Source organism: Arachis ipaensis, chromosome B2 (genome assembly GCF_059453495.1).
Source record: "Arachis ipaensis isolate K30076 ecotype BB chromosome B2, ASM5945349v1, whole genome shotgun sequence".
Taxonomy (NCBI): Eukaryota; Viridiplantae; Streptophyta; class Magnoliopsida; order Fabales; family Fabaceae; genus Arachis; species Arachis ipaensis.
Window position 1 is genome coordinate 7,287,232 of NC_142437.1, and position 66,777 is coordinate 7,354,008.

The 66,777-nt window shown below is 35.9% G+C and overlaps 4 protein-coding genes across 6 annotated transcripts; 1 reads left to right on the plus strand and 3 right to left on the minus strand.

The window, feature by feature from the left end:
* The first annotated feature begins 11,909 nt into the window (after positions 1-11,909).
* Positions 11,910-17,815, plus strand: LOC107624737 (protein STRUBBELIG-RECEPTOR FAMILY 6). Its single transcript, XM_016327177.3, has 16 exons — positions 11,910-12,265; positions 12,937-13,066; positions 13,190-13,261; positions 13,438-13,500; positions 13,585-13,656; positions 13,762-13,833; positions 14,096-14,167; positions 14,261-14,326; positions 14,427-14,489; positions 14,590-14,897; positions 15,117-15,406; positions 15,654-15,925; positions 16,020-16,152; positions 16,296-16,432; positions 16,755-16,911; positions 17,467-17,815. Exons 1-16 carry the CDS (start codon positions 12,169-12,171, stop codon positions 17,614-17,616), a joined length of 2,154 nt encoding a protein of 717 aa, XP_016182663.1. The 5' UTR covers positions 11,910-12,168; the 3' UTR covers positions 17,617-17,815.
* A 6,236-nt stretch (positions 17,816-24,051) lies between these two features.
* LOC107624739 (uncharacterized) lies at positions 24,052-24,764 on the minus strand. The gene is made up of 2 exons (XM_016327179.3): positions 24,570-24,764; positions 24,052-24,501 (listed from the first exon to the last, which is right to left on the minus strand). The coding sequence occupies exons 1-2, from the start codon at positions 24,762-24,764 to the stop codon at positions 24,052-24,054; spliced, it is 645 nt and encodes a 214-aa protein (XP_016182665.1).
* Positions 24,765-27,505: 2,741 nt separating this feature from the next.
* On the minus strand, positions 27,506-29,612 carry LOC107624740 (putative UDP-glucosyl transferase 73B6). Of its 3 annotated transcripts, XM_088505460.1 has the most exons (3): positions 28,941-29,612; positions 27,844-28,716; positions 27,506-27,661 (listed from the first exon to the last, which is right to left on the minus strand). In XM_088505460.1, the coding sequence occupies exons 1-2, from the start codon at positions 29,517-29,519 to the stop codon at positions 27,853-27,855; spliced, it is 1,443 nt and encodes a 480-aa protein (XP_088361586.1). In that variant the 5' UTR covers positions 29,520-29,612; the 3' UTR covers positions 27,506-27,661; positions 27,844-27,852. The 3 variants fall into 3 exon arrangements, with proteins under 3 accessions (XP_088361586.1, XP_088361587.1, XP_016182666.2); XM_088505461.1 differs by lacking the exon at positions 27,506-27,661 and having other exon boundaries at positions 27,735-28,704; positions 28,917-29,579; XM_016327180.3 differs by lacking the exon at positions 27,506-27,661 and having other exon boundaries at positions 27,735-28,716; positions 28,941-29,576.
* An 18,148-nt stretch (positions 29,613-47,760) lies between these two features.
* On the minus strand, positions 47,761-50,376 carry LOC107624741 (uncharacterized). Its single transcript, XM_016327181.3, has 9 exons — positions 50,234-50,376; positions 49,893-50,118; positions 49,713-49,777; positions 49,477-49,575; positions 49,300-49,347; positions 49,074-49,143; positions 48,916-48,987; positions 48,386-48,514; positions 47,761-48,076 (listed from the first exon to the last, which is right to left on the minus strand). Exons 1-9 carry the CDS (start codon positions 50,335-50,337, stop codon positions 47,930-47,932), a joined length of 960 nt encoding a protein of 319 aa, XP_016182667.1. The 5' UTR covers positions 50,338-50,376; the 3' UTR covers positions 47,761-47,929.
* Positions 50,377-66,777: the final 16,401 nt, after the last annotated feature.

Sequence of the window (66,777 nt, forward strand, 5' to 3'; positions counted from 1 at the left end):
GACATATTTGATAGTTAGTGAGTTATTTGCGCATACTGCATGTGTATGGTGTTACTATGAGGAGTTTGTAGTATTTTCTAACTCGACAGGGCAAAAATTAATCCGCTGCAGTATTGAACTTTATTTAAGGGTTTGTCGCTAACCAATAAATTGTTGCATGCACAAAACAGAATTTGATCTCCCAGTATTTACTTAAACGAGCTAGTAAACTAACCACTAGACCAACCCAATTTAATTTTCTCAACTTCTATTATAGATATATTTAAAAACTAAATGATATATTAAATTTATGTTTAGTAGATAAAATTCTCTCTAGAATAAAGTTTACTCTTACCCCTTACTCCAACACAAGCAAAATCGCGAGTTAAATATTATAAAGTTGAATTATCTTAACTTATAAGATCGTATTATTATTTAAAATGTTCAGAACATGACTTTAATAGTTTTTATGAATATAATTTTAAAATTTTATTTAAAATTTATATACACAGTAATATTACTATACATATTACAAATTTTATATCTATCAAAAATAAAATTTTTAAAGAGTTAATAAATGAGAGGTATCTCTTATTTTATAAAGTAACTTTTAGAGTTAAATTAGTTTCACTTAATCTCAATTCTAATATAGTATCCAAACCTAGCCGATCTAAAATCTAAAATTCGATCTTTGTTGACTTTAAAAGAAAAAAAATAATATAAGACAAATAAAAAAAAAAGTCTATGTAAATTTTAGGTTAAATTATACAGTTAGTTTTTACACTTTCAGTGAAATTACAAATTGTTCTCTATACTTTAAAAATTTGTAATTGGATTTCTAAAGAAAATTAAAATTTGTAATTTAGTCTTCGTCGTTCAAAAAGTGTTTGATTTAACAGAATATTCTCAACATATTTTCTATTTTAACAGAATATTCTCAGCATATCTTGTTAAATCAACACTTTTGAATGGCGGGGACTAAATTGCAAATTTTAAATCTCTTTAGGGACCCAATTATAAATTTTTAAAGTGTAGGAACCAATTTATAATTTTATTAAAAGTGTAGGGACCAACTGTGTAATTTAACCTAAATTTTACGCAAACTTAAAAGAGACTACTCTTACGTAAGAGAACTTGTTAAAAATATAACCATTTATACCTTCTTTTATTAGTTTAAATTTTTGAAATAAGTAATTTTATGAAAGTATAATATAATAACATAAAAATGTAACAAAAAAAAAATCATTTTAAATCCTCCAACATTTTGTTCCATGAGGATTTTATTTTTCGTAGGTAACAAATGACTTAAAATTGTCATTGTTAATATGCCAATCATGCATATATAAACATCGTTTTGAATATCATTTGTTTTACTTTACTCTATCAACAAATTAAAGAAGAGATTTTAATTTGCAAATCATGATGATGTGTTTCCAGAAAGAGAATTGCTTTAAGTGATGATTTCAGAATTTATTTGGCAATTATTATTATGTGCTAATGTCCCTTTTTAAGTTGGTGTAAAATCGTTGTTATAAATGTTTTCAAATGACCCGCGTATGAAGAATATTTCTCATTTGCCTTTCTTTGACTTAAAGCAACGAATCGAAAGTTCCTTCACTATAACTATTCGAAGCCAGTTTACATTTTGATCATTTTGTTTAGAATAAAATAATAAAATAAAAACTATTCATGTTTCATGCATGTTCTTTGTTTTTTAAACGAGGAGGTGTTAATTAAAATATGTACAAATAAATTCCAAAATGAAAAAAAAAGAGACTATAATAAATATTTGAGAACAATTTTTTTTTTACTAATAATCAACCAATAATTTTGTAAAAATAATTTCTGTTTTTCTCTCTACAATGACAAATTAACAACATAAGCATGAAGTAATATATTTGCTTTTTCTCTTTTTTCTCTGTATAAAGCAGTGTTGATGTCCTCTCTCTCTCTCTCTCGTCTGAAGATAAAAAAATTGTGAATGAATGTTATCGTCACTACTGCGATCAATTTATAAGGCAGAGAATAAGGTTAAGGTTCCTTAGGTTAGGTAATCAATAATTTTTTTGAACAATATGAACAATCATCAATCAAATCAAAACACATGACACCTCTAAATTACTCACCTAAATCTTAATATATTAGAATAACTATTCGTACACCTAGTAAAATGAACATCTGATATATTCATTGTTCACATTGTTTAGTATTTTCATTGTCTACCTATACTTTTCCTAAAGATATTTACAAATTGAGTTGGTTTAAATTTGAAAAGAATGAGAATTGAACTAATTAAATTTTAATTGGTTTAGATAATCAAGTATTCGATTGAAGATAAAATTAAAAAAGTTGAAAAAATATTAAAAAAATATGTAAATAATATGTAATAGTAAAAAAAAATAAAGAACAATATATCACTAAAATTGTCAATGATCTATAACTCAAATGGCATAATCTCCTCATACTCATCTAAAGATTGCAGATTCGAATCTCAATTCTATCTTTGGTAAATATATATATATATATATATATATATATATATATATATATATATATATATATATATATATATATATCACTAAAGTTATACTTAAATAAATATTATAATTTAAGTTAGAATTTATGAGGATATAGGAATTAAAGAGGCACAAAATTGTCTTTATTTTTACCAGTTAAAATTTTCTATAATCGAATTTTATATTTATTCTTAGCACATAGTTCAGCATAGTAAATATTTTATTTTCATCTGTCTATGTATACTTAATATTTTGTTTAATCTTATAAGTGTCTTTAAATTCTTTTATTTTTACGAATGAATTATTTTTTCTGTCAAAAAAATAAAACACTAATATAGTAATATAAGTATCATTTTTCTCGAATCAATTGTCTATTTGTATCTTTCTCTCTCTCCCTCCGATTTTCTTGAATTCTCCTCCTCCTACCCATAATCAAAATAGTGATGAACATAGGTTAAGAGAGAAATAAATTTTTAAATAAATAAATAAATATTGGTTGATTATTGACAAAAAATTGGTTTTCGATTTTTATTGTTTATATATTTAAGTTAAGTTAAAATAAGAGAAAAAAAAACTAAACAAATTAAAAGTAATAAATTACTTTTAGATTCTTCCCTTAAATTTATATATATGTGTGCGTACGCATGAAGTTTAAATTTAAAGATGGATAAAAAATATTGTTTTAATTCTTAATATTTGAATTAATAAGTCCTAGTTTTATTTGTAGTGTTGTATATTTTTTCTATTTTAGTCTTTTTGTTAAAATTATTTTTTTAAATATTTTTTATTATAATTTTCCTTTAGGTAATGGCCAAATTTATAATTGTAATAGTCATAATGGTGATTCTAGTAATTTGAAAATAAAAATAGCAATAGAATAAAATAAATAAAAAGATAATAATACAGGTAAAAAGATATTTTTGAAAAAAAAATAATTTTGATCGAAAGACAAAAATAAAAATAATAAAATATTTAAAATAAAAACAATTCTGAAATATTATAGACAATCGGTAATACTATAGAGACAAAAAATTACCAGAATTTATCTTATTTAATATTCATTAAATTTTATAATAATTAATTAATATAAAAAAAGATAAATTCTTACTGTTTTTTACTAATTTATTTTGGGTTATCAAACATTTTCGAGAGATAAAATAGAACTTAGCCAAAACACTAGGCACTAAAATATACTTTAATTACCAAAAAGATAATAAATGCAAGCTACGGTTATATAATGTAAGTTTACTACATCTTACAAGTAAATGAATCAAATCAGACTAATTAGCAGCAAACAAATTCATTGATCTGACTTAAGTTGATTTGTCTTTATATTAAAAAAAATGTTGTCAATAAAGTAAAACCAACGGATCTTGGAATACAATTTTATCCTTTTTTATTTTGGTAAAAGATATCCATAATGACATTGTTCATCTATCAATATAATGATTCATAGTTCTAAAGCTCTAGCTATGAGAGAGTTAGGTAGGATTTCTTAACATATATATATGACCAAATTTATGATGAATTGATAGTGTTAGAAATTAATCATCAAGTGAGTCTAATTCATCCAAAATTTAGTTTAAAAGTAAAAGTCATTTTGTACTTAAGTTACAAATGCTAGCATATTTTTAGGTTTAGATAATGTGAAACTTGATATATTTCCTCATATTCTGGCATGGACAAAGATTTAGAGTATAGACTTGAACTTGTATATAAAGTAAGTGTGATCAATAATATATATATAAATTTTACTCTAATATTATATTTAAAATAAAAAATAAATAAATCTTTGACTAGTTGAAAATATGAAACCGCCTTTCATATATTTGTCTTCATATATTTTATTTGAACGGAGCAATTTAAGTATTTCATATTTTAGAAAATGAGAGAAATTTTTGTATTTTTAATTTATTAAAGATTTTATTTATCATCAAATTAAAAGATTAAAAAATTATTTATCGTTTTCTCTAAAAATTGAGTTGAGTAAGGTTAATTAAAAAAACTTAATTAAACATGGTAAATTAACAACCGACAGCTTCAAACAAGAATCAATTTAGTAGTAGTGAATTTATATATTTGGAAAAGAACAAGATTTCCTTTATAACATGAGCAAATATACCATGTCATCGTCATAACCTTATCCTGAAAAGTGAAAACATTAAAAAAGGAAATAGTATTTGTGGTTGATATAAAGGACAAAAAAAGAGCAAATTAAAGCTACTGTTTAATAATAATAATAATAATAATAATAAAATATATGAAAAATTGACATTGAAACCAATCTTGAATCACAGTGTGGCAATTGATGTTGATTGCATGAAATCCAGTTCATTACGCGTAACATAATGCTGACTTTTGTTTCCACTATTAACAACTTTGCATTGCATACACGTTATTATGATTATTATTATTAGAATTAAATTAGAATAGATTGGATATCATATGTAAACTAAACTATATACATGCTCATATCATGGTCTCCATTATTATCATTTCAATTCAAGTCACAAATGATTTATTGACATTTCATAGTTGTTGTAAAAGGGACAGAATCCAATCAAATTAGAAAAGCGACATTAGTTACTCAAGACTCTTTACCTATGACACTACAACAATTAAATTTTAATTAAGCTTATTACCTTAGCTTACTGAATTAAGAAATTGTTACATTAATTTTTAGAATTTAATTTTAAATACTACTGGTGTAAAAAAAAATTTAAAATTGTTCTACTTCTAGTGAATAGTTTATCAATCCATTTGAGTGAGATTTCACTTTGTGTATATAGTAATTCATTTATGAGAAGCAAATTCTTAAATAAAATTTTTTTTTTTTGAAACAAACGAAAGCTCAACACAAAACAGTGGAGCAAAAAGTCAGGAGTTACATAAAGAAATAACGAAGACAAGAACATAAAGCCTGGCATCACCTGCACTGTTATCAACAACCACTAGGATTACTGTCAGCCCATTCTTTATAACTCAAAAGCGTTCTCTGTTGGATGAGGTCAACACCTGCTACCTTATTGTTGAAAATCCTGTCATTACGTTCCAACCAGATGTTCCAAATCACTGCAAAGAACCCAATCAACCCCCGCTTCTGCTCTTGTTTACTCGTGTGCAAGCCAGTCCAACTCTCAAACAGCCCTCTTATGGTACCCGGAATAGCCCACTTCCTACCAACTGACTGCAACCAACAGCACCACACTTTCCATGCTATATCACACATAAGAAATAGATGCTGGACAGATTCTATCTCCTTATTACATAGCGCACAAACATTATCACTGTGATGAATAACACCTAGCCTACTCAACCTGTCTTTGGTGTTAACTCTACCAACAAGTACAAACCAGCCAAAAAGCTCAATCCTCGGAGGCACCACTCCTTTCCACAATGTACTTGTGAAACTATAGCTTGTGATCGCTGCCGGCAGATTCTCCGATTGAAGTACCCGCATAAAGGAATTAGTAGAAAACACACCCTTACTATCAAACTTCTAGACCACATTATCCTCCATACCCTGTGACAGCTTTACTGGCCGTAACCTTTCATGCAACTGATGGACAAGTTCCAGCTCCCATTGGAACAGCTCTCTTCTCCATTGAAAATTCCAGATCCACTCCAATCCATCCCAAAATCCACAATCCCCTACGACAACTCCTTGTTGGTTGGACACAGAGAAGAGTCTTGGAAACGCCACTTTCAGCGGCCCACCTTGCACCCAATTATCCTCCCAAAACATGGTACTCCTTCCATTCCCTACTTCCATAGCCAGTCCAGTAACCAATTTATCCCTTAACCGCTGCTCCTGTATGTTTAACTGGCATATGTCCTTCCAAGGCCCGCCTTTCGCTGGTATCTTCTGATTTACCAGCATGACATCAGGGCTCAAGTTGTTACAAGAACAGACAATTTTCTTCCATAAGGGGCAATCCTCCTTTGAAAACCGCCACCACCACTTAAACAAGAGTGCTGTGTTCCGAAGCACTGCATCCCCAACCCCCAATCCTCCAGCCTTCTTTGGAGCCTGAACCAACTCCCACTTAACTAACGGGATACCATCCTTTCCATCCCCCTTTCCCCACATAAACCTCCTTTGCAACGCAACCAGCTTGTCCGCAACCGCCTTCGGCATCTTGTACAGGCTTAAGTAATATATCGGCAGGCTATTCAGCACCGACTTAATGAGGATAAGCTTGCCTGCTTTATTCAGCACCTTCGCTTTCCACAGGCTGAGCTTTTCTTCCACCTTATCTATGACTGGTTTCCAAGTCTTCACTAGCCTCGGATTTGCACCTAGAGAGATTCCAAGGTATCTAACCGGTAACACAGCTTGCTTGCACCCCAGAAGACCGCACGCCTGATCAACCCACTCCTGCTCACAGTTTACTGATATCAGATTTGACTTCTCATAATTGATGCTCAACCCCGACATTAACTCAAAACACCGTAACAGTCTCTTATAATTCACCAGTGTCTCAGTGTTAGGGGGACAAAATAATATGGTATCATCCGCAAATTGAAGGTGCGATAATTCTACATGCTCACCTCCGACCAGTAATGGTTCAATGCGACCGTTCCTGACTGCTTCCCCCACCATCCGATGCAACACTTCGACCACAAGCACAAATAGAAGGGGGGACAGGGGATCCCCTTGTCTGAGGCCCCTTTCCATGTTAAAAGGCTTGGTTGGAGACCCGTTCACTAGGACTGACATAGATGCCGTACTCACACACTCTTTTACCCAACCTCTCCATCGCTGGCCGAATCCCATTTTCTGAAGCACAATATCCACAAAGCTCCATCGGACTCTATCATACGCTTTTTGAAAATCAAGTTTGATAATTGCCGCCTTCTTCTTTCGCGTCTTAAGCCAATGGACCGTCTCACAGGCGATGAGCGCACCATCATGAATTTTTCTACCCTTTACAAATGCAGTTTGGGTCTCTCCCACTAATCCTGGCATAACTAATCGCATCCTTCTTACCAAAACCTTCGAAATTACCTTGTAGACACATCCCACCATACTAATCGGCCTGAAGTCCTTGATTTCCTTAGCCCCCACAAATTTTGGGGCCAGTTTCACCCATGTGACGTTCGCATCAGATGGTAGCTCTGCCGTTTGGAAGAAATCCATTACTGCTCTAGTGAACTCCTGCCCAACCTCTTCCCAACATTTCTTGATGAAATTCATATTGTACCCATCACTCCCTGGGGCTTTAGAAGATTCACAATCCCAAACTGCTTCCCTGATTTCTTCCGCCGATGGCAGAACCTCCAAGGCCTCAGCCTCAGTCCTATCAATCTGTTTCAGTAGCCCATCACGAACACCAATCCTCGGAGCAAACTCCTGACGATATAGCTCCTGATAGAACCCCCTGATGGCATACTTTATTCTGACTGGGTTCCGCACCAACCTTCCCTGGATCACTAGAGCATCAATCCTGTTATGCCGCCTTCTGGCCGATGCAATGTTATGAAAATATCTCGTATTCCTGTCCATGTCCCGCGCATGTTTGGATCGAGACATCTGCTTCCAGTGAATTTCCTTCCTGATGTACCACTTTTCACAAAAACTCACCAAAGCCTTTCTTCTAGCCTCCGTCGTACCATCATAGATCCCATCACTGACCTGGTTGTCAAGCTTCTTTATTGCATCCTCAAATCTCAGCAGTCTACTGTCCATATCACAGAAGTTATCTTTGTGCCATTGTCGCAAAGGCACCGTCAATGACTTCAGTTTACCAATGAAGGGAGCATCCCCCAGGTTCCTCCATTCATCTCTCACCATCCTCAGGAAGCCCTCATGGGTAAACCAGGAATCTAAACTCCGGAAAGGTCGTGGGCCCCCTCGGATCCTAGTATCCTCCACAATTAACGGGCAATGATCCGACAGGCCCCTCGGACCACCTTTTACCCGAAGATCAGGAAACTCCTCAACCCACTCAACAGACACCAGCACCCTATCAATTCGACTACATGATTGACCCCTAAACCATGTGAATTTCCCATCAGACAGAGGTAAATCCACCAACTGCATGTCCTGAACCCAACTCTTAAACTCTTCCGCTGATGCTGGCAGACTCGTCCCCCCTCTTCTATCCTCCACTTGCAGAATCTCATTGAAATCCCCTAGCAAGAATAGAGGGACTTGGCACAGTCCCGCAATATAGCTCAATTCTTCCCAAACCACCCGCTTTTCTTCCCTCCCATGCGCCCCATACACCAAACAGAAAACACAATGGAAATTATTCTTTGTTAACACTCCTTCAATGCACAACCACCTCTCTCCTTTATAACAATTACTAGTCTGAAACATCATGGCATCCCACATCAATAAGAGTCCTCCAGCCGCCCCATCCGATTCCACAAACTCCCATCCTACCGTATTATCACCCCAAATTCTTGCAACATCATATTTTGAAATCACTTCCCTTTTCGTTTCAATCAAACCCAACATATTCAGATTATATTTTTTCTTTAATGATTTCACCATGCTTATTTTCCCATCTCCCCTCAACCCCCTAATATTCCAACAACTCATAATCATTTACACAAAGTACTGTTCACCTTATGTTTGTTCTTTGGACGGCTCCTTCTCGCCATTTCTTTTTGTTTTGTCAATCGTCTCTTTGCTACTATTCCGTCATTTTGAGCCTTCAAAATACTCAGGATATCCACATCGTCATCATACAGCACAGCCCCAGATTCAATCGCCAGAGCCCAAGTCACTTCATGTTCATGCATCAGATCCTCTCGTGAATTCCTGTCCACCTCTTCCTGATTTTGCTTGTTGAGCCTCCCTATGCCTATTCCTGGATTAACCCCCTCCACCAGTGATTCTCCCCCTTCCGCCCAACCCTGGTCACATACCATTGCTGTTTGGTTAACCTCCACGGCCGCTTCCTTCCCTCTCCCTTGGTTCAACAGTCCCGGTAGGCGTCCCCGAACTCGACCATCGTCCAAGACCCCTACCCAGTCCACATGCACCGGCACCAGGCCCTCATCATTCGCGCTCATTCCTTCCTGTATCCCCTCCCCGACACCGAGTCCTGCCGGTTCCATCGCATCTCCCAGCAAGCCCTCCGGCGCCACGGTACCAGCAGCCTTCAACAGAACCCCTACCGAGTCCACCTGCACCGGAGTCAAACCCTCGTCGATTACGCGCCCCCCGTCCTGCCTCCCCTCATCAAGCCCTGCATGTTCACCCGTCCCCGCCGAATCCATCGCAGATCCCCGCAAATCATCCTGCGCCACAATATCAGCCGCCATCGACGGGTTCTCCACCATCAGCCCTATGCTTTCGATTCTGCCAACGCCCTCTAGGGTTGCCGCCGCCTCGCCCTCATCACAGTCCTGCGCTTCAGGCAAACAGGCATGAGAATAAGTCATAACCCGCCCGCCCGCTGCTCGACCCGTTTCAACAAGCTTTGGGCCACCAGATACCTTGTTACCCACCTTCCTACCCATATGCGGCCCACTCTTTCTAGCCCTCCCCCTGCACGGTTTAGCTAAGTCCCGTGGCCCAACATCAGTCTGAATGTGGCTTGGGCTTCGTTGAACCAAGCCCCAAGTTACATCCCCCAAATTGGTAACCCTTCTCTGGCCCAAATGATCATGCTCCCTTAAAATTATATTCCCATCAAATCCATTTCCATCCTGAACCCTTCCTCCACCAGAATCATAAACCTCTATAACCGTTTTGTCAGACTCCCCTGCTTCACATCCACCAAATCCCTGAGAAATCGCTTCTCCATGATTCTCGGTACAACACACTAACTCAGTTCCCATCCTCGGCGTTTGAAATTCAAACTGCTCAACGGTAGTAAATCGTATATTATTATCTGCAAAATTAATTAATTTTTAAATTTATTATTTAAAAAATTATCTAATTAAATGCATAAATCTAATTAGTAAACGAGTAATGGTAATTTTGAGTAATTGACGTTTCTTTGACTTTTTTGACGTAACCGTTGGCATGAAATTGAAAAGCCACTTATAACAGTTTACAGTTCTAAAATTATAGCTTGGTATGCTTAATGACGATTTTGTATATTAGATAAATACTATTTTTGTACATTAAAATCAGCTACTAAAATTAAGATTTGAATTTTCTAAAGTTTGAATTTCACTTTAAAGAGTAAAATGTGATCTTTTACCATTGATTTCATAGGTGGGACCAATAATAAATATGAAAGAGAAATTATTCAAAAGTAGAAAGATTACACTTTACTCTCTAAAGTGAATAAAGTGAAATTCAAACTTTAGAAGATCCAAATTCCTAAAATTAGCCACCAATATATTTTTGTATAAATACATATATAATTTAATTTATTTTTAATGTATATTTATACTCTAACATATATTTTATATTGATAACTAATTTTAATAGCTAATTTTAATATACACGTAACATAACCATGTAAACTAACGGTCACTTTATTAGTAAGTAATTGATAAACTTCATCAACTGTACAATTAGAGATCAGAATGACATAATAATAATAATAATAATAATAATAATAATAATAATAATAATAATAATAATAATAATAATAATAATTTTATTATTACAAGAATTAATTAGTTTCTCATTTATATCAATACAAAATTAGATATTTATTTATATATAGATAATTTTTTAAGCGATGATAATCAGAATAAAATCTTTTACTCAAATGTTACCAACTTTACTATTTTATAATAAATAATGAAATTACACCGTTTAAGATAATACAACTTTTGTTTCAATTTATATTTTTGTCACCAAATACTTATATAAAATTACGTCATTAAACTATTTAATTTTTATTGTTATTAATTAACAAAAAAAGCTTATACTAAAAATCAATTTTGTTATTAGAGAATTTATTATTTAACAAAAAAAAAATCAACTAACAAAATAGTAGCTAAATAAAAGTCAGAAAGCTAAATTGTTAATATATTAAAAAGTAAATTAAAAGTAAAAAATTAACTAATGGTTAGACGAAAAAAAGTTAATTTCAAATCTTTTATCTTATTTATATCAGTACAAAGGATGTTTTTTTTTTTAAATAAAATATAATAATAAAATAGTAGACGAAAGAAAAATTTTAAATTGTTATTATAGAAAAAAAATAAATTACAAAAATGTTAACTAATAATTATAAAAAATGTTAATTCTAATTCTCTTTCCAATACCATATATACTATGTGATGTCATATATTTTTCAATAATTAATATGATTAATAAAAATATTATTTGTATACGAAAGTCAGTAATTAAAATTAGTTATTATGTATTTATATATTAATATATATTATTTAATTTATTTTTAATATATATTTTATATTAGTGACTAATTTAAATGATTAATTATTTTTCTCTTACTAATTCAAATTATAAAAGTTGATTTCATAAATCTAGTAATTAAATTCACACTTAACAAGTAAGAGTGATAAACTAAAGTTAAGTGGTGGCTTTGGATTCTTCTGGCGATTCGTGCTTGCCAGCTTTGCTTTTACTCGGCAGCAACAACAAACATATATAAGCATCTCATTCACATGAACACCCCATCTAATATTTAATAATAAAAATCCATTTTTGACAAAAAAGGGTTGATTTCACAGCCAAATTGGATTCTGGGTTGGAAGAATTTCACCAAAAAAGAACAACAATTGGTTGATTCAGATGATGGAGGATCGAAGGCTGGTGCTGGTTCTGATCAGCACCTGCATTCTCTGTTTCTTGGTCATTGGCATTAATGGTGACACAGATCCAAATGATGGTTAGTGATGCTGTTCATTAATAATTCAATCATGTTCATTTTTTCTTTTTTCCTTCAAACTTTATTTTTTCAATGTGTGTGTTTCTTTTGTACTTGGATGTGTTAGTTGTATACAGTGTTTTAGTGAAGAGTACTTCTTGCTATAATTGTCTTATGTTCCAATTTTCTGTTTTTGCTTTTTTATTTTTTTAATTATTTGAAATTTATCTTTATAGTTCTGCTGATTTTCCAGTAGATTAGTTAGATTTGGATTTTGGAACAAAGTTTGTAATTTTTTTTAAAATTAATTTATGAGTTTCTTTTCATCTGAATTAATGTAAATTCTATTACCATGAATAAATGTGGGTGTTTAATTTTCTTCTTTTTTTTTTAGTTAATGTTTTTACTTTTATTTTTAATTATTGTGTTTAAGCCATGTTCAATCTGTTATGAGTGGTAATAGTAGGTAGTTGATATACAATTCTTGCTCTCTTCAGTAGGAACAAGGTTGCTAACAAGTGATCCAAAATCAAGTACTTTCTGATGTAATAATAGCATGATTGGCATGTTTTTCTCATGATTTCCTCTTATATGAATGGGAATCTTCATCTTCCAATTTCATTCCTTTACTTTTGACTTCAATGTTTGTTTCTGTGTTATCAAAACTTTGTTATCCTGAATGTTTGATGCAGCTAATGCTCTAAGGAGCTTGTATCAGAATATGAACTCACCATCTCAACTAAATTGGCCTCAAAATGGCAATGATCCTTGTGGACAGTCTTGGAAAGGCATTAGTTGCAAGGACAATCGCGTCACCGAGATGTGAAGCCTTAATCTCCTAAATCCTAATCACTTTATACATGTTTCGATTATTACTCTTTTCGGCTCCAATGTCTGATATGTGTGTTGTTGTTTGGTTTTTTCCGATCATTTACTTCTTATCAGCAAGTTACCTGGTCTTCAACTTAGTGGAACTTTGGGTTACCAGCTCGAAAGCTTGACATCTGTGACTTACTTGTAAGTTAAGCCTCGTTCGGTAACTGTTTCAGGACATAAAATACAGAGACACGGAGAAAATCTGTCTTGTACTGTGTCCTGTGACAATATGCAAATGCAGCCTTAATGATCTTGTTCATTGTATATCCAGTTTTGTATGTATTGTTACTGTCGTCGTAAATCGAAAATCTTTGCAGTGACTTGAGTAACAACAATCTTGGTGGCAGCTGGTACCAACTCCCTCCAAATTTGCAGCACCTGTATGTCTTACACTTCTGTTTATTTTTGTTTCTCGGACTTTCGGTAGTCGAATTCTAACATACTTAATACTTCTTTGTATGCAGAAATCTCGCTAATAATAATTTCAATGGGCCGATCCCATATTCGATCTCTCAAATTACTTCGCTTAAATACCTGTGTGTAACTATATTCTTGAATTCTTATATGTCTTTCATTGTATACCTATAAACCTCCTTGCTAAGCCACTGTAGTAATCTGCAAAATTAACATTGATTCTGTAGGAATCTTGGTCACAACCAGTTCCAACAAGGATTGACTGTTGACTTTTCAAAGCTTACTTCCCTCTCTACACTGTAAGATTCCCTCAATTCCATATACCTTTCAGCAACATTGATGTTATGACTTCTTTGTTTTTCGTTGTGGATTCATTAAAATTTTGTACTTAAAAATTTAATATTACTTCTGATTCCATGCTAATTCATATTCTTTATTTGTTTCTGCGAAAAGGCTTCATATACATTGGCTATTTTGTGATATTTACATGCATATGATTCTTGTAATCTAAAACTTTTGAGTTACTGATCCATCAACTATAATATCTGTAAACTGTTGTAGGGATCTTTCGTCCAATTCGCTGACAGGGGACCTCCCTCAGACAATGAGCTCACTTTCGAGCTTGTCAACCTTGTAAGCATCGAGTTTTGTATTCTTTCTTTCTTTTTTCTTCATGTTTGCATGGTATTGGTTGCATTCTAAGTGGACTTATTTGTCTTTGTTTAGGTATCTGCAAAACAACCAGTTCACGGGCACCATCGATGTTCTTGCTAACCTGCCACTCGACACTTTGTGAGCCTCTTTTATGTCATTTGCTGCCATGGAAAACTTCTTTCCTATATTTATATAATAACCTTTCAAGTTCTAATTATTTTCTGAATATTTCTCTCAGGAATGTTGAAAACAATCATTTTACAGGCTGGATACCGGAACAGCTGAATGGCATAACCCTACAGTGAGTATTACCATTATCTGCAATTTTTCAAACTAAGAATATTTATTTGTTTATTTCATTATATAAATCTTGAATGATAAGCCAAGGTTTAAAATGACAGAAAGGGTGGTAATTCATGGAGCTCGGGGCCTGCGCCCCCTCCGCCTCCTGGGACACCTCCAGCAACAACCAGCCGTCACCACAAATCCGGTGGGCACGGCAGCTCATCAGGTGGTAGCTCTAGTGATGGGGGTAAAAAATCTGGTATTGGAGCCGGTGGCGTTGCTGGAATAGTGATCTCCATATTGGTTGTTGGGGCAATAGTAGCATTCTTCCTGGTGAAGAGAAGATCCAAGAAGTTGTCGTCATTAGACACGGAAAAGCTTGACAATCAGCCGTTGGCTCCTCTAGCTTCAAATGAAGTGCACGGTTTGTATCTTGGTTCTCGCATACTATTGAAAATCCTTTCTTACCTTTTTCCTTTATGATTAACTTTATGCTACTTATTTCTCATTTTAAATAGTTTCACATTTCATTCTCTTCTTGAAATGTGTTTGATATAGACCTTACTTTATATGCTTAATTTTACTTGTGGATTGTGATAAGTTAGTTATCTGAAGTAACATATTACAACATTTCATAATGCAGGATTGAATTCTATGCAGAGTTCCTCTGTGATTGACTTGAAAACATTTGACACTCCTGTGGAACCAATAAATGTTAAACCCCCTATTAAACCCCCACCTCTCAAATCATTCGACGAGGAAGAAATTCCAAAGAAGCCAACTGCTGTCAAGAAGACTGTCGCCGCTCCCGCAAATGTGAAAGCATATTCTATAGCTGACCTGCAGATTGCTACTTCAAGCTTCAGTGTGGATCAACTCCTTGGTGAGGGGTCTTTCGGACGTGTATACCGTGCACAATTCGATGATGGAAAGGTACTCCTTACCGCATTTTTACTTTACAAGTCCAATTCTATGTCTTATTCTGCGGGCAAAGATATGGAAAATCCAAAAATAATGCCATGCTCTTAGGAAATGTCTTAAAAGTGACTCACCTGAGTCTTTCTCAATATATATAAGCATGCTAATACACTTGATGATATATGTCAAAAACTGTTAACATATCTTCTGAATCCATGCAGAGGCTTATTGATGGTTTTGACTTTGTCATGAATTGTTGTAGGTTCTTGCAGTAAAGAAGATAGATTCATCTATCATTCCCCATGATTCATCCAACGATTTTGTGGAAGTAGTCTCAAACATCTCCCATTTGCATCATCAAAATGTGACAGAGCTTGTTGGTTATTGTTCGGAGCATGGACAACACCTCTTGGTCTACGAGTTCCATAAAAACGGGTCGCTGCATGACTTCCTTCACCTACCTGATGAGTACAGCAAACCATTGATATGGAACTCTCGTGTCAAGATCGCTCTAGGGACAGCTCGCGCCTTAGAGTGAGTTAGTTGTTTGCAAGTGTAAATAGAATAATGACCTCTTATTTCTTTCCCCAAAAGTCAATAACCAACCTCTTCTTTCTCTTTCTTTAAGGTACCTACATGAAGTTTGTTCGCCTTCGGTTGTTCATAAGGATATTAAGTCAACCAACATATTGCTTGATTCAGATCTTAACCCTCATCTTTCAGATTGTGGATTGGCAAGCTATATTCCAAATGCAGACCAGGTGATTTTAATTTTTGGAACAAATATGCTGTGAATTTCAGTTTCAAATGGATGCACTCTTAATGAATGCATTTTTTCCTTTTATCTTGTGTCACACGGCTTACATATGAAAATTATTAGTTCTAAATATCGTCTCATGTTCAGGTATTGAACAATAATGCTGGATCGGGATACGAAGCACCGGAAGTTGGTATGTCCGGTCAGTATACGCTTAAGAGTGATGTCTACAGCTTTGGAGTTGTCATGTTGGAACTTCTTAGTGGAAGGAAACCGTTTGACAGGTAATTGATGCATCTTTTAGGTGGTTACTCGTGAAAATGTCTTCATGGGAAGATGATAGCTGAGATGTAAACACGTGTTATGTCAAGTAGTTTAGTAAAAAATGTCAAACTATCTAACAGTTTTCAACTATTATTTTCACATGAAGACATCTTCATGTGACTAGTTTTAACATTCGCATGCTCTCCAAAATCAACAGCGCATTTAGTAACATATATAGTTTAATCTATAATATAAAACCCTTCAAAGTAGTTAGGGTAGGTAGATGCACCAATTTCTTTTGATATTATTTGTATTTTGTTGTTTAAAAAACTCCCTCGGCAGCTCAAGGCCAAGATACGAGCAGTCTTTGGTACGGTGGGCGACACCACAACTCCATGATATCGATGCATTGGCTAAAATGGTTGATCCTGCGCTGGAAGGGCTATACCCGGTTAAGTCGCTGTCCCGTTTTGCCGATGTTATTGCACTTTGTGTTCAGGTAATGTCACACATATATGTCTCCTTTTTGTTGTCTTAACGACCAAATAAACTACATATATTCATGTGCGTCTATGTGTATGTGTGTCTTTGTGTCTGTGCCTTGTTGTTTTGAGAGAGTAAACAAACACAGCCTAAGTTACTGGTTTGGCTACGACGCACTTTAAAAAGAGGTGGGTACTCCAATGAAGACTATAATTGTCTTTATATGAAGATGCTTCCTTTTGACAATCGGGTGATGGATTGTAGGGTTTTGATTTTAGCATGTTATAAGAGCGTTGCCTTTATCTAAAAGCGTTGATATTTCCTTTAAATCGTTACTTTTTCTTATAAGTCACGCTTTTAAAGTGTAACTAAACAAATATCTTAGTGGAAGGATGTTTTTGACATATTGGAGTAGATGCCTTAAAAAGAAAAAACAGCCTAAATGTTAGGGTGATCCAAATGCCAAAACTCATGTCAAAGGGAGGATTTATATGTGCTTTTAATGTATTTATCATGTCAGGAAAAGTAACTACATGATTGTTGTAATATAATGTAATGATTGTTTTGGCAGCCGGAGCCGGAATTCCGACCACCGATGTCGGAAGTGGTTCAAGCATTAGTTCGGTTAGTGCAGAGAGCAAACATGAGCAAAAGGACATTTGGGACTGAGCAAGGAGGAACACCAAGAGCGGGTGATGAGCCTGATACACCAGACATGTAAATTTTATTGCAAATAATAAGATCATTGTGTTTAATAAAATGTCTTAAAAATGGAAAGGAAAAACAAAATAATATTATTCTCTCTTTCTTTGAATGTACCTTCTAGTATTGTTTGAGGTTGAACAATTTTTTTCATGTAATATACAGCGGTAGTCCTTTCAATTTGTTGGTAATATAAATAATTATATTATTTTGCACAATTCAAGCTTTGTTTTATCTTTTATTATTTTCTTTTTTTATTATTATTTTTTTTGTAAATTTATTTATAAGACGAAGTATAGGGAGTCAATGGAGTATCTGTACAATATGTACAATGGGAATTTAGAAATGTTCGATTCAGTAGGATAGCAGATGTTTATTATCCCTAGTACCCGGATGGTTATTCTGGATAGTATGGGTGTATTGTGTTTGAGAAATTAGTAGTATTTTATCTTGAATGTTTATTTTTTAACTCATATTGGACCAAATAAATAAAATAAATAGTTCATTGTATACATTGTACAAATACTCCATTGGCTTTTTAACGGGATTCTATTTATAATATACAACAATTAATAAGTCATGATAAGGTAAGAAGTTTACCGTGATAACACACACTACCGATACTAATTCAAATTACGCACGTTTTCAATGTTTTTCCGCTCTCATTCTGAAATACTTTCTTCAGCTCTCATTCCAAAACTGTTTCATCTTCATATTCAAATTTAAAATCTAAAATCGTTTAACAATTAGAAATTTCTCAAATCAGAGTATTACTTTTTTTTATTCTCATTTTAAAACGGTTTCGTCTTCAGATTTCAAAATCCAAAACTGTTTAGCAATAAGAAACTTCTCAAATTAGAACATGAAAACTCGAACCTGACAATATTTTAAGCAATAATGTTCTACATCCATATAAAAAATATATTCAATTTATCCAAGTAATATTGGTCAGATGCACTCCCTTCCCCCCTCACTTGTTTGTCATACATGTGCTACATATAATGTGCTGCAACCTAAAGCTTTGCTCAATGTAAACCTAGGGCTGCACATAGATCGGAAAATATCCGCATATCCGTGGTAATTATCCGCATCCGATCCGAATTTTGCGGATATTATCCGATCCGTACTATGGTAGGATCGGATAGCGGATTTGGCAGTGATACTTGCGGATCCGATTCGCAGATCAGCATATTCGCACATCGTATAAATAGCCCAGTTTCAAATAAGCCCTAATGTAATGTGACCTAACTCTAAATCCCTAATGTTACGGCGCTCCTCTCTCGTTCTCTGTCTCTGGACTCTCCTCCCAGACTCTGGCTCTCCCTCTCCTCTCTGACCGGCTCTACTTTGCTCCGTCACCGGCGTTCGCTATCCATCATCGGCGTTCACTGTCCATCACCATCTCCTAAGTTCGTCATTTCCTCCAAGCTCCAATTGCACGGTCGTCGCCTCCTCCATCAACGCGGTGGACGGCGGTCGCGTTCTCCATACGCGTTCTCCATAGGTCGCGTTCTTCATTGGTGCAGCACTCGCGGTCAGTGGTCTCCTCCAGTGGTGCGGTCACCTCCTCTAGCGGTGAGGTCATCTCCTCTGGCGGCTTAGTCTTCTCTTCCATCGGCGGTGGTTGTCTCTCCAAGCGGCTTCATCAATCTGTCAGACCAGGCCTTCTTCGACTCCATCGTCTTTGCTCTTCAACTCATCTGGTATTATAGGTAATTTAATTTTAATTTTATGATTAAATATTATTTGTATACAAATGCTTATAGATTAAAGTACTTGAATCATTGTGTTATACTATTATTGTGTAATAAACTCTGTAAATTTGAATGGTTTATTCAATTGTAAACATATATGGCACTGAGGGTTTATATGGTTTACTTGTTTGGAAATTATAATGGTTTATTCAATTGTAAACAAATTTTTGAATTATGCAAATATACCCGATATCCGATCTGATCCGACCTAAAAAAATCACGGATACCATATATGATCCGATCCCATGGGAGTAGTGCGGATCGGATAGAATTTTAGCCTATATCTGATCCAATCCGATTCGTGTGTGATAAACCCAAATATGTTGAAGGACGTAAAGCCAGAGCAACCAGCTCGGATACGGATAAACACCAACGAACGCCAACGAATAAGGACAAAAGGAAACAGACAACACCCAACCCACCAAGAGGAATCATCAACCACATATCAGGAGGCTATGCAGGTGGAGGTCGAACAATCTCGGCCAGAAAATGAAGCTACAGAGCAATGTTAGTAATCGAAGGAACACTGCATTCGAAGAAAGAAGAGCACCCAGACGTCACGATATCATTCAATCAATCAGACTGTAAGTCGGCAAGCCCTAACCTCGATGACCCAGTAGTAATCTCCATCCAAGTTGGATAACTGTTGGTAAGAAAAACACTACTGGATCCAGGTAGTAGCGCTGATGTTTTATTTTATTCTACTTTTAAAAAGATGAAGTTATCAGAAAAAATAATGCACCCTTCCTCTGGAGAGCTGATTGGGTTCTCTGGAGAAAGGGTCCCCATCATGGGATACATATGGCTGAAGACAACGATGGGAGAGGTCCCTATGTCAAAATCCATTGATATCCAATATTTAATAGTAGACTGTTATAGCCCTTATAATATTATCATCGAAAGACCCGTCTTGAATATATTCAGGGCAGTAGTGTCCACTTTACACCTGTGTGTCAAGTTTTTGGTGCAGGAAAACAGGATAGCAACAGTATACGCCGATCACCAAGAAGCTCGGCAGTGCTACAATGCCAGTCTAAAGCAAAACCAAACAAAACAGACAGCTCGGCAACAAGTCAAAGCAATACACAATACTGCCAAGATCCTAACGTTAGCCAAGCTCGACCCAAGAGAGGATCTCAGCGAAAGACCCTAGCCAATGGACAACCTCCACCGAGTAACACTAACAGCGGATGAAAAGCAGTACACACACATCGGAGAAGCACTAGAGGGGGAAGAACGAACAAAACTCATAGAAATACTATGTCAGAACGCTGATCTATTTGCATGGACGCCAGACGACATGCCTGGAATAAGTCTAGAAGTCATTTGCCACAAGTCAGCAATTGACAAAGCAGTCCGACTAGTGACACAAAAGAAAAGAAACCTCGGAAAAGAGAAAAAACAAGCAGCACTAGAAGAAACCAAGAAACTCCTCAACGCAGGTTTCATCAGAGAGATCCGCTTCACCACATGGCTCTCAAATGTGGTAATGGTAAGGAAAAACTCAGGTAAATGGCGCATGTGCGTCGACTTTACAAATTTAAATAAAGCTTGCCCTAAAGACGCTTACCCATTACCTTGCATTGATAAATTAGTTGATAATGCTTCCGGTTTCAAAAGCTTAAGTTTTATGGATGCATACTCTGGTTACAACCAGATTCTAATGCACCCAGAGGACCAAAGCAAAACAGCTTTTATAACAGAACATGGAAATTTTTGTTACAAGGTAATGCCTTTCGGTTTAAAAAATGCAGGGGCGACATATCAAAGACTAATGGACAAAGTATTTCGACAGCAAATAGGTCGGAATATGAAAATTTATGTAGATAATATGGTAGCAAAAATGCCTGCACAAGGTTCACATTGTGACGACCTGTTAGAAGTCTTCAACCAAGTCCGAGCATACAACATGAGGCTTAACCCGGACAAATGTGCCTTTGGAGTTCAAGGGGGAAAATTCCTCGGCTTCATGCTAACCTCACGAGGGATAGAAGCAAACCCAGAAAAATGTAATGCAATACTGAACATGGCAAGCCTGAAGACAATTAAAGAAGTCCAACAACTAGCAGGGAGAGTAGCTGCCCTGTCACGCTTCCTACCTGCGGTGGCAAACCGATCTTATCATTTCTTTCAAACATTCTCTAAGAGTAAGAAATTCACCTGGACAGAGGAATGCGAAAATTCTTTTATGGAGCTCAAACAGCTCTTAACATCACCCCCAATACTCCAGAGACCAGAAACAGGTAAACCATTGTATTTATATTTATCAGTATCTAACCATGCTATAAGCTTGGTCCTAGTGATTTAAATAGGAAAAAGCCAAACCCAGTATACTTCATTAGTAGGGTATTACAACCAACAGAAACAAGGTACCCGAAAATAGAACAGCTGGCGTTGGCACTGATCACCACGGCAAGGAGATTACGACAGTACTTCCAGAGTCACACAATAATAGTACGAACAGACCAACCCCTAAGGCAGATATTAACCAGACCCGAGCTCGCGGGACGATTAATCAAATGGTCCGTCGAACTCTCTGAGTTCGACATTCAGTACGAATCAAGGAAAACTCTGAAATCACAAGTACTTGCCGACTTTGTATCAGAGATGACTAATGAAACACAACCTACAGAAGCCAGTTGGAGTATACATGTAGATGGAGCTTCAAACAGAGAAGGCAGCGGAGCAGGGATACTGCTAAAGGAAGGAGACAAAGTGATAGCCGAGCAATCACTACAGTTCCGCTTCAACGCAAGTAACAACCAGGCAGAATATGAGGCTCCGCTAGCAGGACTGAAACTCACCCAGCAACTAAAGATACCTCGGATAACGGTTTACTGTGACTCTTCACTAGTAGTGCATCAAATTAAAGGCGAGTACCAGGTAAAAGATCCTTTGTTAGAGAAATATTGGCCCATAACAAAGGATCTCATCTCAAAATTCAGTAAATTTGATATTATTCATGTAAGCCGAGAATAAAACACCAGAGCCGATGTGTTATCCAAATTAGCCACAATAAGGCAAACGGAAAACACACCGGCGCTGTCTCAACTAACACTCGATAAGTCGAGTTTCGAGCAGGATACAATTTTAAGCATCATGCAGGTACAAGATTGGAGAACACCTTTTCTCGATTACATCAACACAGGTGCCATACTAAACGAGGAACCAAACTTGCTGCTCTTCCGAAGAAGAGCAAGCTTCTACACAGTGGTAGGAAACACCCTGTACAGACGAGGACACTCCCAACCACTCCTCAAATGCATCAGCAAGGATGAGGCCGAAGAAGTTATGGCAGAAACACACGAAGGGGTCTGCGGAAACCACATCGGGGGCCGAGCACTGGCCGCCAAAATATTACGAACAGGGTACTACTGGCCAACGATCAAAAGAGACTGTATCTCAAAAGTCAAGGCATGCGACAATTGTCAAAAGCACGCCACCGTTTCAGGAATCCCAGCCAAAAAGCTACACACCATAGAGGTAAGCTGGCCTTTCGATAGGTGGGGACTGGACATCCTCGAACCTTTCCCGAAAGCGCCAGGCCAGATAAAGTTCCTTTTAGTATCAATAGACTATTTCTCCAAGTGGGTAGAAGCACAACCACTAGCACACATAACGGCAGAAAAGGTGAGCTCTTTCCTATGGAAAAATATCATATGTAGGTATGGCATCCTGAGAGAGATAATCTCGGATAATGGGAGACAATTAATAGACCATAAACTCGCTTCTTTCCTAACAAATTTCAAAATTACACATCATTTCAGCTCAGTTGAGCACCCACAAACCAACGGGCAAGTTGAATCAGCTAATAGAATTATCTTGCAGGGTTTAAAGAAAAAGCTCGGTGAGGCCAAGGGCGAGTGGGCCGACCTCATTCCAAAAATCTTGTGGAGTTACAATACTACAGTACAATCTGCTATAGGAGAAACTCCCTTCAAGCTGGTATATGGTGCAGAGGCACTAATCCCAGTGGAGGTCAGCATTCCAACGATAAGGACCGAGTTTTACAATCAACAAAACAACTTGCAGGCCCGAACAACCAAGCTAGACCTCGTGGAAGAAGAAAGAGACATTTCAGCCATAAGGCAACGAGCTATGAAAAAGTTCATAGAGCGAAGACACAGCAAAAGAGTGGCACACAGATCCTTCAATGAGGGAGATCTCGTACTTAGAAGGACAGAAGAAGCACGGAAGCCCCCATCACATGGAAAATTAGCAACAAATTGGGAGGGACCGCTCCGAGTATTTAAGAACCTCGGCAAGGGGGCTTATAAGCTAGAAACCCTAAGAGGAGATCAACTTCCAGGAACATGGAATGTCTCCTCACTAAGGGAATATCAATCATAATACATATTGTAAATCCGCGGATGAGGGTACTCTTTTTCCCCTTCGAAGGTTTTTTCCCAAACCACATGGGTTTTACTCGAAGAGGGTTTTAACGAGGCCGGACGCCACAAATCATTGTACAAACGTCATTACTATTGCAAACAAACCATTAGTGTTATCATAATCCTGATAACTAACATATCTTATAATCAAAGTGCTAACAGTCAAACCGAGCTTCATACTCGGAAACCAACAAACATAAGCCGAGAATAATACTCGGAAATATCCAAAAGGCAACACAAAGCTAAACACATGTCCAAGGCCAAAGAGCCATACATAAGTTTACAAAACGAAACATAAATAAAAAAGGCCTAATCTGCCTTGTCACCAATGCTGGACTCCTTGCTATCATCTCCATCAGCAGCCTCATCATCCATAAGCTGGTCATTGACGACCACCTTAGTTGCATCCAGCTTTGTAACATCGGACTCAGGGAATAACACCTTCACCTGAGACACGGCTCGATCGAAGCCTTGTGCAAAGGCCTCGTAAACCTCATGCTCCAGCTCTTTAATCCTTGACTCTAAATGATTATTCTCACCTTTAACAGTCTTAACTTGTTCAGCAGAAGCAAGTTGAAGACTTCTCTCCTCAACAAACTCGGCCTCCTTCAAACTCAGAGAATAGGACAACTCAGCAATGGTTTTTTCTTTCTCTTGAACGGCCGAGCATAACTCAGCAATATCCAAGGAAACCTTGCGCTCCCTCTCCAAAGCAAGTTCTTGGGCCCTTTCGACAGCCACAATACACGCACCAATCACCTGCAACAAAGACAGAGGAGTCAAAACGGCATAAAGTACAAACAAACAAAGCAAATTTAATTCCTCACCTGCAGGAAATGGCTTGTCCCAACATGTCCGACCTCATCAATCATCTTCATATCATCAGGAAAGCAGCAAAGCTCATCAGCCATAACAGAAAAGGGATAAAATTTACCCCACAGAGACCGAGCATGCACGTCCTTCAGATAACCGTGCAACCTTTTTTGAGACTCGTAAGCCGATTCCACCCTCTGGAGCTCCATAGACGAATCCCCTCTCTCCAAAAAAGTCTCAGCAATCTTATCTTTCACATGACCCCTTTTTCGCTTCGACTTATAGGTCGGATCAGGTTGAAAGGCAGGACCTTTCTCAGCATTTGTAGTCGAACCTTCCTTCTCCCCTTTTTTCTACTGATTGAAGAATGACTTCAGTCTGGCAGTAGTGATAGTAGGAGCCTTGTCACCTACACGAAAATTGGCAACATGAAAACAAACCAAACGAAATGCAATAGCAAAACAACAAAAACTAAATTACCTAGGTAATCTAGAACAGCTTGCCTATCGGTATCCCATTTCAACAACTCAGATACGGACAACAGACCTTTTGGACCCAACATCTCAAACAAAAACTCTATTAAAATCTGGTCATCAACCGACCTATCATCCACATCCAGAACTTGCATAGGCTCAGGACACCATGACAGAGGGAATTTCTCCACAAGGTACTCGTTTAGGTACAAGGGAAACTCCTCAGGCACGCTCCTAACCTTAACGAACATGGTCTTAAAATCTTAAAAAGAGGACTTATAAAGACCAAAGATAGCACGGCGAGGATAACTACTCAGGTTAACCCAGAGCCCACGACCAACCCCTTTAGCCTGGAATAACGAGAAGAAGAGCCTAAGAGACGGAGGACAATTAAGGAATTCCATCAAAATCTCGAAAGCCCTCACAAACTTCCACGAGTTAGGATGAAGCTGACTAGGAGCACAGTTCAACCAGTAAAGAACACCACATTCAAAATCAGTGAAGGGAAGCCTAACTCCTAACTCAGTAAACAAGCAGCTGTACATATAGAAAAAGGCCCAGTCATCGCGACGATGGAAAACACGATCACCAACATCACAGGGAAGTACCTCTATCCTAATACCATTACCACTCCTAACCCATACGTTAGAACCTATAGCACATCAACCGACTCCATATCACTAAATTGAGAAACATAACCCTTAACCTTAGCATCAACCCAGCTATAAAGATCACCCTCACCTACACCAGCCTTTTCCTCTTCCATACAACAAGCTAAAGAAAACCAAAATGAGAAAGAAAGAAGGAACAGAGACGTGAATCAACACTCACCTTTTTTGCTCATTTTCTCCAAAATGTAGAATCCCCAAATACAAAAAACCAAAAGGTGCAAGCACGTTTATTACACAGTAAAAAGAGCAATTACATATGAACCGTTACCTTCCAATCCAAGCCATCAAAAAACCCACGATCAAAACTCAACCAATCACACGGTCAGGGGCACCTTGAAATTCGCAACACAAATAAAATCAATCACTCATTAAAGCGCGAAGAACAAAGCAAGCATTAAATGCTGCAAACGTTTCAAATTCACCCATAGAAATAAGCCGAGCTTGGGGGCTGAAGGGCACAGATGCAAAAAATCCTTGGCTGAGGTATATGACATTACCGAGGAAAAAGCTCACCTTTGTTCTGTCCAAACCAAGGCAAGCTTGGGGCCTATGATACGTCACCACATACCTTGGCCGCCCAAAAAGCTCGGAACGTAAACAGATAAGATCGGGCCAACTTATTTGAAAATAAAGAAACGTGCTCAACAAATCTGATCACCAAAACAGAATACGATAACCAACCTACAAACTCGGACTTATCCACAGCAAACGGGTAAAACAACGTCTATAAAGCCGAATTGATATTCTCGACTAAATATCAGGTTCTATTCTCAATCTTCATATTTACTTGATACACTCACTAGAGATTATTATTATTGACTTGAGCGTCGGAGTATCTTTTACAGGTATTTCAGCCGCGGTGTTCAGTCCTGACCAATGTATAGCTCTTTCTCTTCGTCAGCAGCCTGCTCGAAATTGCTAAAACTCAACCAATCCAGTACACGGACAAATCAGTTAGTATCATTGTAGAATCGATCAAATTAGTTCGGTTAGTTTTCAGTCTAAAATCAAACCAAACCGAATCGATTACACCCCTGTATCTCCCCCACCGGTATCATATTCTTGAGTAACAGTTCTTTCAGACCCCACCTCTTCATTCGCACAAAATCCCCTAGAATTCGCCTCTCCATTATCCTCAGTACAGCTAATCGAAGCTGTTACCTTCTTTGATTGGCTATTTTTGATTGGCAAATATATGGAAGTATGGAACATAAGTTTTTCTTTAAAATAAAAATTAACAAACACAAATTTAAATAGAAGATGAAAATTGAATGGAAGATGACTTTAAATTTAAATAAGGAAACTAAACTATTAAGCTGCGAGCTAAATGAAAATTAAGTTTGACCGAATTCTAAAGACAAAATGTTGTATGGCCTAGTTATTTCTATTTATTATTTTTTATATATAATAAATTTGGATAAATAATTTAATTAAATTTTTTGAAAAAAATTTAAAATATAAGAACTTATATTAAAAGTAATTTATAAATAAATTATTTTATATTTAAATTTTTATTCTAAAAGTACTTGTCTTAAAGTTGTTTTAATAAATGAGTGATAAAATAGTTTTTAAGACGAAAAAAATTAAATTTTTTTATTTTTTCAAAATCTCTTAAACAATTTTTTGAGAAATTAAAAATATATTTAAAAAAATTTTATCAAACAACATTAATATGACTTTTTATAAGTCAAGAGTCTAACAAAATAGCTTTTGAAATTTTTTAAATGAGTCAAAAATTCAATACACCAAATAAATATAATTTAATAATTAAATAATTCATAAGAATTATAATTTGAATCGATTGGATTTATTTCTCCACGGTAATTATTTTAGAACTATTATTATTATTATTATTTCAAAATGGTGAATACAATACAATACAAGCATGTATGGACTTAAGGTCAAATAGATATTCCAAATTGCATCTCTCAAATGACTTCATGCCATAATTGAAGGAAAAGTCTAGGACTAGCAATTTTATCAAATTCTAACCAACATGTAACTAGCAAAGTAACTAGTAAAGAAAAGTGAATTATTTGATGAAATCTCACACTAATTTTATACCATTAAAATCATTATTAATGACTATTTGATGGCTACAAATCACAAAAATTACTTGCCCTAGTACTCCTCAGTGCAGATACTTGACTAGCTCATCGAGCACGCGATCTTAAATCCTCAATCAAAGAGTTGAATTGCGAATAAGACGATCCACCTTCCTCCACAGCTTCTTTAGCCTTCTTCCCAAGCTCCTTCGCTCTTCTCCTCAACTCCTCTGCTTCCTCACCTTCCATCACCCTCTTCACCGCCTTCTCTATCACCTCCTTCTTCACCGGCTCACCTCCCATCATCCCCACCCACGTTTGAACCCCAACACCAACCCCAATCCTCACTATGTCCCTCACAAACATCGCATTATAAAACTGCTCTGCATACATCGGCCACGTCACCATCGGCACCCCGGCACAAACACCTTCCAACGTCGAATTCCAACCGCAATGCGTAACAAACCCGCCAACTGCTTCGTGCTCAAGAATCATCACTTGCGGCGCCCAACCTCTTATGATCAGCCCCTTCCCTTCCATTCTATCTTCAAACCCTTCTGGAAGCCACTCTAACTTCTTCTCATCTTGTTCTTCGTTCTTTTTTGATCCTTTGTTCACTACCCAGATGAATGGATGATTCGAAGCTTCTAGACCCATCGCGATCTGTTTAAGCTGAGCGTCTGGGAACGTTGTCATGCTTCCAAAGCACACATAAATAACGGAGTTTGGTTTCTTTGTCTCAAGCCACGTCAAGCATTCCTGCTTGTCGATCCCTGCTTCGCTTCCTCTGCTTGCTTTTTCCTCCGTCTCCCTCTTGCATAGAGAAACTGGACCCAACGACCATGCTCTTCTGCCAAGCTCCTTGGTGTAATGATCGGCGTAAACTGGTTCCAGTTCGTAGAAGCTGTTGGCGATCACACCAAAGCTCTTCAACTCCGATTCGTTGGAATCATCAAGCAACTTGCAGAATACCTATGTTGCACAAATACTACTACTGAGTACTGAATACTAAATACAATATATTAAACAACTTGTTAATTTAAGAAGGTGAAGATTGGTAGAAACTATGTGGAGTTATTTTCATATCAAGATTCTAATACGTTGAATTATTTAATGGCTTTGATCAATCAACTTCATATCAAAATAACTGGAGTCTCCACCGTGAAAATAACAGTATTCGATGCATAATAAGAGACCTCGTCATCTCGAGGGATTTGTGGCAACTGCATCTTGGTCAGAGTTATGTCGCCGGGAAGGTTGGGAACCAAGAAAGGTTCTGTGTAGGATGAAACCTTGTCTTGTGGCTTGTAAGTTCTGATGCAAGCGGAAACGCACAAGGGGAAGAAGCCCAACCCATGGAACACGATCCTTGGAATCCCGAATTTGGCGGCGGAGTCTGTGGCCCAAGGGAAGAACATATCTGCAACAACACAATTCGGATGCAGTTCTTGCAGCACTTGCTCGAATGGGTGTTGAAGGAGCACGGTGGCTTTCATGAACTTGATGAGCTTATCCGGTGCGAATGCCGACTCTGAATTCTCGCAGCCTTCAGGCAAGCCAGTTTCCTCTGGTGGCGGGAACTTGATGGTTCTGAGGGTAATTTGGGATTTTCCTATCGTTCTTGAGATGAAGGGTGCGTTGTGTGTGGTGGTGACTATGGTGGATGTCACTCCTCTTGCGGCGAAGACTCTGGCTAAGTCAACGCATGGGATTATGTGACCGTTAGCAAAGAACGGGAAGAAAAGAACATGAAGTTGGCGGTTCTCCTTGCCCATTGTTGTTGTAATGTTGGTAATTTTACTATAGAATTTGGCTGTGGTTTGTTCTGTTCATATATAGTAGAAGATTAAAGATTGAAGTTGCAGGGCGCGTTTTGCACGAGTTCAGGTTAAATATTAAATAAACAACAATGTTAGGAACAAGAGTTATAAGCCAAAAACCAGTCAAATTACTCTTGGCCGAATCTAAAATCTCTAGCCGAATGGTGTATAAATCTAAAATCTCTAGCCGAATGGTGTTTATGCTAGACATTATAGTGTTTCTTCTGAATCTATTTTTTGATTTATCATGTTTTAGACATTTGGGGAGGGAAAGAGGGTGAATAGACGGAAGCTAATTGAATTAGTTTCCGTGATTTACGTTTTAATGATATTGAATGTATCTTCTCCTAATTTGAATGTGATGAAACATTTAATAACTAATATTTTAAATTATAAATAAATAAAATTAATTACTATATTTATAATTAATTAAGTTGTTCCATTTTTGACTAATTTAAAGTTGATTTCATATACTTTGTCTTAAATCAATTATGTTATGTGTACATTGAAATTAATTATTAAAATTAATTATTAGTCTAAAATATATATTAAAATATAAAATATATATTAAAAATAAATTAAATAATATATAATATATAAATATATAATAATAATTATTATTATTATTATTTTTTTACCAAAGATACCCACAATCTCTTAATTGAGTATGGGGAGACTATGTCATTCGAGCTATTACTCATTGGCTTTTTTTTTTTTACCAAAGATAAGAAACTCGAACCCGCAACCTCTTAATTGAGTATGGGGAGACTATGCCATTTGAGTTATTACTCATTGGCTAATAATTATTTTTTTTGATTGATTTTAATATATAAATAATATTTTTAATATTTAATCTTTAATATTGTTGTTTTTATTTTGCTATCTATAAGATTTTTATTAATTTAATTTTTAACAACACTTGGCATAGCAGCCGGGCAGAAGCGCATTGATTCAGGAACCTCTTCGGCATGCGTTGCACGAGCATATATTAAAATATAAATTCTTATTAACATGAATTTTAAAATATATTTTAAAAAACATTATCATAAAAAATAGAGTAAAGTATCACTTTGGTCTTTGTTCATTTTTCAAAATGACAAGACGATCCTTAACCAAAAATACGTTCCATTACGATCCCTGACCTTGTATTCTGTCTGCCAACCCGGTTATTCTGTCAGTTTTTCGGCAAAAACTCGACGAAAATTGCTGACGTGTCAGGTTAAAAAATGGACAGGAACCTAGTTGTCTCTAAATTTAAATTGGTTAGGAGTTTATTTGTCTTTATTATTCTTTAAACAATATTTTTAATTATATTTTTATTCATTATATTAATATTCTTTTTTAATAAAGAAGTACAAACTAATTAATAAATTATTCAAATTTAAAAATATCATTTATTATGAAACCAAATAAATAATTTTTAAATATAATTTTTAAATATATAAATAATAAACATTAAAATTCAGTTAATACATTAATAATAATAATCCTATGATATACTATTAGTATTATAACTAATGAACATATTATTTGATATATAGTAAAATTTTTTTTATTAGTAACAAATTTAATTTTTTATCTCTTTAAACTAAATTAATAATTTTATTATGTTTTATTTCATTCAGTATTAGTAATCTACTCATAGTGTATTTTAGTATAAAGATATCAAATAGAATTATTAATTTAGTTTAAAGAGATAAAACCTAACATATTCAAACTATTAAACAGAAGGCATAAAAAGGTGGTTTTCTAAGAATATTTAAACCTAACTTAACCTTAAATCTAAGTCCTATACTGCCATTCCTCCATACCTCCAACTCCATCATGCATTTTCACAGACAAATAGACAGATAAAGGCAAACACAAGAAGGTTACAACTACTGCAGGTAACAAATACACATTTAGCATGGCAAATATAGATAGGCACACCCAATTAAAACACAAGCAAGTAATTCAAGTAATATGTGTATGATGCATGCCTGTCCTATGGCTGATGAGGCTCATCTGTCGGTTATCCAGCCAACCCGACAAGTTTGAATTGTCCTTAGACTGTCCCTCGACGTACATCCTCAAGAGTCTATGCATAGCTTTTTCTCAAATAATCAATATTGCTCAATGGGGGTAACATTCCCGGGAATTTATATAGTGCCCGGTCACACTTACGTCGTAGGGTCAACAGCGTATCGAGTTTTCAACCTGGTACACGTGGTGGCAAGCCACGACACTTAATCCAGAGAATCTTGTATCTCAGATTATTCAAATTCATAAGCCATATAAATAATTCAATTAGAATTCATCAACATCCACATCATTCTCAATCGCATCTCATTCATCATTATACGTCAATCATATTCAATTCTTAACCTTCATTATCACACTCCCATTCCGTCCATCAATAATTCCAATTCAAAACATAATTCATTCTTTCCAAATGAATCAAACTTAAAAATACTCATTTTCTTAATAACTCAAAATCAAACCATATAACCTTTGAATCTAAATCTTTATAAATAATCATATAAACAAAATCTCTAATTTTTTTTATAAAATTTCGGCAGCATCTCCTCTAAAACTCGAACTTTGTCACCCTTTTCGGGTCCAAACCTGCATTCTTTTCAATTCAACTTACCCTTCCTCATCATCATAACAATCACCACAATAAATCTACCTCAGATAAACAATTATACTAATACAATATTCAAATCCAACAACCAAAATTCAACTAAGAATCATAGTTCACAAATCCTAGGCTTTTAACACAAAATACCTCATTATCACAACAACCTCCACAATAGTTATACCTCAAATCAATAATTCGCCAAATCACCAGTTAATCAACAAGCACCAAACCGACCATGTTCATCAACAGGATACTAAGCATTAAATATACACATGCAATCCAACTTATCCTATGGTCATCTAGCCTAAGTTTTCACAGAACATTATATATTAAATGCAAGAAACCTAAACCATACCTTAGCCGATTCCCAAGTATTATTCCAAGACAATTTTCCTAAAAGAACACAGCCCTCAAAACCTCAACTAATTCGCTTCCTCCAAGTTCCAGTATTCACAATTTCAAGCTCCAATTATTTATTCACAACCTAATACACATTCATAACACATATATATCCAATTTAATACTTAAAGCTCAAATTCAATGAAAATAAAATAGAATTATCGTATGCTCACCTTACCCAAACTTTACATAAGCAAGAGTGAACGTTTTTCTCAAGCTAATTGGATCCTAAAACATCAGAAATCAAAGAAATTCAACCTTCCCATTAAAAATTCGAAAATTGGGGGAAAATAGGGCTGAGAGTGATTAAAAAAGTTACCAGTGAAATTGTTCCTGTAGAAATGTAGAGCTCGATGCAGTGAACGCGTGGCCGCAAACGGTTCGGCGATTGGAGCTCAGACGGAGAAGTTATGGGAGTTGGAACTTTGTCGTAAGGGTTCCGCGTTCCTTTTCTCTCCCTGGAGCTCAGCTGCGTCATTGAGGAAATGAGAGAAAGAAGAGCCCGTGTCTCTTTTTAATGTGCTGGTCTGGTTGAACTGACAGCTCGGTCTGGGCCCAGTTCAACCGGTTCGGTCCTTTCGGTCCAATTTTAGACCGTTTTCTTCGAAATTAGTGTCAAAATTCTCGTTTCGATGAGCTCTACCCTAATTTGATATAATATTCGCATTTCTAATCCTCCTTATTAAAAACTAATTTATTGACTAATTATCTACTAATTTAACCGGAGTTTACATCTTACCCACCTAATAAAGAATTTTGCCCTCAAAATTCAAATCTAGTTACCTGAAAAGAGATGTGGATAGTCCTTTCGCATATCTGATTCGAGCTCCCAGGTATGTTCCTCGATACCAGCTTGACTCCAAGCTACTTTTACCAATGATACTTCCTTCCCACGTAATCGTTTAATACTGATGTCATCAATTCTCACCGGAATTACTGGGAGTGTTAGATCTTCTCTTACTTGAATTGGTTCCGGTTCTAGAACATGACTTGCGTCAGGAGTATACTTCCGAAGTTGTGATACATGAAACACATCGTGCAAATTTGAAAGATACGGCGATAAGGCAATTCTATAAGCCACTGGCCCAATTCTCTTCAGGATCTCAAACAGTCCAATATAACAGGGATTTAGTTTCTTAGTCTTAATAGCTCTTCCCACTCCAGTGGTTGGTGTAACTTTCAAAAAAAATGCTCCACTTCCTCAAATTCTAAAGGCTTTTGCCTCTGATCAGCATAACTTTTTTGGCGGCTCTGGGCTATAAGCATTCGACTAAGAATCTTTTTTATCTGTTCAGTAGTTTCAGCTATCATCTCAGGCCCTAATAAACTCCTTTCTCCAGTTTTATACCAACACAACGGAGATTGACATTTTTTGCCATACAGAGCCTTATATGGAGCCATTCCGATGCTTGCATGATAGCTATTATTATAAGCAAACTCTACTAATGGCATATACCGATCCCAGCTTGCTGGCTGGTCCAAAACACAAGCCCTTAGCATATCCTCCAAGGTCTGAATAGTTCTTTCTGACTGACCATCTGTCTGAGGGTGATACGCAGTACTCAAGCTTAACTGAGTCCCAAATGCACGCTGAAAAGCTCCCCAGAATCTTAATGTAAAGCGAGGATCCCTGTCAGATATAATGGTAGAAGGCACGCCATGCAACCTGACAATCTCTTTAATATACATTCGAGCTAATTCTTTCATTGTACAACTTATTCGGATAGGAAGAAAGTGAGTTGATTTTGTCAGTCGATCCACAACCACCCAAATAGCGTCACAGCCAGAACAGGTCCTAGGCAAACCTATCACAAAGTCCATTGCAATACTCTCCCATTTTCATTGTGGAATCTCTAAAGGCTGAAGAGTCCTTGATGGTCTCTGATGCTCAATCTTAACATTCTGACACGTTAAACATTTAGATACATGTAATGCCACATCATTCTTCATACCTGGCCACCAGAACATCGCTTTCAAATTCTGATACATTTTAGTACTCCCCAGGTGAATTGAGAATCCACTCTTATGAGCTTCCTTCAAAATACTCTGTCGTAGGTCTCCGATATCTGGCACAATAATCCGGTTCTTGAACCTCTACAAACCATCCTGTCCTTCTGACACTCTCCACTGTTTTCTCTGTTCAACTGCTGGTAATACCTTACATAACGCTTCATTATCTTGATGAGCCTTCAGAAGTTCTGATTTAAAATCACGTGAAATCTGCAACTGACTCAAAGACAAAATTCCAGATTCTTCTCTAACTCTCAAATTCAAACCTTGAAATGCCTTCAGTAACTCTTCCTCCCGTAGCATCATCCAAGCTGCATATAAAGACTTTCTACTCAAAGCGTCCACCACAACGTTCGCTTTTCCTGGATGATAATTCAATTCAAAATCATAATCTTTCAGAAGCTCCATCCACCTTCTCTGACGCATATTCAACTCTTTCTGCTAAAAAAGATACTTCAAACTCTTATGGTCTGAGAAAACATGAAACTTAATACCATAGATGTAGTGCCTCCAAATCTTTAAAGCAAACACAACAGCAGCAAGTTCCAAATCATGTATCGGATAGTTCATTTTATGCGGTCTTAATTGCCGTGAGGCGTATGCTACAACATTCTGGTGCTGCATCAGAACGCACCCCAACCCTTTCAGAGATGCATCACAGTACACTTCAAACGGTTCACTTGGTTCAGGTAATACCAATACAGGTGGAGTAGTCAACCTATGCTTCAATTCTTGGAAATTCTCTTCACATTCCGGAGTCCAGACAAAAGGCGTATCCCTCCTAGTCAATTTAGTTAAAGGTAAGGCGAGCTGTGAAAATCCCTTAATAAATCTACGATAATACCCCACCAAACCTAGAAAACTCCTAATCTCTGTCACTGAAGTTGGTCGCTCCTAATTCATCACTGCTTCCACCTTAGCAGGATCCACAGCTATCCCCTGCTTACTCACTACGTGGCCGAGAAACTTCACTTCACTCTTCCAGAACTCACATTTAGATAACTTAGCATATAACTTCCTGTCTCTCAAAATTTGCAGCACAGTTCGCAAGTGATCAGCATGTTCCTCTTCAGACTTAGAATAAACAAGAATATCATCAATGAAGACAATAACAAACTTGTCCAGATACGGTCAGAAAATTCTGTTCATATAATCCATAAATACTGCTGGGGCATTAGTTAACCCAAAAGACATCACTGTATACTCATAATGACCATAATGCATCCTGAAAGCAGTTTTTGGAATATCCTCGTCTCTAACCCTTATTTGATGATATCCGGATCGCAGGTCAATCTTAGAAAACACACCGGCACCCTGTAACTGATCTATTAGATCATCGATTCTAGGCAATGGATATTTATTTTTCACAGTGATCTTATTCAATTGCCGATAATCGACACACAACCACATACTCCCGTCCTTCTTCTTTACCAGTAACACTGGCGCTCCCCACAGAGAAACACTTGGTCGGATAAAATGCTTACCCAACAGATCTTCCAGCTGAACTTTCAGTTCAGCCATTTCTAAAGGTGACATCCTATAAGGAGTAATTGAAATCGGACTGGTTCCAAGCACCAACTCAATTGCGAATTCCACTTCCTGGTTAGGTGGAAATTCATTAATATCATCTGGAAATACATTTGGAAATTCACATACAACTGGAATCTGCTCTAAACTCTGATCATCACCTGATACTCCCGCAGTTAATAACATAATACCCTGACATTCAGTTCCAGAACAATTTACTATCATAGAATTCAAATAGTAACTATTCACCACAACCGGTACTTTTGACCCTTCCGGCATAAACTGTACTGACTTCTCAAAACAATCAAGCAAAACATGATTCTTGGATAACCAATCCAATCCCAAGATGAGATCAAGACCAGTCATAGGCAAACAAATCAAATCATGTACAAATTCACGCTGTTGTACTCGAAAGGGAACTTGTGGACATCCTATCCTAGTCACCATAGCTTCATGAGTAGCATTATATACTTTCAAATCGTAATCTAAAACTACCATTCTCAATCCTAATTCATGGGCCTTTTCAAATGCAATAAATGAATGACTTGCTCCTGAATCAAATAAAGCATTTAAGATTTTACCAGCTATTTCACAATTACATCTAATCAGTGTCTTAGATCCCTCAGCACCTATGGTAGAAGTGGTGTATACTCTCCCCGGCTGCTGCACCCTACCAGTCTCATACTTCTTCTCTGGACAATTACTGGCTATATGCCCGGGCTGTCCACAGGAATAGCATACTCCAAGTCCTAGTCTGCACAGAACTCCAGGATGATACTTTCTGCACTTCTGACAATTCAGATCTTGCTGTGGCTGCTTTCCAAACCTTTTTCCTTGACTAGCATTAGTATTCGGTCTTCTGTAATTACCTTGACCCTGAGTCTGCTGCAGAACAAAGCCTCCATGCTTGAAATTCCTACCTCTCAGAGCAAAGTTTCTCCTAGAAGGCCTCTAAAAAGGCACCCTCAAACTTCCTTTCTCTGCTGCCGCCTTCCTCACACAATCCTCAGCCACCCTACTCTTATTCACCAATTCAGAAAACACCGTGATCTCCATTGAGGCAACGAAGCTCAGAATATCGCTCCGAAGACCTCCTTCATACTTAATACATTTCCATTCAGCAAAATCTTCAGGCGCACCTTGACAGATACGAGAAAAACGACATAACTCCTCAAATTTGCTAGTATACTCAGCAACAGTCATTTGTCCTTGCTTTAACTGTATTAATTCAAGTTCCTTGGCATTTCTGGCTGAATTAGGAAAGTACTTCTTATAGAACTCTGTCCGAAAAATCTCCCAAGGAATTGCAGCACCATCAGACTGCAGGATACGTCGTGTTTCCTGCCACCAATACTGAGCTTCACCTTGCAACTGATAAGTTCCAAACTCAACCCATTGCTCTTCAGGAACCTGCTGTGCCTGTAACGCCCTTTCCATATCCTGAATCCAATTACCTACATCAGTGGGATTTGAGGTTCCCCTGAAGGTCGGACGGTGAACTTTCAGAAATGTAGCAAGCGTCATAGGACCGTCCTCATCATTATTGTTCCCATGATTATCTTGGTTTATCTGATTACCCAATGCCTCGGCTGTCGCCTGCATAGCTGCAGCCATATTTCCCAGGGTAGCCATAAAGTCTACTGGATCAGTCCCTATGGGGGCAGGAGTAGCGCTGCCTGTCCTACCTCTACATCGCTCGCGACCGCGTCCGCGAGTCGACATCTGGTCCCTATACACACCAAACAAGTGATATTAAGTTGATTAGTCTCAATATCGCAGGTCTAATGCTTTAAGTTCCAAATGCATGCTCACAAACGTTTATGCCATATAAATCAATCAGATATCCTAATAGCACATAAACACATATACAGAGAATGCATAGAAGTATAATCAGTCCGTCTTTCAGGCTCTATAGGAACGAACTGCTCTGATACCATAATGTAACACCCTACCACACAAAGTTTTACGCTTAAGTCGTAAAACAGAGGTGATGTGGTATTATGACTTCTAAAATAAAATGAGTGCATATAATAGCAGAAGAATTATAATATGCTAGGAGCCTTGAAGAATAGAGGAAATAAAAATCGCAAAACAAAAGCGCAACGCTCAAGGAACGAGTTGACTTGCGTGCTAAGAAAACCATAACTACTAGACATAAGATGACAGAAGTAGGAATATAGTGCCAAAGATACAAAATAACAAGCTCTTGACTCAGCCTGCGAAGTCAAGACTGGCCGGAGAATATTTACATATATATACATACATATCCAAAACCCAAAAGTACATATACACAATCCTACCTCTCCATAAACCTCTAAGAGGATCAAAAGAACAAGTTATGCGGAGAGAAAACCAAGTACATATATATATATACATCATAGCATAACAAAGTAACCCTGTAACCACTCCGCTTCAAGAGTCCAGACACCTAACGAGATGCCTCTCGACCTGCATCTGAAAAACAACAACATAGTACGGAATGAGAACCGGAGGTTCTTAGTATGGTAAAGGTGCCACACACATAATATATAAGGTCCTGGAAATGCCAGAGGCAATCCTAGAACGCCGACACTCAGATTATAGAGCTTAAAGTATTAAACAGAAGTCATAAAAGGTGGTTTTCTAAGAATATTTAAACCTAACTTAATTTAACCTTAAATCTAAGTCCTATACTGCCATTCCTCCATACCTCCAACTCCATCATGCATTTTCACAGACAAATAGACAAATAAAGACAAACACAAGAAGGTTACAACTACTGCAGGTAACAAATACACATTTAGCATGGCAAATACAGATAGACACACCCAATTAAAACACAAGCAAGTAATTCAAGTAATATGCGTATGATGCATGCCTGTCCTATGACTAATGAGGCTCATCTGTCGGTTATCCAGCCAACCCGATAAGTCTGAATTGTACTTAGACTGTCCCCCGACGTGTAACCCTAAGAGTCTATGCATAGCTTTTTCTCAAATAATCAATATTGCTCAATGGGGGTAACATTCCCGGGAATTTATATAGTGCCCGGTCACACTTACGTCGTAGGATCAACAGAGTATCGAGTTTTCAACCTGGTACACATGGTGGCAAGCCACGACACTTAATCCAGGGAATCTTGTATATCAGATTATCCAAATTCATAAGCCATATAAATAATTCAATTATAATTCATCAACATCCACATCATTCTCAATCGCATCTCATTCATCATTATACGTCAATCATATTCAATCCTTAACCTTCATTATCACACATCCCATTCCGTCCATCAATAATTCCAATTGAAAACATAATTCATTCTTTTTCAAATGAATCAAACTTAAAACATGCTCATTTTCTTAATAACTCAAAATCAAACCATATAACCTTTGAATCTAAATCTTTATAAATAATCATATAAACAAAATCTCTAATTTTTTTTATAAAATTTCGACAGCATCTCCTCTAAAACTCGGACTTTGCCACCCTTTTTGGGTCCAAACCTGCATTCTTTTCAATTCAACTTACCCTTCCTCATCATCATAACAATCACCATAATAAATCTACCTCAGATAAACAATTATACTAATACAATATTCAAATCCAACAACCAAAATTTAACTAAGAATCATAGTTCACAAATCCTAGGCTTTTAACACAAAATACCTCATTACCACAACAACCTCCACAATAATTATACCTCAAATCAATAATTCGCCAAATCACCAGTTAATCGACAAGCACCAAACCAACCATATTCATCAACAGGATACTAAGCATTAAATATACACATGCAATCCAACTTATCCTATGGTCATCTAGCCTAAGTTTTCACAGAACATTATATATTAAATGCAAGAAAACTAAACCATACCTTAGCCGATTCCCAAGTATTATTCCAAGACAATTTTCCTAAAAGAACACAGCCCTCAAAACCTTAACTAATCCGCTTCCTCCAAGTTCCAGTATTCACAATTTCAAGTTCCAATTATTTATTCACAACCTAATACACATTCATAACACATATATATCCAATTTAATACTTAAAGCTCAAATTCAATGAAAATAAAATAGAATTATCGTATACTCACCTTACCCAAGCTTCACATAAGCAAGAGTGAATATTTTTCTCAAGCTAATTGGATCCTAAAACATCAGAAATCAAAGAAATTCAACCTTCCCATTAAAAATTTGAAAATTGGGAGAAAAGAGGGCTGAGAGTGATTAAACAAGTTACCAGTGAAATTGTTCCAGTAGAAATGTAGAGCTCGACGCGGTGAACGCGTGGCCGTAAACGGTGCGGCGATTGGAGCTGAGACGGAGAAGTTACGCGAGTTGGAACTTTGCCGTAAGGGTTCGGCGTTCCTTTTCTCTCCCTTGAGCTCAGCTGCGTCGTTGAGGAAATGAGAGAAAGAAGAGCCCGTGGCTCTTTTTAATGGGCTGGTCCGATTGAACCGACAGTTCAGTTTGGGCCCGGTTCAACCAGTTCGATCTTTTTGGTCCAATTTTGGACCGTTTTCTTCGAAATTAGTGTCAAAGTTCTCGTTTCGATGAGCTCTACCCTAATTTGATATAATATTCACATTTCTAATCTTCCTTATTAAAAACTAATTTATCGACTAATTATCTACTAATTTAACCAGGGTTTACAGCCTGTACACTTAAACAGATGAAACAATTTTTTTCGACGCATCATTAGGTAGGTTATCAACAAAAATGGTAAAAGAGTCATTCTTCAATCGCGATACTCTTCCCAATTCCAAACCCACTGACCTCTTACGTGATATGGTTGCCTAACTCTATCCCACCTTGTGTTTTTCCACCCCCTCTCTCTCCCACGATCTCCCATTGATAGAGTACACAAGAGTACATCTTTCTAAAAGAAACTTTTTGTTTTAATTAGATTCTTATATTTTTTTTCAATTGTGTCCTTATATTATTTTTAATTTTATAATTAGATCATTTTTATATAAAAAATATTAAAATTAATAAAATACTTCTCTCAAAATATATGTAGTCAAAGATTTAGTTAAGTTTTTAATATGAATACCTTCAATTTGCGTAAAAATATTTAGTTAATTTTACTATTCTTTATATTAGAAAAGACTTTATTATAAAATTAAAGTAGTGTAAGAATCTAATTGAAAAAAAATATAAAAACTTAATTAAAAATTTAGTGAAAATATAAAGACTAACAGAATAATTAATAAGCCTATTTAGATCTATCTCAATCTCATTGATACTGAATATGCAAAAATAGAAAATGACAATTGAATTTTGCAACCACTTTTTGGTGTTTCTACATAGGAATAGAAAATGACAATTGGATTTTGCAACCATTTTTGGTGTTTCTAAAGCAAGCACAAAAATACTGCTCATCAAGTGTCACTATATTCACATTTCACACAAGTAACTACCTATTAAATACTATAAATTGTAAATGCATTTAAATTTTCTTTGCCAAAATAGATATGTTTTATTTTAAATTTATACTAAAAAATGTGACTATTTAATAAAACAGAAAGAGTATATAAAGAGTATGCAAAGATAATAACTTCATAGTGAGGGGGAGGTTAAAGGAGTTTTAAGATCTAAATTGGTTGATTTATTCATGGAGCTCAACAGAGCTATACCATAATAAAACAGAAAGAGTACATAAAGAATATACAAAGATAATAAAATTGTGAAAGAATAAAGAAAGAAAAGATAAAGAAATTTTATTGATTGTTGATTGATTGAAAATGTAAACTATGAAGGTAAAACTAAATATATATATAGAACATTGGTTTATGAAAGATAAAGATAAGATAAGGATAAATAAAGATAAGATAATAATAAAGACTAAAATTATAACTGAATTTGTGTATTCTGTTGGGCTGAATTTGTGGGCCGTAAGACTTCTTTATTGTTGTCATGGGATAAGGTGGAAGTAGGGATGGCAATAGGTAGGGTAGGGTAGGGTAGGGTTTGGAGTCAACCCTAACCCTACCCGCGGGTTGAGATTTTTATATAAACTCAACCCTTCCCTACCCGTGGATTGAGAATATCTCAACCCTAACCCTACCCGCTCTTAACCCGCGGGTACTCGACCCTACCCGTGGGTTACAAAAAAATGCAACGTTATTATATAACTTGATGATAATTTAAAATAGAACTGACTTTTATGTAAAAAAAGTTTATTAAATTATCAATTAATGATCTTCTTTTAATGACTAAGGATCTTTTGTATTTAGTGAGAAGTCTTTAGTTCAACATTCACTTAAAATATATTTTTATATAAGTATATAACATATACATATATAGGGTGCGGGTTGGTCGGGTAGGGTTGAGGCTCGACCCGCACCCTACCCGACCCGCACCCTATCCTACCTGCTGCAGATTGGGTTGGCAACCCTACCCAATCGGGTGGGGTCGGGTTGGATACCCGCGAGTAGGGTACATATTGCCACCCCTAGGTGGAAGAGCAGTTAAATGCTATTGATAAGTACGTACTAGTACAACCATATAAGATATAACCAAAATTAATCACTAATATAAAATACATATTAAAATATAAAATAGACATTAAAAATAAATTAATCAACGCATATATTTATATAAATATATACGAAAAACTAATTTTAATATATACATAATATTTTTGCACGTAAATTGACAAACATTCACTTTGTCTATAAAAAAAATCACTTTTTAAGACAAAAATTATTAATCTTTATATTTTATATATATATTTTTATCTTAATTCATTCTTGACTAATGTAAAATTTAGGATAAAATATTATTTTAGTTCTAAAGTTTGGATCAAATTTTAATTTAATATGTAATCTTTTAAATGTCCTATTTTAATTTTAAAAAGTTTTAAATGGTATAATATTGTCTCACGGTAAAATTTGACATGAATATTTAATAAAATGAGTGAAGTGAATATTAGCAACATTAAGAGGAGGAGGTGGTGTTGGAGACGACGATAACGAGAGAAAAATGAAGAAGAAGAAGAACGTGCAGTAACAAAGAACGAGGACGCATGAATATAAATGACTTGTATGAAAAAATGCTTGTACGTAAAGAATAATTAATTTCATAAAGACTAAAATCGTATTTAAACCTAACTTATTTGATAATTGTAAGTTGTATGTCAACCCTATTTCGACTTTTCATACAATACAAGCCCTTCTTTCAAAATATCTCTAGCTGGTGCTACGATGCTCAATTTTTAATTCCCTATTTTATAAATATTTAAATACAAAATTTAGAAACATGTCAAGTTTTAATAAATAGTATGCACCGTAGAAAATAATTTAAAGAGCAAACGGCCAACATCGGGGACTAATCACCCTCGAGGCCCAAAAACGGATATCCATAATACACGATTAAACGGCCTTCCGAACGTCTTAAGTTACAACGACTCAGGCACGACTAACCAAAGCCAACGCAAACGGCTTACAAGATAAAAGGCCCGACCGGCCCAAAAGCGACCACTCGAAAATCTAAGAGTCAATAACACGGCTCAATAACGATAAAGCTGCCTGACCGGCCAGTCATATGAAAACACCAAATATCCAAAGTCACAAACTGCGGCCACACGGCCAAAACATCAAAGAAAAACTACATAGTACTTAAGTCAGCATAACACAATACATGAACAAAGCCCTACAAATCAACGATACGACCATCCTGAACGGTCTTAAAAGCCCCCATAACAGACACATCGGCATCCGGAGCCAGCACCCGAGCCTGGGCCCTCATCGTCTCTTCAGTCACCGATATCGTCCCTTGTACATCGGCCAATAACACCGCTTTCTCCCCCTTCAACCCCTCAACCTCGGCCGTCAAACCCGCCAGGTCAGTCTTCAAGATGCCTACCTCAGAGAGAAGCACGGCAGCTCGGGATTCGGCGTCCGAAGCCTTCCTCCGCTCTTTCCCAAGTTGAGATAAAAGTGAAGTCTCAACTTCAGACAGATGAAGGATCTCGGCACCAGACTCCTCAGATGCCTTCACTGTCCTCTCCCTCGCCGACTCAGCAGCAGCAAGCTGCTCCCTCTGCTTCACCACCTTGGCCTACGACTGACGCAGCTTCTTGTCTAGAAGGCCCACCTGAGCCATCACAGGCTCGGCCTTCCGCACAATTACGGCAGAACGGAGGAGAGAGCAATAAAGGGACTTCGCCTGAAAACCCACATCACACTCACAGAAGAACTCCTTCATGCCCTGCATAAGGTGCTGGTCTATGAAGGTCGGGGCATCAAAACGGTGATCCATCACCGACGGGACCACAGTATCCCCCTCTACCAAATTCTCACTATCGACATCCTCCGACCGCCTTCGCTTCCATGAAGCACCCTCCGGCGAGACGACAACCACCTCATCATCAACTTCCGCTGCTCCCAAGCCTTGACCCGACCCTTGGACACCACTCTCAGTCAAAATGAGTTCCTCAGAAACAACCCTAGTGTCATCGGCAGGGCGGGAAGTGGGAGTGGACGGAGAGCCGCCAGAAGGGGTCCCCTGGACCAACTGAGCTTTCAACCTAGCAAGAGTCGTCAGACCACCAGCTATCTCAACTGAAAAAGAAAAGAAAAGGAAAAAGCATAAGTCCCAAACTCGGTGAAGCGCCACAAAATAACCAAAAGATAAAAAACACACCAAGAAAAGTACGGCAAGCCTCGGGATCCCCCATGACATCATGAGGATGCAAAAGGCGCTTCCTAAAAAGATGCCAGAGGACACTAGCAATAACCCAATCCTCCAGGGACAAGCCCTCATAAGTAACCTTCGTCAAGTACAACGGCCCGGCACCGAAATTCCAGTAGGTCGGAAAACGGTGCTCCCCCTCTAGTGTCAACCAAAAAGGATGCTGCCCCTGAGCAGGGCGCACCATAAAAAACCCCCTCTTGAATCCGTGAAAGGAATCCTCGTACAGCCCGAATATACGACGATGCGGCTGAGCTCTAAAAGACATATACCCTTTCTTATGCTTTCCCTCCTTAGTAGGAAGAGTGCACAAGAAAAGGAAAAGGAAAACGTTGATCGAAACGGGAAGCTCTAAATACTCGCACACAAGCTCAAAAGTGCGAACGGCCGCCCAACTATTGGGATGCAACTGAGACGGAGCGACGGAACAACGACTCAGCAGAGCCTGAACAAAGGGAGAAAACGGCAACCGCACCCCAAGCCTCGTGAACATAGACTCGTATACCCACATCCAGTCCGGAGTGGTCGGCGAGTCTAGGTTCAAATAACACACCCTCTCATCAACCCCGGGGACGACGAGCTCATACTGGCGCTCGGCATCGCCACCCCAAACACAGCGCCCTGATCGCGAAGCCGCTGGAGATCTGCCTCCGTAATCCGAGACGGTGCCCCCCAAACATCAGAGGTCACCCAATAATAAAGGCGGGGGACCCCCCCCATCGGAATCACGAAGCGGCCACGCCCTCCCTTCTCCGCTGGGACATGCCTAAAATAGGTGGAGCACCACTATCAGCCAACCAAAAACTACATGGCAAAAAACTACGGAAGAAAAGAAAAACTCCACCACCTACCAAAAACTAAGCCTACAAGTGGTGCTCTTCCTTCCCCAAGCGAAAACACAAACCCTCATTTTCAAAGAAACAGCGGCAAGAGCACGGCCAAACGCAACCCAAACACAGAAAAACAAAATGAAAGATACAGAGAAAAAGTACCAACCTGATAAAGCCGCTGATAAAAGTGAAGAGCAAGACAGAGAGGCAGGAACACACAGAAGAAGAACAAAATAGTAGAGAGTGAAGAAGATGCAAAACTAGGAAGACTGGTAAAATGAAACAGACGAGGGAAAATAAAGCAAAAACCAAAAACAATTGAAGAGCGAAAAAATCGAAAATGCCCTCAGTAACCAACGAACAGGGAAGGGAAAAATTGGAAAGGCAACCCGAACGTTTCCCCCGCAATAAATTCCCTCTTTAAAAATCAACTGACAGCACGCATTGGGAAACCAAACGGGCGCAGGAAGACGGAAAGGTCACACCAACTACAACACGGACTACGAGACTGACAAAACACCACCGACTAACCCGTCCAAGAACCCGACTCACCGACCCTCCGCGATAAGCGGATCGGTCAGAAGCTCCCCTCCGACAATCCGAAGGAGGCCACCAACGGCCAAAACAACAAAGACCCTCCAGCGACGAAGATCGACCTCGCACGCTCTTCCGCTGCGGGGGCAACTGTTACGGATCGGACCCACGGATCCCACATCCGGCATAACCCATGAACCCGGGTCTGAACCACATCACCCTTCCAGAAAGTCCAAAACCGGCCCATCGGAAATTCTAACTAACTTTCAAATTCAAATGTCTCCCTTATCTTAGCCAAACAAGATAAGATAAGATAGCTACCATAACCTATAAATAGAGGACCCAAGTCTCTCCAGGTATTCATTCATTCCTCACACCTTTTACCCCCTCAGATCCATTCTGACTCGAGCGTCGGAGTGTCTTTGCAGGTACCTCCCCCCATTGCTCCAGTCAAGTAATCCGGCATCCGTCTCGACCCGCAAGTTCTCGATCCATCACTCAACCCGTATCGGAGGCATCCAGTACAGATACTTATTTAGATAAGTACAAGTCGATCTCTTTCGTTGTGTCCAACCTCCATCTTTAAGTCGGACATTTTGTCTTTATTGGACCTGACTTTATAATTTGGGTCAGGGTATGAACAAAAATATTTTTTTGTTATCTTTAGACAAATAAAAAAGCTTAGAGCTTTCCAAAAAATAAGCTTTTTTTGTTATCTTAAATTTGACAAATATAATAAAAATAAAGATTACTCCTAAAAAATATTTAAAGAGAAATATTTTTTTATAGTTTTTTGAAATATATATATATATATATAGAGAGAGAGAGATTTTTCCAAAAATAAGTTTTTTTTTTGTTATCTTAAATTTGACCAATATAATAAAAATAAAAATTACTCCTAAAAAACTCCCTCATTTGTTATTATGTATTATTTTATTTACCAAAGATAGTAAGGGGAGAAATTGGAACTAGAACACACGACCAATGCGCTCAGTTTGTGTAAACAACTTAAATAAGTTCTTTTGGAAAAAGAGGTTAAAGTATAAGGACTTTTATTTATAGCAGCTTATAAATAAGTTATTTTATGTTTGGATTTTTTGTTATAGAAGTACTTATTTTAAAGTTGTAGTGTTTGGATAAATAACTCAAAAAATACAATTTTTTTTACACAAAAAAATGGAAATTAAAATAACGATGATAACAAATATTTTTCAATATTAAATGTTGATTTTACATAACTTAATCACTAAGATTATAATCGTCTAGGAAATTGATTTTTTATTTGCTTTTTTATTAGTTCTATTTTTTAACAATTAGTTCTTGCCACATAATATCATTATAAATTGGTTCTTCTACTTCACCTTCATCCACAATGGTGTTCTTGTATGTAGTGAATAGTAATAAAATTTTAATTCAGCAATGCCAAAGAAATTATTGTATAGTTAGTGTTTGTTGTTTTATTGTGTATGATATGGTAGATAAAAATAAAAAACAAATATAAAATGTGTGTCAATGTATATTTCGTTGCTGTTTTTTTTTTTTTACTCCTATTAGCCTCCTCCTTTATTGAGGTCAAGACTTGTTATAACTAACTATAAAAATAATAGCAAACAATTGAAATTACACAATCGAAGATGAAGTTATTCAACTCAAAACTCTGAACCAATATCTCTATAAAATCCTACTTACAAAAATTCATGTAATTACACTTAAAAATGTAAATGAATTAATTAGTGAAGAAAATATCATGTTGCATTACAAAACTGTGCTGATCAAAAAGTAGACTTCTCGTATTTTAGAACATCTTTGGTGTTCAATTCATATATCTTGCAAATTTTTGTGATGGCTTGTTCACTCAGGCCGTCTTTCCCATCTTCAAGTTCAACAAGATCATCAAGTTCTTCCAATGGCCGCAATTTCTAAGTCATATGATTATTAAAAGAAAAAACAAAGTACAAAATAAATGTTAGCATACACATTTTTTTGGGGGATATGATATGAAATTATATGATTAAAAGATCAAAATTGTAGCATTCACTCAAAAGTGGTTCATTAAGCAAAACAATAATATGCTTTCACTTGTACATGCAATGTATCAAAGGCTTTAAAAAATAGTTCTAGCCTACAAAACTATGAAGCATGCATTCTAAATATAATAACATATTTTGCAAATTGTTAAATCAATTGTCTTACTTGATGCTATCTATCAGATTGCATGAGACACTTACCATGTGTGGTTCATCTGAACTATTATGAGTTTTATTGGTTGAGTCATTATGCTCAGTTTCCTTCCTATGAGTTGATGTGTTAGACATCTTGCTGCTATCGGAGGCGAGTTGGAATAGCTTCTCACTTCCCTAAGAAGGTAACAAAAAACATAACAGAAACTTATGCTCAACTCAAGATAAATCAAGTCAGAAGCGAAGCAGCTCGAAACATTGTACAAAAATACTAAGGATCTACTATCCATTGGCCTAATTGAAAGTGAACACCTATCAAGAACCATGCAATTTTCAAAGTCCTTCCAAATCAAATGATGCCCCTTCCGAAACATACTAGGCATAAATGAATCCACTGATTGCGCATGCCGCAAGACAATAAAACATGACACTATCGTATGAAAGTAGAGAGCCAAGACAAACATGAGCAGTAGAGACATCTCTGATTGTGGCAGCAAAACACAGATTACTATAAATTATTATAGTAGAGGGAGAATAATAAACTGCAAGTGCATTGCAAATCTAATAGGAGTACAAACCTGAAGGGCTCTCCAATGAGAATAAGCCCGAAATGAAACCCAGAAGAATGCGATATTAGGCAAAGGTAAAACCTACAATGTACAATTAAGAATGGCCATCAATTGAAGCCAAGATAGATATTAAAGTGCAAACACAAGTCCACCGAGCACATACATACCATCAGTGCAGAGGAAAATGGAATCAATGAAACTGTAGCATATAAGTATTTCCGGTGGATAATTGTTCCCCTGTAAATGAGACAATAGTTCATATGACAATGAAGATTTAAATACAGAATTAAATTGGAAGCTACACTAACAAATTCCAGATTAAATTATTGTTCCTACACCATCAACTTTTGCTTCTTTTTATTTTTTTGGAACAGGTGTTTGAGGGAGAATTACCTCATAGCAATATGTCTTAATCTTCGGCGAACAAGTTGTGCATTCAGACTGCAATAATAAACATATTAACCCCATAATAAACATATATCGAAGGCGAATCTACTATTAAGAGTAGTAAACTACTAAACTATTCCAAAACCAAGCAAGTATGCATCAAAACAAGGCTGCGGCACCAACCTTGAAGGGTAAATGACTTCGATGCTAGTGACTTCATTCGATATAGATTTCAAGAATATCTCTGAGGGCTTAACCTGTGACAAAAGCCATGACCCCCACCTGCAACAACTCAAATCACATTCGAGCATATTATGCATAGCGTAATCAACACTTTTAAAAGACTAAAAATCACCTTCTTCTTCTAGATAGACCCATGAATAAAAAAGCATTCAAAACCAACAATGTAACAAACTAACCCATGAATCTTCTTCTTGATAGACCCATCCGGTGCTTTTTCCAAACCAATCCAAGCTTTATTCATCTATTAACCGCAACCACAACCAAATAAAGCAATTGGTTAAGAAAACAGTACACACAAGAATGTGACAACCCAAGAAACAGAAGTTAATACAATGATCGAAACAACAAAAAGGCACCTTGTTGCCACAGTAATCAGCAAGAAGCTCAGCTTTGGCATTAAAGGGTTTATCAGCAACATTAATGCCCTTCCACAGTTCTTTGAACGTTGGAGGAGAATGAGAGGAAGAAGTAGCTGAATTCTTAAGAGAATGATCAATGGCTCTGCTGAAGCACCAGTTTCTCCCTCGTATTGGGAACACAACCAATTTGGCTCTCATGTTGACTCTTTTGGCGGCAAGAACCCTAGAAAGTTTCCAACCAGAGAAATGTTTAGTCTTGGCGGTGAAGTTACAATCTTTGATGTGAAATGAAGCAGACTCCGAATCTGCGTAGTTTGAATATTCAGTGTCAAACTCACTCCTCTTGCGGCGAAACTCTGGCTAAGTCAACGCATGGGATTATGTGACCGTTAGCAAAGAACGGGAAGAAAAGAACATGAAGTTCGCGGACCTCCTTGCCCATTGTTGTTGTTACAATGTTGGTAATTTTACTATAGAATTTGGCTATGGATTGTTCTGTTTATAATAGAAGATTAAAGGTTGAAGTTCCAGGGCGCATTTTGCACGAGTTCAGGTTAAATATTAAATCAATTATTAAATTAATTATGTTATATGTAAATTAAAATTAATTATTAGTATAAAATATATATTAAAAATAAATTAAATAATATATATTATATATAAATATATAATAATTATTTTTTGTGATTAATTTTAAATTTTTAATATATAAATAATATTTTTAATATTATTGTTTTTATTTTGCTATCTATAAGGTTTTTATTAATTTAATTTTTAACAACACTTGCCATGGCAGCAGGGCAGAAGCGCATGGATTCAGGAACCTCTTCAGCATACGTTGCACGACCATATATTAAAATATGGGGAGTACTAGGTAAATAATGATTATCTTGAACAATATGAATAATTATCAATTAAATAAAAATACATTACACTATAATTTAATGTTACTAATTAAATTTATTTTTTAATCTTATTAATTCATATTGTTTACACATTGTTCAAAAATATTGATTACCTATACTTTTCCTTAAAATATAAACTCTTGTTAACATAAATTTTAAAACATATTTTAAAAAACATCTAATATTATCTAATGTCTAATCTAATATATCTATCTATCTATCTAATATCTAATATCTAATATATTTTTCTAATAGAGAGTTTTAAGTTAGTGAAATTTCAGCGGGTCATAAAGTAGAATTGTGGAGGCACTGTTCATTTACATGACATTGACATATATTCATGGCTCACCATGGTTATGCCATTGCCATTATATCTTCTTAGTATTTGTTTTTTTTTTAACTATTATTTTTATGGACAGATTTTATCGTTTCTTATTGTAATCTTCAGTAAGTTGTTTTTTCCTGATTGTTTTATACTGCTAACTTTTATTTTTGAAATTTGAATTTAAAATAGAAATTCATTTTTACCCCTTACAGAATTATAAAAGCCATGGTATCATCCTTGAAGAGAATAGGTTGTTTTCCTTGCGATGAAATCATCGTAGTTTTTACACTTTTTTTCTATGTCATTTTTTCTTATTTTTTGTCGCTCCATTGATACTTTTTCACCTCACCGATTAGCATGTTTTCTTGTGTTTTTCTGAGTCGAAAGATCAAACACCATTGTCATCTGCTGCTTACCTATTCTTATGAAGAAATCATATAGTTTTCGCTCTCTTTCAGTAGTTTCGTCTGCGTTCTCTTGTGGCAGTTCCGTCTGCGTTCTCTCGTGGCATTTCCGTCTGCATTTTCTCGTGGCAGTTCCGTCTGCGTTTCGTCTGTGTTTCCTTGTGGCAGTTTTGTCTGTGTTTCTTTCCGGCAGTTCCGTCTGCACTTCCTTCAGATAGCGGCAGTTCCGTCTGCGCTTCCTTCCGGCAGTTCCATCTGCACTCGTTTTATCGGTTTATGCAATTTTTTTCTCTTTATTTCGTTGTTTTAAATAAGTTTGAGGGGGGATGTTAGAATATAATTAGGATCAATTAGTATCGTCTATATTTATATAGTATATCTGTACATTAATTATAGGATTCTATGTCTTTATTACTTTGATTCATTTATCACCTATAAATACCCCTTGTATATTGTACCTTTGTATTAACTCAATAATACACTTTTCATATTATTCTCTCAGTCTCTTGTTTCTATCATGGTATCAAGAGCTTAGGTCTTTTTTTTTTCAATGAATATTTGTTCATAGCCCCTTTGTTTTTTCCTTTCGGCAGTCTTCTTTGGCCTCTATTTTCGTTCTCTTTTCGACGCTTTGGTTCGTCACCCCCGTAACCATCTTGTTCGTCTTGTCGTCGTGATTCCAACGCAATCAGAACCGCCGCCAGACGCACCTCCACGCGCCGCCGAAAGACCCTACCACGACCAGGTTGATCTTCCTTCCAGATTCCACCCGTGCCTCTTTGCTCGCACTTTTCGATCTGTTTCCGACGCTTTGGTTCGTCACCTCCGGCATCATCGTGTTCTTCTCTCCGTCAGCTTTCCAACGCCGCCAAGATCGCCGCCAGAGGCCACCGGACGCGCCCTCACGCGCCGCCGGAACGTTGCTGTCCACCACCACTCTTTTCTCATCCAGAAGCTTCAGCAGCCGTTGGATCTTGGTGCAGATCGAACGTCCCTAGTGCGTCCACGTGTCGCAACGCAATCTGTTTGGGCAACCCTGACCCGCGACGACCCGACCCGACCCGCCCTTTGACCCGCGTGCCACCCGTCGCCAGCGTGTCTCCTTCCGCTAATCCGGTGCTGCCACGTGTCGTCACATCGCTGACGTGGCGCTGATGTGGCGCTTACGTGGCAGACAAGTGGGTCCCTCCCTAAGGTTTTTTGGTGAGCTCTTTTTGATTCTGCACTCCGATTTCTCATTTTCTGCTCTGAAATTGCCGTTTTCTCTCCTCTCTTTGATCTTTGTGACTGCTATCATGGAAAAGTCAGATGTTTTTGCTGCCACCAACAGAAAGGGTAAATTCTGTCGAAACTGTAACCGTTCTGGGCATCTCTTCCCCGACTGTCCTTCTGTTGAATGTCGCACATGCCACCGGAAAGGTCATCTTAGCTACCATTGTTCACAGCTGTTCTGCCGTTACTGCAAGCTCTCGGGACACTTAATTACTGCCTGTCCTACCCGCCCATCACGTCCTAGTCCACTCAACTCGTCTCCTGTCTCTCTTTCTGATATTGCATCTCTTCTTCAGCGTCTTCTCTTTGTTTCTGATAATACCCCTACTGCTTTTTCCACCTCTCCAGGTAATTCTAAATGGTACTTTGACTCGGGTTGTTTTAATCACATGTTTCCGTTGCGTAATATTTTCTCGTCCATGTCTACCACTACAAATGGACCGTCTGTCAATACTGTAAATGGCTCCCTCTTGCACGCAACACACAAGGGTTCTATATCCCAGTCGACTCTTAATCTTCCTGATACTTATTATATTCCCAAATTAAACTTCAATCTTATTTCTGTTGGTCAACTTGTTGATCTGGATTTTGAAGTCACTTTTTCTGTTTCTGGTTGTCGTGTACAGGATCCTCGGACGGGACAAATCATCGGGATTGGACATAAGGTCGGAAGGTTGTTTGAACTCGAGAATCTTCATATTCCTCCTGTACCAAATCTTTGTGCTGCTTCTTCTCCCTCTACCCTCCACTTATGGCATCAGCGTCTTACCCACACCTCCCTAGGAAAACTGCGTCCTCTTGTCTCTCAGGGTGTTTTAGGTCAGGTTCCAAATGAATCTTTTGATTGCATTTCTTGTCAAACTGCCAAACATCTTGCTTTATCTTTTCACAATAATTCATCTCTTGCTTGCTCTCCTTTTGATCTCATTCACTCTGATGTTTGGGGCCCCGCTCCCACTGCCTCTATGGGCGGAGCTCGATACTTTGTCGTTTTCATTGATGATTATTCCCGTTTTACTTGGGTTTATTTGATGACTAATCGCCATGAGTTACCTCAGATCTATATCAACTTTGCTACTATGATTAAAACTCAGTTTTCCAAGGTTATTAAGGTTTTCCGACGTGATAATGCTATGGAATACCTTGATTCCAAACTCTTAGCCTTTCTTGCAGAACAGGGTACTTTGTCTGAGTTTTCTTGTCCTGGTACATCTCAACAAAATGGTAGAGCTGAACGCAAACACCGTCACATTCTTGACTCCGTCCGTGTAATGCTCCTTTCTTCTTCGTGTCCTGAGCGTACTTGGGGTGAAGCTGTTCTTACTGCTGTTCATGTTATCAATAGACTCCCTTCTTCTGTTCTTGGTAATGTTACTCCCTTTGAGCATCTTTATCATACCTCCCCAGATTATAGTTCTCTTCGAGTTTTCGGTTGTGTATGTTTTGTCCTTCTTCAGCCTCATGAACATAGTAAACTTGAACATTGGGCTCGTATGTGTTGTTTTCTTGGTTATGGCACTGAACACAAGGGTTATCGTTGTTGGGATCCTCTCTCTAAACGTATTCGTATATCTCATCATGTTGTCTTCTGAGAGCACCACATGTTTTCTCGATTCTCATCCTTTGAGTCGATTCCTACTACTCAGTCACCTTTGTTTACTAACCCCAATGTTGATCTTTTTCCTAGTGATGTTCTACAGGTTCTATCTCGAGTGACCCTCTACAGCCTCCTGTTCCTCCGCCTTCTCCATCTCCCGATGATTCCAGACCGGATGATGATCCTGCTCCTACCGTCATGCCTCCTCTTCCCGCTCGTTCTTTTAGGGTAAGGAATCCACCTCCTCATCTTCTTTATTACCATTGCTTTTCTACTATTCTTCATCAACATGAACCTAAGACATTCAGAGAAGCCTCCTTAAACCCAAATTGGCAACAAGCAATGCAAGAAGAATTACAGGCACTTGAAAAAGCACACACTTGGGATCTGGTTGATCCTCCTTCTGATCAGGAAGTTGTGGGCAGTAGATGGGTATACAAGATCAAGACTCGCTCTGATGGCTCCATTGATCATTATAAGGCCCGCTTGGTTGCTCAAGGTTGTACGCAAGAGTATGGTATTGATTATGAAGAGACTTTTGCCCCTGTCGCTCGTCTTACATCTGTTAGAGCTCTTCTTGCCATTGCTGCGGTTAAAAAATGGTCTCTCAATCAGATGGATGTGAAGAATGCATTTCTTAATGGGGATTTGAAGAAGAAAGTCTATATGAAACCACCTTCGGGATATCCTTGTCCTTCTAATAAGGTTTGTCTCCTTCGCAAGGCACTTTATGGACTTAAGCAAATGGTTTGACAAGTTCAGCACTATCATATGCAGTCTTGGTTTTACTTCTAGCCCTCATGAGAATGCGCTCTTCATTCGTAAAAGCGAACGTGGAGTTGTTCTTCTACTTTTGTATGTTGATGACATGATCATTACTGGGGATGATGTTGATGGTATCTCTGATATCAAGGCCTCACTTCACCGTACCTTTGAGATGAAAGATCTTAGTTCTCTCAGCTATTTTCTTGGTCTCGAGGTCATCTCCACCGATGATGGCATCTATCTCTCTCAGGCTAAGTATGCTTCAGATCTTCTTGCTCGCGCTGGGATTACAGATAGTCGCACTGAGTCTACTCCTCTTGAGCCTAATGTTCGATTTACCCCTATGGATGGCACTGTTTTGGATAATCCGACTCTCTATCGACAGTTAGTTGGCGGTCTCGTCTACTTGACTGTCACCCGACCAGACATCGCCTATCCGGTTCATGTACTTAGCCAGTTCTTGTCAGCTCCTCGTACTACTCACTATGCGGCAGTTCTACGCATTCTTCGCTACATCAAAGGCACTCTATTTCATGGCCTTTATTTTTCTGCCCATTCCTCTTCGTCTCTTCAGGCTTACTCCGATGTTGATTGGGCTGGTGATCCCACTGATCGTCGTTCTACTACTGGTTACTGTTTGTTTCTTGGCGACGCTCTCATTTCTTGGCGTGCTAAGAAGCAAACGTTCACTGCTCGCTCAAGCACAGAAGCTGAGTACCGTGCCCTCGCTGACACCATTGCTGAAGTTGTCTCGGTTCGTTGGCTTCTCGAAGATTTGGGTGCTCCTCAGTCGTCCCCTACTGATGTTTTTTGTGATAACCGCAGTGCTATTCAGATTGCCCATAATGATGTGTTTCATGAACGCACCAAACACATTGAGATTGATTGTCACTTTGTTCGGCAACGTATCCTCATTGATGCTATTCGTCTCGTTGTTGTTGGAACACTAGATCAGACTGCTGATATCTTCACGAAAGCTCATCACCCGACTCGTTTCCGGACTTTGTTATCCAAACTCAAGTTGGTATCCTTAGCTCCCACTTGAGTTTGAGGGGGGATGTTAGAGAATCATTAGAATCCATTTAGATCAATTAGTATCGTCTATATTTATATAGTATATCTGTACATTAATTATATTCTAACACTTCTCACTCTTGCTCTTTTCCATTCCATCCAATCATCTGATCTGTTTTTTAAATTTGTCCCTCAAAATTTAAATTTATTCAGCATCATTTTTCCATACGTTATTACCATTATGTCATAAGTTATTCTCTCACCTTTACCCAATTATTTCTTCTCCTTACTCTTGCTCTCCCTATCATTTGTGTGGATTGATTGATGAAGCGAAGCAAATCGGTAGAAAAAACTGATCGGCGACCGCAGAAAACACATGCAGCAAAACTAGGCAAGCAGAGAACACAACAGCGGCACAAGAACACAACGATGATATCTAACCGGCGGCAAGAACAAATTTGATGTTCAGGAGATGTACATTGCCACTGAGCTTTCAACGTTGGCAGCAGCAGAGACTAAAAGAGGTCACTGCAAAATGTCGCTGGTCGATTACTCTTCTTCTTCAGATGACGATGTTGCTCTACCATTGGAACAAGTAGTCTTTATTTACCATCTTATTAAATTTTATTTATTTTGAAAAATAACAGTTTATATTTACATAGATTTGTATTCAAATTTTATGTTTTCGTAGAGTTTAGGGACAGATATAGGATGCACCATACATGTACTCAACTTACATGTTAACCAAGCATTGAATATCAATTTATAAAGTGTTAATGATGATAAAGTTAAAGACTTAAATTAAGCTTAGTATGGTTTTTATTTTAGTTACTTCCTTTTATTTTGGAAAAACTTTTTCTATACTAGCATTATTCAACTTTGCTTACTCATAGTAAATTCAATGGTATTATAATTTGTAAACTGCTACTTGAGAATGACAAACCCACGATGAGATGCTATGGACTCTCTAAAAATCTATGGAATTTTTTGGTCCGAATCAAACACATTTTATCGAAAGTATTATCATTCCTTAGGATATAAAATTATTGAAGTGGGTCTCATGCATTATTATTATTATTATTATTATTATTATTATTATTATTATTATTATTATTATTATTATTATTATTATCCTTTTCTATGAGATCATTGTTTGAATGTATAATGGAAATAGACATGAAGTTTGCTGGCAAGAGGTAGGTGAGTAGTGATTAGATAATTTTGAGACTTTAACTCAGTGATTGTTTGTGGTCAAGGTCTTAATGTCATGCCAGATAGTTATCTGTTGTATCAATAGTTTCTTTAGATATGCTGATGTAACTGTCTTTTATTTATTATTTTAGTTTATGTAATTTTTTGTATCAGTTTGTTTTTTGGTGTATTTTGTGAAAATGATTCATAGTCTTTTTGGGTGTACTCTGTTATTGTTCTATGTGTATTTTTCTTTTCTTCACGTTTCTTATGATTGTCGTTGATTTTATTTATTAGGGTTAAGTACTGAAATCGTCCCTAAGGTCTGGGGTGAAAATCAAAATCGTCCCCGACCTTTTTTTGTTATTAAAATCATCCTCAATGTTACAAAACGTTATAAAATCGTCCTTTTCCACTTCAATTTTATTTTTTTTACCATATTACCCTTCATTATTAATAAAAATAATTAAAAATAATATTAAAAAATTAAAATAAACCCCCCCTCCCTCACTCCCTCCCTCCCTCCCGCCTCCCCCCTCCCTCACCCTCCAGTAACCCCCTCAGCCCACTCCCTCACCCCCTACCCTCAACCCTCACCCCTCCCGCCTCCCCCTTCAGCCCACCCCCCCTCAACCCTCCCCCCTCCCTCACCCTCCCGTAACCCTTCAGCCCACCCCCCCTCAACCCTCCCCCCTCCCTCACCCTCCCGTAACCCTTCAGTCCACCCCTCAACCCTCACCCCTCCCGTAACCCTTCAGCCCACCCCCTCACTACCCCCATCCCTCATCCCTCATCCCTCACCCCCCATCCCTCATCCCTCATCCCTCATCCCTCACCTATCACCCATCACCCCATACACTCAATCACCCCACAAAACAAATTAACAGCAAATCAGAAGCAGAAGAAGCATAACAATTTCAATAATCACATCAATAATAAACAATAATTCAATAATCATCAAGTTATAATTTCAGAAGCAGAAGTTCAAGCAGAAGAGAGGAAGAAGCAGAAGTTCAATAATCATCAATCATGTATATGTTCTTCAAAAATTAAAAAAACAAAAAACAAAAATAGGAAGAACGCAGGGGCGGCGGCGGCGGGTTGGACGCAAGGGCGGCGCGGGTTGGACGCAGGGGCGGTAGCGGCGGGTTGGACGCAGGGGCGGCGCGGGTTGGACGCAGGGCCGGCGGCAGCAGGTTGGACGCAGCGGCGGCGCGGGTTGGACGCAGGGGCAGCGGCGGCGGGGGTTGGACGCAGGGGCGGCGGCGGCTGGTTGGACACAAGGGCGGCGGTAGTGGAGTGAGGGGTGAGGAGGTGAAAGAGTGAGGGAGTGGGATCTGATGAAGAGAGTGAGGGAGTGAGGGAGGTTTGGGGTGAGGGGGTGAGGGAGTGAGGGAGGGGGTTTGGGGTGGAGGGAGAGACGAAGAGATTTGGGTGGGTGGGGATGGGGTTTTATTTTTTTTTTTAATATTATTTTTATTAATAGTTAAGGGTAATTTGGTCCAAGAAAATAGAAAAGGACGATTTTATAACGTTTTGTAACGTTGATGATGATTTTAATAACAAAAAAAGGTCGGGGACGATTTTGATTTTCACCCCAAACCTTAGGGACGATTTCAGTACTTAACCCTATTTATTAAGATTTTCAATTTATCACATTTAGTTATCTTCTCCTTAACTTTTCCCAGCTATATTGAGATATAATGTTGAAACCAGTTCAATTTATAACTCATAAGAGTTATCTGTGTTAATTTATTTCTTCATGCATAAATCTGCATTCGGTTTCATTACGAATGACAGAAGGAGACTGCATAATAATTTTTATATTTTATGTATTGTCCAAATAATATATTCATGAATGCTATGTTTTTAATGTATAAAAGTTCCAAATAGAGGTATTTTACCATTTAAGAGACCTTCTGTCAATAGAAATGGATCTATGATGTCCTAAAATGAAAACATTCTACAAATGAGTAATGTATGTGCCAATGCATCAAGTTCAAATTTTCAGAATGCAACATCTTATGATCTTACAATTTCTGATCAGTACTATAGAGCACCACTATTTTGATATATTTAATGGTAAGCTTCTTTAACTTTCCATTTAAGTGGTTTTAATTAAGGTCTCATTTTATTTTAGCTATGTTGGACCAGATTGTTGTTTCCAATGATAGAGAAAAGAGAAAGCTTATTTCAGATCTATCTAGCAGTGGTCCAGTTTCAGAGATATGTTATTTTAAATCTTCCTGAACCAATGTAGAACCATGTGATAGGTATTTTGATAAATCTGTTTTGTTTTTTTCTTAGTTCTTTTATGCTTTTATTGCCATATTCTTTTTTAAATTTGTATTTTTTTTTGTCACATTTGATTCACAACGCTATTCATTTATGATTCATGTTTGCTTTAATTTATTAGGAACAAGCGTCCTTTGAATCCCTTGACAGAAACTTTTAGGGGTGCTCATGGATCGGATCCGATCTGCATATCCGCGGTATTTATCCGAATCCGATTCGAAAATTGCTGATATAGATCCGATCCGCAAGGCTATTGGATCAAATTGCGGATTTTGTGTAGATATTCGCATATCCAATCCGCATATCCGCGTATCCGCAAAAATAAAGAAATAAATAAATAAATATTTTTTTATATTTTATTTCAACTAATAATTATCATATATGTTTTATTATTTTAATTTATTATTTAAGAAATGTATGTTTAATATCATTTTAAGAGTAAACATATTTAAAAGAATATAAATAATAAATTTTATTGATATGTTTTTTAATAAAAATAAGCTTTTTAAAATATTTTTATGTTTTGCGGATATATCCGATATCCGATCCGATCCGATCCGATCGGATCCAAACCTAAAAACTGCAGATATGGGATTCGATCCGATCCGATCCTATCCGCGTTCACCCCTAGAAACTTTAAACTTTCTTGCACATAATACATGCAACATGTTTAATGAATATCAGTTAAACATTTATCATTCATCATCTAATTCGGTGGATATTGCTTCTATTTAATAATATTCTAGCGGTGAAGAATACGAAGGTCATATATATTGTTTTATTTAATTTCTTTATTTACTTATATGATACTTCTTTTTAGATATTTTAAATATTAGTGAAAATTCTTTTTTTATATAATGCAGTAATTGATGATTATAATGATATTGCCTTAGATGAGGATTTCGCCACAGAATCAGAAGAGATGGATGTCAATGGTAAGTAATGGTTGGTCTCATTAGTGGCATTTATTATTGTATTATATATTTCAATTTAATTTCTTTTTTATATAGTTTAATCCATCTAACTATTTATTTCTCAAACCACTTTTACCAACATTTTAAATAGGATGTTGTTGTCATTCACGAGGAAGGTATGAATATTAACCTTTAGAATTTGTTAACAGTTATGCGTGGCACCTTTTACATTTTTTTAGTATTAATTTGTATTTTTTATTGTGAAATTTCTATTTTATGTTAGTATAGAATATTGAAATGTTGGTGATCCTATTTACATATGTGTATTTTGCAATACCAATATGCGGGATAAAAAGAGGTTTAACAGGACTAATGACCATGCTATATAACTTGAATGGTATATCATATCTAGCGGGAATATTCTGATTCATGCAATGATTTTAGTGAAAGTGCTATATTCGATGTTGTAAAATAATTCACATCTTTCCGACATTTGTTTTCTTCTTCAACTTCTTTTGTTGATCTATTTTGAATCCTTTCCTAGTTATCATAAAAAATAACATTATCATAAAATATTTTATATTTTAAAATATGTCATTTTGGATTTATAGTCTTTAGACGGTTTAATTATTCTATTATTTTTTATAATTTTATGAAATTTTTAATTAAATTATTATATTTTTTTAATTGAATTTTTATATTATTTTTAATTTTGTAATTAGATCATTTTTATATAAAAAAATATTAAAATTAATAAAATATAAAATAAATATTAAAAATAAATTAATCAACACATGTATTTATATAAATATATATAACAACTAATTTTAGTATATACATAACATTTTTGTACGTAAATTGACAAACATTCACTTTGTCTATAAAAAAAATCACTTTTTAAGACAAAAATTATTAATCTTTATATTTTATATTTTTTTATCTTAATTCATTCTTGACTAATGTAAAATTTAGGATAAAATATTATTTTAGTTCTAAAATTTGGATCAAATTTTATTTTAATCCGTAATCTTTTAAACGTCCTAATTTAGTTTTAAAAAGTTTTAAACGGGTATAATATTGTCTCAGTTAAATTTAACATGAATATTTAATAAAATGAGTGAAGTGAATATTAGCAATATTATTAGTTAAGTTATATTTTTTTATTTTCGCGTATCAGAAAAATATAATCAAAATCTTCTTAAAACACTTTCTTACTTTTTTTTTTGTTCTCTTTCTCGAACAAAACCTAAACCCTAATAATCAATTATCAACTTTCCAAAATAAAGGAAAAGCATTTACATTGGTGGGTCGATTTTATTTATTGAAATTGAATATTACTAACTCTTTAATATGCTAATTATTCGTGTAAAATTTAATCGTAGGACAATATTAAATCCGTTTAAAACTTTTTAAAATTAAATAAGATATTTAAAATCTGAAGGATCAAATTAAAATTTGGTTCAAATATTGACGATTAAAATAGTGCTTTACTTTAAAATTTATTACTCGGCATTTTTTAGTTGGCGAAATAAATAAGAAAAAGAAAAAAAAAACATATGTATGCATCTAAGAAGTGTAATATTGATTATTTAAAATATTAAGCTAATTTTGATATATTGATAGTGTAAAATATTTTACATAGTCATATAATTATATTCATTATTTTAGATAATCATTCAACAATCAAGATAAAAAATAATTATTTTTACTGATATACTATTACATAATTAGATGTACGTGTAAATAATTTTTACCATCAAATTCTTTTTAAGAGAAAATCCCATCTCAATAATTCCTTCGACAAAGTCAAACAGGCCACAAGCATTAGGAATTTGATTAAACTAAGGAACGGTCAATTACATTGATCAACATTATTTTAGAATGTGTGTATCCACTATCCAATTCATTCTTAAGTTTCTAGACAATTTTGCTACATAGTCTCAGCCCTATTGCATAAAATCCCTATTTTCAAAAGACAGTAAATTGTTAGCTTAAATAAGCTTTTGGTTCTTATACAATATTCATTTTTTTTATTTTGATTTTTATAAAACAAATTGTTCTAGTCCAGTGAAAATTAAAGAGTCTCTATCGTTGGCTTATTAAATTAAATACTTAAAATTATAAGTTAATTAATGATGTGGTAAATTGAAATGCTAATATGACAAGATGTGTTATATTAGTATTTATTTTATCACATTATTACTTAAGAAGCAAATTAAGAACAAGATTAAAATGAAAATCCTTAAAAATTTACTGGATCAAAACAAAAAATAAAATTTATAGAAATCAAAACAAAAACATATTTCATAAAAGTACTGCTGCACATACAAGTCTTTTTGACAAACAAGTTATACAAGTTACTTACATAATGCGCGTAAATTACGTTGTTTTTCTTTGTATCCTGCGTTCTTCCTCCTCCTTCTCTTCCTTCTTCTTTTCTTTTTTCTTTGTGTTTGTCCTATTTTTTTCGTGTGTTTCATCTTTTTCATCGTTTTTTTATTATTGTTATCGTTGCTGCATTTTTTTCCTTCTTCTCTTTCTATTTTTTTTTTGCAATATTATATATTTTTTTTCTTTGTTTATTTTTTTTTCTCAAGAAGAATTATGAGAATATGAAATAAGAAGAAGAAGAAGAAGAAGCAGCAGAAGATAAGGAGAAAAAAGAGGAAGAGTTTTGATTTATACAAAACTTATCAGCACACATACACAAAAAATTCTTAAACAATACACCCAAATATTTTTGTGTTACACCTAAATTTGCTACAAATACAAAAAAATATTTCCTTTAATGCTACATTTTTTTCTTTTTTTTTTCTTATTTCTTTCTTTCTTTTAGTTGAATGAATATAAGTTCATCCTCTTCCAAGTAATTTTGCAGCATTATGTGTTTTTTCATCTTCTTTGTTTGGTTTCTTTGTTTTTATTCTTGTTAAGAGAGTAAAACAAGAAAAAAAAAAACAAAAAAAAATATGAATAAGAAAAAAAGAAAAAAAAAGATGGTGATGATGAAAAAAAAAAGAAGCAGCAGAAGATGAAAATGAGGAAGAGGAAGAGTTTTGAATTATGCAGAACTTATCAGCACACATACACCAAAATTCTTAAAAAATACACCTAAATATCTTCGTGTTACACCCAAATTTGTTGCAAATACAGAAAAATGTTTCCTCTAATGCTGCATTTTTTCTTCTTTTTTTCCTTATTTTTTTCTTTCTTTTAGTTGAATGAATGTAAGTTCATTCTCTTCCAAGTAATTTTGTACCATTATGTGTTTCTTCTTCTTTTTGTTTGATTTTTTTTGTTTTTATTCTTTTTAAAAGAGTAAAACAAGAAGAAACTTGAGAAGATAAAACAAGAAAAGAAAGATGAATAAGAAAAAAAAAGATGATGATGATGATGAAGAAGAAGAAGAAGAAGAAGAAGATGAGGAGGAGGAAAAAGAATAATTTTGAATTACGCAGAATTTATCAGCACACATATAACGAAAATTCTTAAACAATACATTCAAATATCTTCGTGTTACACCCAAATATTTTCGTGTTACACCCAAATTTGCTACAAATATAGAAAAATATTTTCTTTAATGCAGAACTTTTACATTACATTCAATTCAAACCATCAACGATGAAATATTATTCACCTACAGAATTATAAACTACTAACGAAAAATTAACTAGAATCGAACAACACCTCAGCGATTTAATTGGATTCAAAATAATAATCAATTTCGTTCTAGTTCAATTAACAATCTGAACTTGAATTATTCATTATCTTCAACAACAAGATAACTGATGATGGAGGAGAAAGAAGAAAAATAAAAGAGGAGAAAAAATTCTAAGAACGTCGTCGGCGCGTGAATATAAATAACTTATATGACTTATATAAAAAAATGCTTATATGTGAAGAATAATTAATTTCATAAAGACTAAAATCGTATTTAAACCTAACTTATTTGATCATTGTAAGTTGTACGTCAATTCTATTTCGACTTTCATACAATACAAGCCCTTCTTTTAAAATATTTCTAGCTGCTACGATGCTCAATTTTTTATTTTTAATTTTATAAATATTTAAATACAAAATTTAGAAACATGTCAAGTTTTAATAAATAGTATGCAGTGTAGAAAATAATTTAAAGGGGATAACTTAAATCTATGAAGTCTAACTCAGTACATGATACATTAAAATAAATTAGTTACTGAAATCTGATGGAAAATATTAATTTGATCTTAACGTGAATTATGCACTAAAATTAATCATAACGTTATAATTTCAATGTTAAGTTTCTAAGCTCCTTCCATCATGTAAATATGTGCAATTGCACACAGAAATTTGATATCAAAGTAGATTCCAAATCGAATTTAAGTGATAGTTTAAATGATGATTCTATGCTAGATGGCCTAGGCAATATTCTTCATGAATACGCTATTGGATTCTCCAAATCTATACTCTAACCTTTTGTTTGTTTCTTGGGACTGTATTGTAACTTTGTTTTAGGATATGTCTAATAAGTTATAAAGCAATTAAACTATTAGAATACTTTGTTTTAAAGCAAGTAATCAAGAACTGAAATATTTGTACGTCGTCGTTGCAACAATTAAGGGTAGCAATGGATAGGGTAGGGTAGGGTTTGGATTCAACTCTAATCCTACCTGCGGGTTGAGATTTTTATATAAACTCAACCCTATCTTATCCGCGGGTTGAGAATATCTCAATCCTAATCCTACCCGCTCTTAACCCGCGGGTACCCGACTCTACCCGCGGGTTACAAAAAATATACAACATTATTATAGAACTTGATGATAATTTAAAATAGAATTGATTTTTATGTAAAAAAAAATATTAAATTATCAATTAATAATTTTCTTTTAGTGGTTAAAGATCTTTTGCATTTACTGAGAGGTCTTTGATTAAACATCCACTTAAAACATATTTTTATATAAGTATATAACATAAACATATATAGAGTGCGGGTTGGTTGGGGAGGGTTGAGACTCAATCCGCACCCTATCCGATCCGCACGAGAACCCTATCTACACCCTACCCTACCCGTTGCGGATCGGGTTGGCAACCCTACCCGATCAAATAGAGTCAAGTTGGGTACCCGCGAATAGAGTACATGTTACCACCCCTAGCAACAATTAGATATAGGACCATATTTTTAAAGTTTAAACCTTTTTGTAACAACTTTAGGTGATCACTGATGATCAGGTAATAAGTAATAACAAACCATGGATAGTTTAAAAATAATGTATTACTTTCTGTCAAAAAAAACTTATTACTTAAATCAATATACACCCTGTAAAAGTTTAAAACTCCAAAAGTAAATGAATAATAATTTAATTTTCATGATAAATTATTTTTACGCCGTCATTGAATGGTTCATTATCACATTAATGAAAGTAACTATTTTTTAAATCTATTATCTAAAAAACAATTTAAATATATAAATTTAATTAAATAATTATATAAAATTTTTATATTTATAATATATTAAAATTAAATTTATTTAATAAATAATAATTGGAATTAGTAGATATAACAAACATTTTAAATTTATATTAAATTTAATTTTAATATATTTTTAGTATAAATAAAATAATTTTATATATACATTTAATTACGTAATAATATATCAATAAAAAATAATTATTTTTTATATTAATTATAAATGATTATCCAAAAAATAAATATAATTGGATAACTCTGTATAACATATTTTATATAACTAGTTAGTATATCCAAATAAAATTTTTTTTGAGATAAACTCATTATTATATTAGTCTACAATGGATTGCATTAAGATGCAAAGTATTCTGATGTGATGTATTCTAGTGACAATTTGTATTTTTTTTTTCAATTATTTTTTTAAAAATATTATGTAATCAATTATACACAAATTAATATTTAATAATTATTTATGTCGAGATTTATGAATAATTCTAATATTCTATTTTATATCTTTTTAATTATTATTATTATGATTCTTTCTTTTTTTTTTTTATATTTTTGTGAGTCAATAATCAATAATCAATAATTTTATAATAGATTATATTCCGAAGCCAAGCATGCTTTTATAACACATTTTAGTGTCAATTTGGATATCTCTCTCTTCTCAACTATTTTTAAAAAAGTATTATGTAATCAATTATACGCAAATTAATATTTAATAATTAATTATGTTAAAATTTGTTAATAATTCT

Excerpts from the sequence above, each read along its gene's own strand:
- LOC107624737 (XM_016327177.3), top strand. The coding sequence starts at position 12,169 with ATGATGGAGGATCGAAGGCTGGTGCTGGTTCTGATCAGCACCTGCATT. Across the intron at positions 13,501-13,584 it reads CCTCCAAATTTGCAGCACCT|AAATCTCGCTAATAATAATT; the intron begins GTATGTCTTACA and ends CTTTGTATGCAG. Across the intron at positions 14,168-14,260 it reads CTTTCGAGCTTGTCAACCTT|GTATCTGCAAAACAACCAGT; the intron begins GTAAGCATCGAG and ends GTCTTTGTTTAG.
- LOC107624739 (XM_016327179.3), bottom strand. The coding sequence starts at position 24,764 with ATGGAGCTCCAGAGGGTGGAATCGGCTTACGAGTCTCAAAAAAGGTTG. Across the intron at positions 24,502-24,569 it reads GGACAAGCCATTTCCTGCAG|GTGATTGGTGCGTGTATTGT; the intron begins GTGAGGAATTAA and ends TCTTTGTTGCAG.
- LOC107624740 (XM_088505461.1), bottom strand. The coding sequence starts at position 29,519 with ATGGGCAAGGAGAACCGCCAACTTCATGTTCTTTTCTTCCCGTTCTTT. Across the intron at positions 28,705-28,916 it reads CTTATTATGCATCGAATACT|TTGCTTGATGATTCCAACGA; the intron begins GTTATTTTCACG and ends GTATTCTGCAAG.
- LOC107624741 (XM_016327181.3), bottom strand. The coding sequence starts at position 50,337 with ATGGGCAAGGAGGTCCGCGAACTTCATGTTCTTTTCTTCCCGTTCTTT. Across the intron at positions 50,119-50,233 it reads AGAGTTTCGCCGCAAGAGGA|GGTTCTTGCCGCCAAAAGAG; the intron begins GTGAGTTTGACA and ends GAAACTTTCTAG. Across the intron at positions 49,576-49,712 it reads ATCAAGAAGAAGATTCATGG|GTGGGGGTCATGGCTTTTGT; the intron begins GTTAGTTTGTTA and ends GAGTTGTTGCAG.